Below are 72,089 nucleotides of genomic sequence, written 5' to 3' on the forward strand. Positions count from 1 at the left end.
ACCAACCAACAACAATCACGGTAAAACAAAAGCCACCACCATTACCCAAACACACGTTGCCATAGTAACGGACAAGCAAGCACGGTCTACAAATGAGAAGTAAAACCAACGGTTTTAAGTCAAAAATAAAACAGAGATCCCAGAAACAATGCAAAAAGAACAAAAGGAGAAATAAATCCCAGAAGGCAAGGAACCCGAAGGAAAGCTAACCCCGCTACCTTGGAAACTGCGCCTTGGTTCACACCTTATTGTACAATCAAGTGCAAAAAAAACTTTTACAGAATTTTACGATAATCATACTAATTTTTTCCACCGTGCGAACTGCATTCTAAAATGATTAATTGCCGAAACCGTTTCCTAAGGTTCACAGACGCACACGATATCCAGCACAATTTTCGAAGAGGAAGTCTTAATCCAAATATTATTATTATTATCATCGTTACAGTTATCTTGAAGTACGCCGAAACACATAAATCTTCTTGCTTCCCCAGAATTACTTTAATCCAAAACAGTTACATACCTTTGAGTCCAGAAAAATTGAGAAGTTCAAACCTTGGCCATTGTTATTGAAGACCGGCAACCACGAGGCCGTGAACTAAGGTTGTTCACCAAGGATCCTGGAGGTTTATCGTAGCAAAAACATAATCCAATGAAACAGTAGGAGGCCAGCAACTAATAGAATATGGGATAATCCCTCTTAAGTTGGTTTCATGGGGGTTTCAGCACTACCACCCGCCGCATAGCGGAACACTCACATACACGTCTATCCATGGCGGCTACAGCACGCCGACTCCCTCGGAAGTCGTTGCTAGGGGTCAAGACTAGACTCGCCTCACCACTCGCTCACGCGCAGTAGGCGCAGACCAAAACTCCGTTCAACAGCGCGCGGCATATCATAACAAAGGAGATATTGGCGGAAGCCGATTGACATAGAATTTCCAAATGGCAACACACATGCCAGTTCGAAAAGGTTATGGGGGGGGGGTCACAAACTACATAATACTGTCTCAGCCATACTGGGCCGTTCTACATAAAGACTGGTTCCAAGCGATCACAGTCAAGGCAGAAATGTTATATTGCCTTATTTGTATGCCTGGCCACTAAGGCAACTCACCTCGAGGTTGTAACCGATATGTCTACTCAAGCCTTCCTAGCGGCATTGAAGAGATTTGTCTCACGTCGTGGCCGATGTCAGTCCATCCACAGCGACAACGGGACAAACTTCGTTGGAGCGGACCGAGAACTTCGTGCAGTGATTAGGTCCTGTCAACAGCAAACGGAAGTCAGAAACTTCGCAGAACAAGAAGGAATAACATGGATATTCATCCCTCCTGGAGCACCACACTTTGGCGGATTATGGGAGGCTGGCGTGAAGTCCTTCAAGTACCACCTTCGCCGCGTCATGGGAACTATGTGTCTCACTTATGAAGAGCTGACCACCCTCACTTGCCAAATAGAAGCCTGCCTGAACTCCAGGCCCCTTATTCCCTTGTCCTGCAACCCTGATGACCCTGAAGCCCTAACTCCAGGTCACTACCTGATTGGCACAGCTCTCACTACCATTCCCCAGCCAGATCTAGGTAATACTAAGCTTAACCTACTGACTAGATGGGAAATACTACAGCAGCAAATGCAGAGGTTCTGGCACCGCTGGTCAAACGACTACCTGCATCACCTTCAGCAGCGATCAAAATGGACACACTCCAGTCCAAATGTGCAACCTGGAGAACTGGTGGTGTTAAAGGAGGATAATCTTCCACCATTAATGTGGAAACTGGCAGTGATCACGGACGTTCACCCAGGATCAGATGGACTAGTGCGTGTGGCTACTGTCCGCACCTCTCGTGGTATATTGAAGAGGACTATCAATAAACTGTGCCCTCTTCCAAACGACGAAGAGTGATTTGTGTGTGTTGTAGATATTGAGTGTTGTATTGTGAACTCGTCTAGTGTGATTTTATCTGAATTTGTGATTTCAACTTTATTATGTGTACCTTTGCAGTTATATATTTTAAGAAATTGACATTTCTTGGCGGCCGGAATGTTGGAACACTACTGGCCAGCCGGACGGAACCACACCCCGGCTATCGGCAGGGGAGCGAGAGTGTGAAAAGGCACAGCACAATGCGACCCTCCAGTTTTAGTTTGTTTTCTTTCTAAGCTGAGGCACTGCCTTTCTTGCTGTCTCTGCTTTAAATGGATACTGTTGGACTTGTCTCGGAACCAAGGGTCGAGGGTAGACGGGACTTGAGCTGTTATGTTTCAGTCAGTTAGCAATGGTCGCGGCGCACTGTTGTATGTCTGAAGTGTTTGATGTAAATATGTTTAATAAATCATTATTAATTGTCCTCCGTATATGTGTTTCAAAATGAGCTACCAGAGAGATGTTGTTTCACCAGCAAACAGACAACCTTTATGGCAGAAACTGTGTTAAGTAACAGCAAGAATTTACAAGGGCTGAAAATAGGGGTGAAAGGAGACATGGGAAGAGAAGGAAGTGAAAATATGAAGATCTTGAATAGGCACCTATGGAGAGCGAGGAACCAGGGGCTAAAGGCCCGAATAAGAGGTCTGAGGTTGGAGGTGACAAACGGGCGATGGGTTAGAGTACATTCAGTGACGAAGCTAAAGGAAATGGACGAAAACGAGAGGGTTGAGGGTGGTGAGAGAACAAGGCAAGATGGGAAGAAGAAAGAAGAAAAGAAGAGGAGGAGGGACGTGGCAGGAGAGCAGAGCATCTCGGAAGAGAATGGGCAGTGCAGCCGGGAGACAGAAGATCAAGATAGTGAAGTGGACGGTGAGAGTGAGCAGCAAGAAACTGGGAGAGTAGAGTGTAGAGGTGCAGTGAGCAAGAAAGGACAAAGGAAGGTGGATTCAGAAGTCCAAAATAGTGAGGGGGTGAGTGGGGGTGAGCAGCAAGAAGGGGTGAGAGCAGGGGGCAGTGGTGTAGTGAATAAGAAAGGTCAAGAGGAGACAGATCGACAAGAAGGTAAAAAAATTATGAGTAAAGTCAGAAGTAAGAGCTTAAAAGACATATGGGGAAAAGTACGTAAAGGGATGGAGGATACAGAGGAAGAGAGGTCGATAAATACTAGAAGCAAGAATAGAGGGGGAGACCTAGAAGGGAGGGAGGGAAAGTTATAACTATATTGGAAGATAGGATGTGTGAATATTGAGGGACTAAGGAACAAATTAGGAAACAAGAAAGTTCGGGAAGTAATTGAAAGTTTTGATGTTGTGGCACTCTTGGAGACGTGGTTGGAAACAGGGAGGGAGATTTCATGGAAGGGGTTTGAGATAAAATATAAATATAGAAGAAAAGAGAGGAATAAGGGACGAGCACCAGGAGGGATGATAGTTCTAATTAGGGAAGAAATTAGTGAAAGAGTAGAGGATATAGAGACCGATATGATGGAAACCATATGGCTGAGATTGAATTTGGGAGGGAGTGAGGGAAGGAGGAAGAAAATAAATCTAGCTTTTGTTTACTGCCACCCTAGTAATTCAGCATATGCAAATAAATATTTTTTTGAAGAGTTATTGGTGAATATTGGTAGGATAAGGGGAATGTATCCAGGTGAGGAGGATATGTTGTTATTTGGGGATTGGAACGCGAGAATAGGAGAACAGAGCCCAGTTTATAGTAGGGAGGATGGAATGTGTTTGTTGGAAAGTAGAAGGAGTGAGGACAAAATTACAAATAGTTATGGAGAGAAGCTCCTAGAGATGTGTGCTGTGGGAAATTTGTATATTCTGAATGGGTGGATAGAGGGTGACAGGACGGGGAAATTGACATATGTTACGGTGAAGGGGGGTAGTGTGATAGATATGGTTTTAAGTTCGGAAGGGATGATTGAGGAAGTTGTAAGTATGGAAATAGGAGATTGGATTGAATCACACCATTTCCCGGTGAGGGTTATGCTGAAAAGGGAGGAAGAGAAGTGTACAATGAAGGAAGATGAGACAAATGATAAACGAGGGAGTGGTTATAATAAGTATAAATGGACAGAGAAGGTGGGCCGGGATTGGAATAGGGTAGTAAAGGAGGAGCTACATCTTCTGAAATATGGGTGGGAAGGGGCGTTAGAAGAGAATAATACTGATAAAGCCTTGGAATTGTTGCTACATCCAATAAAGATGATAGCGCAGAAGGTGAAAGCTAGAAAAGGAAATAAGAAAGAGGGAGAAGAATGGTTTAATAGGGAGTGTGAAGGATTGCGGAGGAAGGTGATGGACGCGTTAGGAGAATATAGAAGGAAAGGTGGGAGCCAAGAAAGGGAGTTTTTCTGTAGATTGAGGAAGGAGTATAAAAAGAAAATTTCTGAGACAAAAAAGACGTGGTTAGAGGAACAAATGGAAGCCATAAATAATGACTGCAAGACAAACAATTTTGAGAGAGTTTGGGATAAGATTAATAGAATTATTAAGGGTGGAAGGAATATAGAGAGAACGAGTATTGAGGAAGTGCAATGGGTCAGGCACTTTGATGAATTACTAGGAAAAAAGGGGGGTGATAGATGGAGAGGTTCGGGAGAAGAAGTAATTTGGAGGAATAGGGGAGTGGCAATTTATGACCTGGATAAAGAAATCACAAGAGAGGAAATCCGGAGAGTGATAAGCAGAGCCAGAGCGAAGTCGGCCGAGGGGTGTAATGGTATAAATAACAAGTTTTGGAAGGAAATTAGTAAAAATGAGATAATGATAGAGGGCATGGTTAAACTATTCAATAGGATATTTGAGGGAGGAAATTACCCTAAGGAATGGGAAACAGGAATTATATGCCCTATATACAAGGGGAAGGGTAGTAGGAACAATGTGAACAGTTATAGAGGTATATCTCTGTTGGATTCTTTGAGTAAAATATATACTGGGGTGCTAGCGAACAGAATAAGCGGGTGGGCGGAAGAAAATGAAATTTTGACAGATTACCAAGGGGGATTTAGGAAAAAGAAAAGAACAGTGGATAATATAATGATAGTAAAGACTATTTTAGAAAAGTATAAGAATATGGCTAGAAGTACGGTTTATGTAGCAGCAATAGATTTTGAGAAAGCTTTTGACAAGGTGAATAGAGAGGCCCTACTAGAGAAATTAGGTAGGTTAGGGATTTCGGAGAAGATGTTGAGGGCAGTGGAAGGAATATATAGGGACGTCAGGTTTTGTGTAAAATTGGGAGAAGGGAGAATGAGTGGACCATTAGAGTCCAAGGTGGGTTTAAAACAAGGATGCAAGTTATCGCCAATACTGTTTATTTTATTTATCAACGATATTTTAGAGGGGTTTGGGGCAGAAAATTGGGCTGTACCAGTAATTAATGGTTTGGAAGTACCAGGACTGATATTTGCGGATGATGTGTTATTGATGACGCTAACTTCAGGGGCGATGAATAGGGCCTTAGAGTCAGTGATGCTATTTGCGAGGAAATGGGGATTGAAAATTAATGGAAATAAGTCTAAAATATTGGTAGTACAGGTGGACAAAAGAAGAAAGATAGAAGGGAATTGGGTAATTCAGGGAGAAAGATTGGAACAGGTAAGGAAGTTGGAATATCTAGGAGTTATTTTTAATGATAAAGGAACTTGGAGTGACCAGATCAAAAGAGTGAAATATAGAGGATTGGCAGCCTTAGCCTCAGTCAGAAATTTGCTACTCAAGTACCCGGGGATCAGTTATAAAACACTGAGACTCGTGTTCAGGTCGGTAATCGTTGGGAGGGTATTATACGGAGCAGAAGTTTGGGGGCTGGATGAGAAAAGAGAGGAACTAAGAAGGATTGTTAGTAGTTTTGCTAAGTTAGTGATGGGCTTACCGAGGTGTACAGCAAATGTAGGGGCGGAATTAATGTGTGGGGAGGATTTGGAATCAGAGGGTGTGAAAAGAATAGTTAGATACTGGATGAATTTAAAAAGGCAGGAAGGTGGGAGAGTATTACAGGCAGCATATGTACAGCAATTTAAGAGCATGTATAAGGGTGGATGGTTAGAAAAAATAAAGGGATATTTGGAGAGGATAGGATTAGGACACCTGTGGGGGGAGGTTTGGTCAAAGACAGAAGTGAGAGGGATGAATATACTGGAAAGGAGAATTAGAGATATCCATAGGCAGAAATTATTGGGGGAAAGCAGACTAAGAAATTCGCTGACTGTTTTGACGAAAATAGAGGAGATAGCAGGGTTGAATATTAGATACGTCGATAGGTCAAAACGATATGGGATGATGTGGTGGCTTTTAGGTTTGCCAAGGAATACAGGCTGGTTACAGGGGAGGGATAAGACAAGGTGTGTACTTTGTGGAGATGTGAATGATGAGTTTCACTTGCTAAGAGACTGTGAGGTAACGAGGGAGTTAAGACATGGATTATTGAGTGCCGAGCATCGGGAAATATTGGGGAGAGGGGATGAGAACGCAATACTGAGATGGATTATTAAACAATGGGAAAAAGGGGGTGAATTGAACAGGTATTTTTGTGCGACAAAAAAGGCCTGCGAGAGTAAAATGAAGGAGAGTGAGTTAGAGGGTGGGCAGGGGAATAGGGGGGTGGAATAGTTATCTGTATAAGGGAAGGGGATAGTATGTTAAAATTCTAATGGATTAGGGAATATAGGGACTGAGTACTTAGTTAGGTGGAGTTGGGTAAGAGGACAGGATTGCATGGTCTGTTTGTTTTAAAGTTAGCTGGAATGCAAGTGCTGAAATGCTGAGTGTTGTTGTTTGATTATTGAGCAGGTGTAGGTCAGTAACAAGAATGTGACGCAAGTACAGAGCATAATAAGGACACTGGATGAACACTGAGTGAGTGAACTGCTTCAGCTAATAACTGCTAATTATTCTTATTATTATTATCCTTATTATTATTATTATTATTATTATCCATTTTATTATTATTATTATTTATTATTCATTTTATCGTTATTATTATTATTATTACTATTATTATTATTATTATTATTATTATTATTATTATTATTATTAATATTATTATTATTATTGCATGTGAACATGTATAGGGGCGAAGTCGCCTGTTATGTTCAATAAATGTATGTATGTACTACATCTATATAACACTAATCAGAGAAAAATGGAATGGATGCGACACTTCGAAAAATGAAGATATCGGGCAAAGGAAGACAAGGGCCACGAGAGGCGTGAAAATGAAAGAATCCCTAGCCGTCGCAAACTTAATAGCTTCGGGGTAGGAAAAGAACAAGAGTAGACCAAGAGAGGTCGGATGGGATAGATGAAAGTGAGGAGCCCGGCACAAGTAAGTGGAAGTAAGGGCCCCGTGGTCTCCAACACACTTTTCAAAGTTCAGAGCCTCTGGGGGGTCTTTAGTCGCCTCTCGCGACAAACAGGGGATACCGTGGGTGTTATTCTACCGTCCCCACCCACAGGGGGTCACGCTTCTAGTGCTATTAAAACAATGTGCGTGTTCTGACAGCTCACAGCGTGGTAGTAGGAGGTGGCAGTTACTATGGCAACCGGTACACGCCTCCCGTTTCAGCCAATCCCAGCTCGGCATGCACTCTCCCTTTTCCTACCCCCGCTGTCTGAAAGCTTCGTGAGGCGGTCGGTCCGAGTTCCACGTTGCCAATATAGTATACCGTAACACACGTGGCTGGGCTAACAATGTCTACTTTGAGGGATATCATTGTCTGTATAGTGTGTTTTTTAAATCAACTAAATATTATAGTGCTATTGTGTTCGTGTTAATAAGTGTATCGTTATCGAGGCTGACATTCTAGTGTAGTGTAAATTATAGTATTGTGTAGTATAGTGTAATTTTAACACCGTCTCATTTACTGAATTCAAAATGTTGCAACCCGTTCAGAGCGCCGCTAAACACTGAGGGCGACCTAGAATTCATTCACCTAGAAAAAAGGCAAGCGTAATGGGGAGGTATGGCTTCGCTATTCGTGGTCAAGTTCGCGATATGGTATGTGCCTTACGGGAATATTTTGAGGCTGAAGGGAAAAATGGAGGCCCACTGATAGACGTTAACAAAGTTGTAGAAAGAACAGCAGCAGCTTTAAAATTTCTCAAGCTACAGTAATTAGAATAGGGAAAGAAAAAGAAAAGAAAGAAAAGGAGCCTTGGGAAGAAGTTGAAGGGGAAAGAGAGGGAGTGGATGTAATTGGACCATCACATGACAGGTTATCAACACCGGGCAAAACCCGACTCATTAAAGCCTATGAGGAAGGCGAATGAGGAGTTTGTCTTACGATATTTGAGCTGATAAAATTACTGCTGAGCCATCTTGGAATAATAGCAACGATATTTAACGTTTTTCTAACTCTTTCATGATCGCCGTTAATGGATATTATTTTCCGCAGAGCCTAGCCCAGAACGAGAGCTGTTGACTGTGATGTAGTAACTCATGCCGGATCATGTGGCAACACAGCGCTCCCACTCCTTTGTTCGGCGCCACGTGCTGCGAACTGTCAGAACACGCACATTGTTTTAATAGCACTAGATAACTGAAACATGTTGATTCGAAATATACAAAACATTTGTCTCTATTATCCACCGTTGTTGAGATACATGTGATAAACCATTTACATATGTTTAACATTGTATCACGGAAAACAACTCACAGACAGACGTGAGAGAGCAAAACCTTTTTTCAGATTTGAAATCAGCTTGAAAAACTGCACAAGAAACAATAAACACATGTCAGATATTTACCCCTCTTAAATAAGTGTGATTTTATCACGTTCCAGTTACTACATTGATTGATACATGGAGTGCTAATGAACACGGCTTTAGCTAAGATTAGTTTCAAATGCACAGGTGAACAATGCGGAAAGTTTGGAATTGATCCAGGCTTTTGGCACGTAATCTAGTGATCACAAATTGTACTCCACCACCTTTTCTACCCTGCCGGTCAGCATTCTGATAGTGCCTTTTCTTCCACCAGCCGGACTCGCCACGGTGTCTGACCATTTCAAAACTTTCCTCCTTAAGAATCATGACTACCATATGGGCTACCAATTATTGAAATATAAAATAATTGACATATAATGAGCGCCTTCATGTTTGCGTACCCCAAAATCCAATTCTTTTTATCTTCGTACCGCCGAAGTACAAGTATATTGCGATTATACCAGAAATAACAAGTGACTGTTGATGTTATTACCGTCGATTAACACCCCTTTCCTCCTACACTGAATTAAAGCTCTTATGACAGGCAGGGACACCATAGATGTAGGGGATCTGTCATTCAAATCCAAGGCAGGTCGCTAGTTTTTAACGTGACATGATGATCTAATAAAGATAGCGATAGTGGCACAGGAAGTAAGGGCTTAAATAACCGACTAAATTTTCATCAGTTTGTTCTCTTTTGCCTGTGAACTGAGAAGAACTAACCTAACCCCATGACACTACTGCCCTGAAGGACCTTGGCCTACCAAGCGACCGCTGCTTAGCCCAAAGGCCTGCAGATTACGAGGTCGCGTGTGGTCAGCACGACGAATCCTCTCGGCCGTTATTCTTGGCTTTCTAGACCGGGGCCGCTATCTCACCGTCAGATAACTCCACAATTCTAATCACGTAGGCTGAGTGGATCGAACCAGCCCTCAGATCTAGGTAAAAATCCCTGACCTGGCCGGGAATGGGACGCGGGACCTCCGGGTAAGAGGCAGGCATGTACCCCTACACCATGGTGTCGGCTGTGAACTTTTTAGAAAAAGTTTAACCTCAGTAATCTACTCCCACATACTCTTTAATAATTGTTTTATCCTCCACAAGCTGTAGGAGTATCCTGAAGACCAGGCTATTATTCAATTCGTGCTAATCCCGACTTGACCTAGACAAGTACAGAGACGACTCATCCTTCCTGACCACCTGAGTCACTGGGAATAAGACGAGTCAAGCTCTAATTTGACTTCATTTCATACGGAATTCCACAGTTTACACGTGAACGTGACACTTTTGAATATTTCTCGTCTATATTCAATGGCAGAGGTCCAAGAGCGCCGCCACTGCTCCGTAAACAGGAGACGCGTGGTTTGGAGTTAAAGCGGCCTATACACATACGAACATGGTTCGGCGAAGTTGGTCTCTTTCAAAGTTAACGAACCAAGATCGTTTGTTTGTGTTGTCTCACGAACCATGTTCATGGCGAACATGGATTTCTGTCTAGTTCGAGAACTTGGTTCGTGGAGTTGCGGCGACGAACCATGTTCGCGCATGTGTAGTGGAGGGGGCGAACATGGTTTTTCTGTCAACCGTACAAACCGGTTTTGACCGGCTGATTTGATAATATGAGACAAGGCATTCACAGCGAGTGGTTTAGTAATGGGAAGAAGCAGTTCACCTGTGGGAACTAGTTCATTCACTCTCGCTCCCAAGAAAGAACTACTTCACGAACTACTTCGTGAACTACTTCAAAATGTTTAACTTTCCCGCTAGAGCACTCTGCAACCGCTGAAGTAGTTCGTCCGCGAACAAGTTCCTTCTCATTCCCTTCATACAAGGCTTCATCGCTTCGCGAGCTTTCCAGAACGAGGAAGTACACAAAGTGGACAACAGGTAGCACGCAGGTGCACTTCTCTGTAACATTCGTAGATGCTACAGAAATGAACGTTCCTATTACCGGTAATGTCAGTTCACACTCTCTTCCCCCGCCCCCAAACCCTCAGGAATGTATAGAAACAATCTATTTCTTTTCAAAGATAATAAAAATGTCTGTGAAATTTTGTCGACTTGAAAATGAGATGTTTTAAACGCTGATCTGTTATCGCAAGAGCACCCTTTTCTTGGTGGTGATTTCATCTCCTGACAAACAAATTTAGAACATCTGAGCGTTGGTCAACTTTTTCTCGCCGGTGGCGCTAAACGTCAGACTCCAACACTCTCGCTCCCAAGAAAGAACTACTTCGCGAACTACTTTAAAATGTGTAATTTTCCCGCCAGAGCACTCTGCAACCGCTGAAGTAGTTCGTCCGCCAACAAGTTCCTTCCCATTCCCTTCACACTCGTGAAGTTCTACAGTTCGCGCAGTAGTTCTCGAGAGACGAGTAAACACTTCACAGTTCGTGGGAGTGAAGTAGTTCCCGAGAACTAGTTCGTTCGCGAACTACCCATCACTACAGTGGTTGATAAGTACAGCAGTCGGGATGGCAGACACTGTGACCTTCATGCATCCCAGCTTCTTGACACATTTTATAGTCTTTCAGAGGCTTTCCTTGTCTTTGGAATGTGAAGTCAAGTGGATATACAGACAAATAATATAACCGGGAAAAGGCATTACAAGAGCTACTGAGAATGACGTGAGAGAAGATACCCGAGGCAGATTTAGCGCTTTTAACTTCGAGAGTTACTTTGTTGAAACAAAGTTTCCGTAGGGCAGTTAGGGAAGTTAAAGAGTCGAAAAGTAAAACGGGTTCGTTGCAAGAAAGTGTCCATGTATCAACATTGCGGTACTTCGGTATTCTTTCATTTCTCATCGACCAAGAGGAAATACGAAACTCGAAATTCCCTATTGATGTTCCAGTCACTGAGGTAGGAGAGTCGGATGATGACAGCCAGTGCGAGGAAAGTCAACTATTAGAATCGCAGATAATAATAATTTGCTGTATTTAAATATTAGTATTTATTAAATTGAGTCTAACAAGGATTTAAACAGTCAATACATTATGTTTCATATTGTTCATTTTATATTGAGGATATCATTCGGTACTGCCAGGCAACTTTTCCCCGGGCACTAAAATAACTCACATAATGCTCGGCTTTTCAACTAATTTCTATATTCCACATCTGACAGTCGCAGAAAGTTATGAAAGTATTTTTCACCTGTGTCTTTGAGTATGTTTAAAAGATTCATATACGACCACTTGTCACTTTCTCGTAACCAGTCCTTACATCACGTGCTCCTTTACGTACCCAACTCGTCAAGCACAATAACAGCAGCCGCAACTTTGAAAACGCTCATTTCCACGACAAGTGTGGGACCGAGTTCTTCGTGCTGGATAAACCTGTGTGTAGCGAAACCAAGTTCGCCGAACCATGTTCGTATGTACAGTATATAGGGTGCTTTTGAGAATCATGCTAACCGAGCTCGATAGCTGCAGTCGTTTAAATGCGGCCAGTATCCAGTATTCGGGAGATAGTAGGTTCGCCATAAGACCTATCCTTGTCGCTGCGACGTAAAATATCTAGCAGAAAAAAAAGAAAAGAAAAAAAAAAGAATCACGCTATACCATGTGGCAGTCAGGTGGAAAGGCTTTGGGTGTGTTGAATGCCAGCCTGTACACTGATCAGAGTGAAATGAAGTGGAGGTGGGCATTGTTTACAATTACATAAGAATACATGGATAAACATTTAAGATCCAAGGGATCTAAGTGTCAAACCTCCGGAATTGTTTCATTTGCACCCAAAATATTTAAATGCCATCGCCAATGCCAAACTACATGATCTATATCGATTTCATTGCGTCTTGCAGTTGGCAGTGCCAGGCAAAGTGATTTATATGGCAAAAGTTGGTAGGCCATAACCTGCCTCTTTTGTTTGCGAGGCTGTGGTGGTTCGTGTATTGTGTTTGCATGTACGAAGACTGGAAACACCAGGTTTTAATGCCAGTGAGAAAAAAAAAGGAAGAGCAAAAACGAAAGGGAAGGTTATGCCCACATGCGTGCAGAACAGTACAGGACTATAATAATAATAATAATAATAATAATAATAATAATAATAATAATAATAATAATAATAATAATAATAATAATAATAATTTTGTGTGTCTATTTCTAGCCGAGTGCAGCCCTTGTAAGGCAGACCCTCCGATGAGGGTGGGCGGCATCTGCCATGCGTAGGTAACTGCGTGTTATTGTGGTGTGTGAATTGCAGGGATGTTGGAGACGGCACAAACACCCAGCCCCCGGGCCATTGGAATTAACCAATGAAGGTTAAAATCCCCGACCCGGCCGGGAATCGAATCCGGGACCCTCTGAACCGAAGGCCAGTACGCTGACCATTCAGCCAACGAGTCGGACAGTATAGGACTGATAAGACGAAAACGACGAAACTTGCAAGACATCGCGAAACATTGAAGAAACGAAATATCCATTTCCGGAGGCGCACATTGCACTGAGGTTCACTCAGCCTACATCAAAAATGAGCAGCCTACCAGGTTAATTCTTGGGGCAAAGGTGGTCGGGCGGAGAGCTAACTACTCTGGTTAGGTATAACGGACAGTAGTGGAGAGGTAGCAATAATGAGGATGTTATTTGCTTTACGTGCCACTAACTACATTTTTACGGTTTTCGGAGACACCGAGGTGCCGGAATTTAGTTCCTCAGGAGTTCTTTATCGTGTCGGTAAATGTACCTTCAAGTACCACCAGACTGAGCCAGGATCGAACCTGCCAAGTTGGGGTCAGAAGGCCAGCGCATCAACCGTCTCAGCCACTCAGCCCGGCGGAAAAGTGGCAAGGAAACCCATGTTGTAATACTTAGTTACCTTTTATTTGAGAACGTGATAATATATAAAAATCAAATAACTTAATAACATAACATGTTCAAAAATAGTGGCTTCTGAAGCTGTTTGTTCAGACAAGTAGCGAAGCAAAAGCATTCGTCCACTTGTACTTTACACGCACTTGACTCACAGAACAAACAACTCTTGAGTATCCAGTTGAATTACCTTTGGTAGCAATGACAGCCTGAAGTTTCTTTGGCATGCCTGGACTAGATTTTGCCGTGATTTTTGGGTCAATTTCTGCCACTCATCAAAAAATGTTGGCTTCCATCTTTCCTTACCTTTTCCCGTTTTGCTTTATTCTCCACCCACTTAATTCAATCAATTAAAGTATTTTATCGTCCGCCTCTGCGGTGTAGTGGTTACTGTGATTAGCTGCCACCCCCGGAGGCCAGGGTTCTATTCCCGGCTCTGCCACGAAATTTGAAAAGTGGTACGTGTGCTCTAACGGGGTCCACTCAGCCTCGGGGGGTCAATTGAGTAGAAGTGGGTTCGATTTCCACTTCAGTCATCCTCGAAGAGATTTTCCCTGGTTTCTCACTTCTCCTCCAGGCAAATGCCGGGATGGTACCTAACTTAACGCCACGGCCGCGTCCTTCCCTCTTCCTTATCTATCCCTTCCAATCTTCCCATCCCCACCACAAGGTCCCTGTTCAGCATAGCAGGTGAGGCCGCCTGGGCGAGGTACTGGTCATCCTCCCCAGTTATATCCCCCGATCCAATGTCTCACGCTCCAGGACACTGGCCTTGACGCGGTAGAGGTGGGATTTCACGCTGAGTCAGAGCAAAAAAACCAACCCTGGAGGGTAAACAGATTATGAAGAAGAAGGAGAAGAAGATATTCAGATGCTGCTTTAAAATGTCCAAATACACCATCTTATCCATTGCTGCAGGTATTATGTGGAAGTTGCTAACACCAGCTCTCAACATACATCCCCATACCATAATGTATCTTCCTCCATGTTCAACTGCAGGCTGAAGCTTTTTTTTTTTTTTTTTACTCGTCCTTTCTTTCACACACGCCGGTCTGAGTGGCTCAGACGGTTGAGGCGCTGGCCTTCTGACCCCAACTTGACAGGTTCGATCCTGGCTCAGTCCGGTGGTATTTGAAGGTGCTCAAATACGTTAGCCTCGTGTAGGTAGATTTACTGGCACGTGAAAGAACTTCTGCGGGACTAAATTCCGGCACCTCGGCGTCTCGGAAGACCGAAGAAGTAGTTAGTGGGACGTAAAACAAATAGCATTATTATTATTATTATTATTATTATTATTATTATTATTATTATTATTATTATTATTATCTTTCACACACGGCACTTTGTGGACTTATTGTGGACGTATCCGTAAGGTACACTCGTTTCCAGAATGTAAGTGGCTTGCTAACATATTGTTTTGCAAACTCCAACCACTTCCGTCTGTTTATCTTACTTATCCAGGGTTCCATTTTGCTTATGCGGTCTTTCATATGAGCTCTGTGTAACATTCGGTGTTGATGTTTGTCACACAGATGAGTCTCATGGCGACGATGGGACAAATAAGGGCCAGAAGTGTGAAAGAAGCGGCGTGGACTTAATTAAGGTACAGCTTGTGTGAAAATGGGAAACCACGGAAAATCATCTTCAGGGCTGCCGACAATGCGGTTCGAACCCACTATCTCTCGAATGCAGCCTTTGTAAGACAGACCCTCCGATGAACGTGGGTGTTATCTGGAAACTGCATATTATTGTGATGGAGGATCATGTTGTAGGTAAGTCATGTATGAGTTGCAGGGTTATTGGTCACAGCACAAACACCCAGTCCCCGAGTTAAGTGAATTAGGCATTTAAGATCAAAATACCCGACCCGGCAGGAATGGAACCCTGGACCCTCTGAACCTTAGAATACTATACTGACCATTCGGCCAAGGAGCCGGCATAAACTTTTGGCGGGAACTATACACTGATTTTAACGAGGACACTGAAAGTGGGAGGAAAGGATATGAAGTGACCCTGGATCCAGCACGTTGTCAACCTTCGTAAGGCGACCCTGTCTAAAACACAATGAACTGTGCACTGCAGCCTTCTTCACTCCTTGGTATGAATTTAAATTGAATTGTCAGTCGGTGAGTACGTACGAGAACTATCCATGCTACCATATCGTGAATCATCGCCAGCTATAACTCAACTCGTGTAAATAAATTTGGAATATCGCGCCAGTCGTCAAACGGTAGGCTTACTGCAAGGCGATGACATACACGCCATCCTTTTAGACGCTAATTTTGACTGGACGAGTAAATACAGGCTTCGCACTTTCGAACCTAGTACACCGACAGAAGTTGCTACGGCTTAACAGCTCTGCATTCGGGAGTGGAGGGGTTGGTTGCCACCGTCAGCTATCATGAGAATAATTTTCCGTGGTTTCCCATTATCCTCACTAAAGAAAATGCCGGGTTAGTTCCTCTTACAGGCAAGGGCAGTTCTCCCCTCCAACCAACCTCCGCCGATCTCAGCACCCCAAAGGCTGGTATTACACTATCACCGGGCGAGTTGGCCGTGCGGTTAGGGGCACGCAGGTGTGAGCTTGCATCCGGCAAATAGTGGATTCGAACCCCCACTGTCGGCATCCATGAAGATGGATTTCCGTGGTTTCCCATTTTCACACCAGGAGAATGCTGGGGCTGTACTTTAATTGAGGCCACGGTCAGTTCCTTCCCACTCCCAGATCTTTCCTGCCCCATCCTCGCCATAAGACCTTCTGTAACGATGCGACGTAAAGCAAATTGTACCAAACAAAAAGTATTACACTATCAAAGAAACGTGTCAAAGTTCATGTGTAAAATATCTTTTATAAAATCTATGACAGTTAATGGCGGGATATATAATGAAATATCCTTTTATAGAATTTCTCTGATAAAAGCTATGAGTTACGTGCTATCTTTTGTAAAACTTAAACTCGTTACATCCAAACTAGCGGATCGTAAGTTCAGCTGGAATGTTGCTACAACAAAACTGCTTATTTCCGAATATGAAATGTTGTGCAACACAAGATACCAGGAATTTAAAAAATAGAGATTTAAGACAGCAAGTGTATTTAATAATGTTAATTGCTTTACGTCCCCCTAAGTACTTTACGGTTTTCGGAGACCCCGAGGTGCTGAAATTTAATCCCACTGGAGTTCTTTTACGTGCCAGTAAATATACCGAAACGAGGCTGACGTATTCGAGCACCTTCAGGTACCATCGGACGGAGCGACGATCGAACCTGCCAATTTGTTGTCAGAAGGCCAGCGCCTCAGCCGTCTGAGCCACTCAGCCCGGCGCAAGCGTATTTAAACTTAGCGGAGGCGATACGTACCATGCAGGAAGGATGCACAATTTTGGACCTCCAGTATTTGGCTGCAAAACTGAAATTTAATATAACGTTTACATTATAAATTATATTTATTCCTTCTTTCTTCATCTTTTCATAATCTGTTTACCTCCAGGGTTGGTTTTTCCCTCGGACTCAGCGAGGAATCCACCTCTACCGCCTCATGGCCAGTGGTACGTGAGCTGGAACGGGGTCCATTCAGCCTCGGGAGGTCAACTGAGTAGAGGGGTGTTCGATTCCCTCCTCAACCATCCTCGAAGTGGTTTTCCGTGGTTTCCCACTTCTCCTCCAGGCAAATGCCGGGATGGTACCTAACGTAAGGCCACGGCCGCTTCCTTCCCTCTTCCTTGCTTATCCCTACCAATCTACCCCCCCCCATAAGGCCCCTGTTCAGCATAACAAGTGAGGCTGCCTGGGCGAGGTACTGGTCCTCCTCCCCAGTTTTACCCTCCGACCTAAAGTCTCACGCTCCAGGACACTGGCCTGGAGAGGTAGAGGTGGTATCCCTCACTGAGTCCGAAGGAAAAATCAACCCTGGAGGGTAAATCGATTAAGAAAGAAAGAAAGAAGGACACAAGCAACAATTTAATGCAATCTATATCCCTTTAGTATAACGAAAGTACTTTAAGATTGCAAAACTAATTAATGGATATGCTTTCAAAATTAAATATTTTGTAGGGATTGAAGAACAACATAAGTAGGCATATCCTTCTATTTTTGGTTATTATATTTTTTTAAACTTCACTGTACTCACATCAGAGTCTGATGAAACTAGACCATGCGACGCCCTCTGGGATGCAAAGGTGTTCATGATTTCACTGACATGATACTCGATGTTGAGATGGCTGAGTTGACTGAGTCTGCATTGGGTTATACCATTTCTTACAGTTCTTTATTCATTCTATTTCCGAAAATGATTGTTCCGTGGAAGAAACGGTAACGGGAAGAGAGAAAGACAGCTAAAATACCATGCATAAGTCTTGAAATTATGATTGAGTTATCTACTATTAACAGCTTTGCAATCATTTATAGAGATTGAAGGCGACTTGTTTTACAGCGTTTTATGAGGGAGTGTGCTGCCCGTGTTTTGAGAGATGTCTGTGCTAGACTCAATACGATCAATCACCTGACAATATTCCTCTATCAACAATCACCACTGATCTGCATTTAGGGCAGTCGCCCAGGTGACAGTTTCCCTATCTGTTTTCCACCTAATTTTTCTTAAATAACTGCAAAAAAAATTATTGAATTGATTTATTAATGTATTGATTTTTATTGATTTATTTTTTGCTAAATTATTCCAATCTCTAACTCCTCTTCCTGTAAATGAATATTTACCCCAATTTTTAGTCTTGAATTCCATATTGCCTTCATATTGTGATATTTCCTATTTTTAAAAACACCACTCAAACGTATTCGTCATTCCATTACATCTCTTCACTGATAGCTCGGAACATACCACTTAGTCGAGCAGGTCGTCTCCTTTCTCCCAAGTCTTCCCAGCCCAAACTTTGCAACATTTTCGCAATACTACTCTTTTGTCGGAAATCACTCACCCGTCAGAGCAAATCAAGCTTTCTTTGCATTTGTTCCAGCTCTCGAATCAGGCTATCTTGGTGAGGGTCCCGTACACGGGAACCATCCTCTAGTTGGGGTCTCACCGTAGACTTATATGCCATTTCCTTTACATCCTTACTACAACCCCTAAATACACTCCTAACCATGTGCAGAGATCTGTACCATTTATATGTAATACTGGATATATGATTACGAACTGATTACGAACTTCCGAACTGTAATTTTTTTCAACTCACTCAACAAAATACAAGTCCACGAGTAGCCGGAGAATGGTCCCTCGAGCACCGATCATGAGGGCATTGATGTTTATGGACTTACGCTTGTATATATTAGGTATCTTCCTACAACACTTGAAGACTGCCATAAAGACAAGAGTACCTTAACCAATAGATATTATTTCACAACAGATGTTTAATACTAAAATGAAAACAGGGTAGCTTCAAGGTAGTTCTTATGGTCTATAGGTGTGTTTTCTGAAGATGGCTAACGACCCATTTAATGCGGCTGTCACAACTGAGTAGTCCAAATTTTTCAAGAAGTCCACGAGTAGCCGGAGAATGGTCCCTCGAGCACCGATCATGAGGGCATTGATGTTTATGGACTTACGCTTGTATATGTCTTTGTGGTACGGTATTGTGGTTTCATAGATTCGTATTTTTTCAAGGTCAACTTCTGCAAGTTTGACTTTATTTGTCTCAAACCGGGTAGTCGAGTCGATTATGTACCTAATAAAAACCCTGAGATTTGCCGATGAAATTGTTATTTTAGCTGAGACTGCAGATGATCTGGAGAAATTGCTGGTATGGACGGAGTCTTGGGTAAGGAGTACAAGATGAAAATACATAAGTCCAAAACAAAACTAACGGAGTGCAGTCGAACGAAGTCAGGTGACGCAGGTAATATTAGATTAGGGAATGAAGTCTTAACGGAAGTAGGTGAATATTTTTTACTTGGATAGTAAAATTAATAACGACTGCAGAAGTAAGGAGGACATAAAATGCAGACTAGCACAAGCAAGGGAGAGCTGCGTATCTTGAGAAAATACATTTGCTCACTTCGAACATTGATATAGGAATTAGAAATATGTTCTTGAAGACTTCCGTCTAGTGTGTGACGTTGTATGGAAGTGAAACATGTGTGACAACCAGCTCAGAAATAAAGAAAATAGAAGCTTTTGAAATGTGGTGTTACAGAAGAATGCTGGAGATGGATAGATCGAATCACGAATGAAGACTTACTGAATCGAATTGGTGAGAGGAGATCGATTTGGCTACATTTGACGAGAAGAGATAGAATGATAGGACACATCATACGACACCCAGGACTTGTGCAGTTGGTTTTTGAGGGAAGTGTTGGCGGTAAGAATGGTAGGGGTAGACCCAGGTATGAATATGACAAGCAAAGGAAAGCAGATATAGCGTGTAGTAGTTAAATAGAAATGAAAAGATTAGCACAGGATAGGCTGGAGTAGAAAGTTGTATCAAACCAGTCTATGGACTGATGACTGAAATGAAAATGAAAATGAAATGGCGTATGGTTTTTAGTGCCGAGAGTGTCCGAGGACATGTTCGGCTCGCCAGATGCAGGCCTTTAGATTTGACTCCCGTAGGCGACCTGCGCGTCATGATGAGGATGAAATGATGATGAAGACGACACATACACCCAGTCCCCTGGCCAGAGAAATTAACCAATGATGGTTAAAATTCCCGACCCTGCCGGAAATCGAACCCGGGACCCCTGTGACCAAAGGCCAGCACGATAACCATTTAGTCATGGAGCCGGACATTACTGAAATAATAACAACCAACGTGTGGGGATCGATGGTGATGATGTCTCTTCGGCTGTTGCTCCCGTCAGTTGAGAGACCATGCTCCTCCTCAGAGGGTGCGTAGCTTTTTAGTCTTATACCGTAGCAATGAGGAATCTGATGGTGTGATGGCGAGAATTGCTCAGCAGCTCGCCATGTGAACAGGATCTCAGGACATGCTCGTGTTTCGCACCTTAGGCTCTTGTCCTGATATCTGCCCGGTTAGGAGCGTACGGCTGACATATTTGCGGTCATCTTGATCGCCTCTCTCCATTCACTACATGTCAAGCCCTTGTGGACTCTAATCCATTTATTAGCTGGAGTATGTTGCTTAAAAGGGATTACTCCCTTCCTTTATGAAGCTTATTACTCCAGTTCTCGAACGCCTTGAGTCGTAGCTCTTTTCTTGCTTTCCTTGTGTCAACCCAACCGTGCCACTTTCCTGTGCAGAATGACATTCGGCTAAAACTATTAATTTATGCATTTATTTATTTTAAGTGTAATTGACGGGTGTTAAAAAGGGAAGGGGAGAGTGTGGGGTAGGAATGTTCATCAGGAATACTATTGCACGCAATAGAGTTTATGTTAGGCACGTGGGCGAATGGGCGAATGGGCGAATGAGCGAATGGGCGAATGGCGTGGGTAGATTTGGCAGTTGGAAGAATTAGGACGAGAATTGTCTCAGTGTATTCACCATGTGAGTGCGCAGATGACAGATGAGGATGAAGTTGGCAAGTTTTATGAAGCATTGGGTGACATCGTAGTAACGGTCAACAGCAAGGATAGGATAGTGCTAATGGGCGATTTCAATGCGAGAGTTGGAAATCGAACTGAAGGATTCGAAAGGGTGATTGGTAAATGGAAGCTAATATGAATTTGAAGAGTTAGCTGGACTTTCGTGCTATTACGGGACTAGCACTGAACAAATACATTCTTCAAGCAAAAGGCTATTCACCGCTACACATGGGAGGGTAGGGACACCCAGTCTATAATAGACTAAATCTTAACCGACTTTGAATACAGAAAATATGCTAGGAATGTGCGGGTTTTCCGGGGATTTTTCGATGAAACAGACCACTCTATGATCTGTAGTGAACTATCTCTAGGCTTAAGATTGAGAATGCGAAATCTGCCTGCAGACGAATAAGTGTAGAAAATCTCCAGGACGAGGAAATTAGACAGAAGTGCGTGGATATGATCAGTGAAAAGTTCCAAACAATGGACAGTAAACAGGTTCAAGATATAGAAAGAGAATGGGTGGCATACAGGGATGCTGTATTAGAAACAAAAAGGGAATGCCTGGGAACAACTGTGTGTAAAGATGAGAAAAGGCTAACATCTTGGTGGAATGATGAAGTGAGAGCTGCTTGTAAACGTAAAAGGTAGGCGTAGCAGAAATGGCTCCAAACAAGGACTGAAGCAGACAGGGGATTGAACGTAGATGAAAGAAACAGAGCGAAACAAATAGTTGATCCAATAAGAAATCATGGGAAGATTTTGGTAATAACCTGGGAAGGCTAGGTCAAGCAACAGGGAAACCTTTCTGGACAGTAACAATGAATCTTAGGAAGGGAGGGGAAAGAAAATGAATAGTGTGTGGGGTAATTCAGGTGCACTCGTAATAGATCCCAGGGAATCACTGGAGAGGTGGAGGGAATATTTTGATAATCTTTTCAACGTAAAAGTAAATCTTCCTGGTGACGTTGCGAACAACCGAGCACATGGGGAGGAAAACAATGATGTTGATAAAATTTCACTTGATGAGGTAGAAAGGATGGTAAATAAATTGAATTTTCATAAAGCAGCAGGAATACATGAAATTAGACCTAAAATGGCGAAATATAGTGGGAAGGTAGGGATGAAATGGCTTCATAGAGTAATAAGTTTAGCATGGTCTGTTAGCTTCTGATTGGACAAAAATAGTAATTGATCCTATCTATAAGCATGGGAATAGGAAGGATTGCAACAGCTATCGAGGTTTCCCATTGATCAGTATACCAGACGAAGTATTCACTGGCATCTTGGTAGGGAGGGTGCGATAAGTGGTTGAGAGGAAGTTGGATGAAAACCAGTATGGTTTCATACCACAGAGGGGCTGTCAGGATCATATTTCAGTATGCGGCAGGTAATTGAAAAAGGGGCATCCGTTTGGGATGTCAGAAAAGTAAAACGCTATACACAGGAAACTATGCACATTTATTGCTTATTAACGGTACATACATGTTAAGGAGAGTCTGGAGTTTGTGTCACAGCACATTAGCACTCAACATGTCCACCATCGCGCGTGCGGCACAAACGATACCTCGAATCCATGTTGCGCCACGTGGCACGCAGCATTTCTGGAGTGATTTGCTGAAAGGCCGCTGTAATCTCCCTCCGTAGGTCAGCCAGATTCTGTGGTCTTCGTGCTTACACTGTCGACTTGACGTAGCCCCATACAAAAAAATCTGGAGGGGTTAGGTCAGGGCTATTAGGAGGCCATGGGATAGGTCCACCACGGCGTGTTGACTCGGCCACTCACATGGAATGTGGCTTCGTCCGTGAACATCCATCGTTTTAACCATTGATCGTCACCTTCCTGCAGCTCACACATCATCGCAACAAAATCGAGTCGTGCTCCGTAATTCAGCTGTGTCAATGCTTGCATGCGCTGCATACGGTATGGATGCATGTGAAGATAACGCCTAACAATCCTGTGACATGTTGTGTATGGTGCATTATGCTCTGCTGATAAGCGGCTGAGCGACTTTCGTGGACTCTGCGTTATGGCTTGTCGAATATTTTCCTCCTTGTTGCTATCACGCCGCCTTCCACCTGTGTGAGGCATCTGCAATCCATTTTCCAAAAACATGTTGTACCAATTAACAATGTCCCGATGCTATGGGACATGCCTAACGTTGAACTGACGTCTGAAAGCTCGCTGGGTCTCCACTACATTCGAAAATTTAACATACCATACAACACACTGGGCGCGTTGTTGTGGTGTAACGACCATCTTCACTCAACTCTGTATCAACACTGAGCACTTGAGCGCGCATGCTTACTTGTACCGCCTCTGTACCTGACATCTGATGATTGCACTATGAACTACACTGCTGCGTTGTCTCGCTGAAGTCATTGTTGCAAAGAGAGTCATTGTTAACTCCCATCATTGTCACGTACATTACAGAAAATTGCATAGATATGTATGCATTAACATAATAGCTATAACGTTATACTTTTCTGACATCCCAAACGGATGACCCTGTATTACGTAAGGAATAGAGAGCTATGGTTTTGTTTCGTGGATCTAGAGGCAGCATATGACAGTGTACTGAGGGAAAATATATTCGCCATCCTGGGGGGTTTTTGGGTTGAGGGCAGATTGTTAAAATCCATCAAAGGCATTTATGCTGACAATTGGACAGCAGTGAGAATTGATGGTAGAATGAGTTCTTCGTTCAATGTACTTACAGGCGTTAGACAAGACTGCAATCTTTCTCCTTTATTGCTCATAGTTTACGTGGATTATCTACTTAAAGGTATAAAGTAGCAGGGAGGAATTCAGGTAGGTGGAAACGTAATAAGCCTATGCTTATGATTTGGTGTTAATTGGAAGATTGTGTCGGAAGCCTGCCGTCTAATATCTTGGAACTTGAAAATTGGTGCAAGGGGTACGGTATGAAAATTAGCCTTTCGAAGACTAAATTGATGTCAGTAGGTAAGGAATTCAATAAAACTGAATGTCAGATTGGCGATACAAAGCTGGAACAGGTAGATATTTCACGTATTTAGGATGTGTGTTCTCCCAGAATGGTACTATACTGTAGTAAGTGAGATTCAATCAAGGTGCAGCAAAGCCTATGCAGTGAACTTGCAGTTACGATCAATAGTATTCCGTAAGAAGGAAGTCAGCTTCCGGATGAAACTATCTTTACAACGATCTGTTTTCAACCCAGTTTTGCTTTACGGGAGTGAAAGCTGGGTGGACTCAGGACATCTTATTCATATGTAAGAAATTTCAGACCTGAATGTACCGTACCTAGCGAGAATGATTGCTGGTACAAACAGGTGGGAACAATGGCAGAAGGGTACTCGAAATGAGAAGGTAAATGATAAGTTAGGAATGAACTCGATGGATGAAGCTGTACATATAAACCGGCTTCGGTGGTAGGGCCATGTGAGATGAATGGAGGAGAATAGGATACCTAGGAGAATAATGGACACTGTTATGGAGGGTAAGAGAAGTAGAGATAGACCGAGATTATAATTATTTAGTTACCTCTGTACCATGATGAAGGTAATACATTTTTCTGTAGAAAATGTAGTAATTTCTGTACCACTGTCGCAAGTAGTGCATTTCACTACAACAATATGGTCTCTACTGTACTACTGTGGCATGTAGTGTATTTCATTTTTTGGTCACATCTGTACCATTTATGTGTGCTGGACAAAGGCGACAGATGAAATTTAATGATCTCATTAATGTAATGTTCGTACGAACATTTAGATCATCGGTCCTTTGACCGATTAAAACGCGATTTATTTTCCCATACTGTTATTCCATTATGAGTAAAATCTAATCGCTGTACAATTACGAAACATTTTGTAAAATAATGTTCATAGTTCGGGTGATACGAATTGCCCTCACGTCTGACGTTAGTCGTTAAGAGGTGAAATAAGCATTATACTTAATAATAATAATAATAATAATAATAATAATAACAACAACTCCGCCTGCAGTACCATTGGATGGAAAGAGTAGCCTAATGGTGCTGTTGCCAGTCCCAAGCCCGGGTAAAGGAAGAGGGTTGGCATAAGAAAGAATATTCCGCTGGATTCTGGGGAGCCTGCAACCGCATGCTCATAGGAGAAGTCGGAGTCTCTTGAAATATTTGACACACACAAATTCAGTTCCAAGCACCCAGATTTCTTCGCAACCTTCAACGCCAATTCACTCCTCAAAGTTGGCAAACTCAAACATCTAATGGATGCACTCACGAAACATCAAATATCAAAATCTGCTATTCAAGAAACACGTTACTCGGACGACGTACCGTTTGAAACCCAAGGTTTCAGAGTATTCCAAAACAAAACAGTTTTTAAAAATTCCTCAAAGGAACTCAACATTTCGGCACTGTTTTTAACGTAAATTGTATGGTCCTTGGGTCAATCATGAGCTTTATCCCTCTCACCAATAAGTTTTCCACTCTTTCAGTTAAATGTGGTAATAAAACATATACCTTGGTAAATGCTCACGCTCCAATCAATGCTGACTAAAAGTACAATCCAAAAATTGTTGACATTTTCTGGGACAAATTAGATGACGTCTTCTCCAAAATTTCAAAGGCTCACTCTACAATTCTCTTGGGTGATTTCAACGCCCGAATTGGCAAAGAAGAGGAGATACTTGGTTACTCGTGGCGTACGTCACAATTCGCTGTCATCATCAATGCTAATCGCACTAACCACTACACCACAGAGCGGACGTTAATGAAAGTACTTAATATAATAGCACAAAATATAAAACTATGACGTTTATGTGAAAATAGCAACAGCTTTTTGCTGCTGAAAGTCCTGATTACTTGAAAGATAAATTTCGTATGCCGTGCTTCATACTCATAGAATAACGTAATAACAAAACATATCATTTCACATGTCCGTCTGAGTGCTGTAGTGGTTAGTGCGATAATTTGCCATCACCGGAGGCCCAGGTTCGATTCCCGGCTCTGCAACGAAATTTGAAAAGTAGTACGAGGACTGGAACGGGGTTCACTCAGCCTCGGAATGTTAACTGAGTAGACGGGGTTTCGATTCTCGCCTCAGCCATCCTCAAAGTGGTTTCCGTGGTTTCCCACTTCTTCTCCAGGAAAATGCCGGGATGGTATTTATCTTAAGGCCACGGCCGCTTCCATCCCTCTTCCTTGCATATTACTTCCAATCGTCCCATCTCCCACAAGGCCCCTTTTCACCATAGCCGGTGAGGCCGCCTGGACGGTTTACTGGTCCTCCACCCCAGTTGTATCCCTGACCAAATGTCTCCAGGACACTGCCCTTGAGGTGGTACAGATGGGATCCTTCGCTGAGTTCGGGGGGAAAAAACCAACCCTGAAGGGTAAACGGATTAATTAAAATAAATAATTTCACATGATTCAATGATAAATTTTATACTCGTCACCCTGATATTATTTTAAAATTGAAGACATGCCCGGTAAAATGGACAAATCCTAACAATTAAAAGTTCCAAGAAAAGTGCTACAATGTCTTGTCTGTAATGAGAACAATATTTTTTAATTGGGGTACGTCCATTCCCTTATATTAGGCTATAAACAGCAAGTAGAAATATTTGTCTTTCTCGGAATGCATTTTCTATAAGGTGAAGGGTAACTAACCAACTAACCGCACCTGCTCTCCAGTGGAAAATAATGCAACCACTGGAAAAGCAGGGTAGTCGAACTAGAGTGAAACATGAATCACTCTAGGTGAAAAATACGTTTATATGTAGGCCCTATAACTATTGAAGTTTGACAATGGTGATATTTATAGGTCAGACTCCTAGGCTGAACGATCAGCGTTGTGGCCTTCAGTTCAGAGCGTCCCGGGCTCGATTATTGTCCGGGTCTGGGATTTTAATCTCGTCTGAATAATTCTTCTGGCTCGGGGACTGAGTGTTTCGTGTTTGTTCCATCACTCTCCTGTTCATTTAGATAACACATCACCACAGAGACACGCAATATTGATTACATCCCTCCACAGAGGGTTGGCGTCAGGAAGGGCACCCGGCTGTAAAAGCGGGCCAAATCCTCATGCGCGATACAGTTTGCACCAATGCCCTCAGAGCATTCTAAGTCTCCTATATCTTTCCTATTGTTGAATACGCCTCTCCAGTCTGGTCCATTTCTGCTTCTTCAAATCTCAGCCACCTTGACCGTGTACAATCTTTTTTCTGTGCTATCGTCAGAGCCAGGGTCCCTGCATGTCGCAATCTAAGCACTATCCAAGTGCTTGGGAAACTGAACCTCAAGACTCTTTCTGCTCGGAGGAAAGTAGCCGACCTAAAGCTGCTATACAAAGCAGTTAATGGTCTGTTTAGGTCTCCAGATTTACCCTCCTTATTCCCCCTCCACGTCCCATCCCGTAATACCAGAATGAAGACCCTATTCCATACTCCTTACTCCCGGCTTTCTCTCACCCAAAGGTCCCTTTCGGTACGTATTCCAGCAATGTTTAATACATTATCTATCAACAACAACCTAGATCTCTTCGTAACGTTTCCTTCCTTCTGTCATGATATTTATCATATAACTTAATTTTCATTCTTGTTCTTTCCCGTTCTGCTCCTGTATTTACTGTAAATGTATTTTTCTTTGTTAATAACGTTGTTTATGTAAATATGTATTATATAGAATTGTACAGTTTTCATTGTATATATTTGTGTCCTTTTTAAATATTTATATATCTTTAATTTTAGATTCATATCTATTGTACTTAGCTCAGATCGTTGTAATTCGGCGTTATGCTGTTGCTGATCCTGAATAAATAAATAAATAAATAAATTTACAGCATTTACAGAATGAAATTTTAATCTACTAATTTTAAGATAATAAGTAATAATGACACTAACCGGGGTGTTTGAACTGTGTTTATGTTGCTGCGGTTAACTTAGGAAAAAAAGTCCAGACATAAAAGAATTAGTCTATTGATGAAACTGTGAAAATGATAAAGTATTGAATTCAATGTTCAATATCATTACTTTATGATTTTTGGGCTTCTTTCTTTCTTTCTTTCTTTCTTTCTTTCTTTCTTTCTTTCTTTCTTTCTTAATTTGTTTACCCTCCAAGGTTAGTTTTTCCCTCGGACTGAGCGAGGGATCCCACCTCTAGCACCTCAAGGGCAGTGACCTGGAGCGTGAGACTTTGGGTCGGGGGACAAAACTGTGAAGGAGGACCAGTACCTCGCCCAGGCGGCCTCACCTGCTATGCGGAACAGGGGCCTTGTGGAGGGATGGGAAGATGGGAAGGGATAGACAAGAAGAGGGAGGGAAGCGGCCGTGGCCTTAAGTTAGGCACCATCTCGTCGTTTGCCTGGAGGAGAAGTGAGAAACCACGGAAAATCACTTCGAGGATGGCTGAGTTGGTAATTGAACCCACCTCTACTCAGTTCACCTCCAGAGGCTGAGTGGACCCCGTTCCAGCCCTTGTGCCACTTTTCACATTTCGTGGCAGAGCCAGGAATCGAACACGGGCCTCCGGCGGTGGCAGCTAATCACGCTAACCACTACACCACAGAGGTGGACCTTGAGCTTCATACACAAAATTTAATTTTTCTCCATTAAAGAAAGTGTAAGATAACACGTTTTTATGGGCCTACCTTCCATAGCACACAGGTCTTTAATGAGTTAAGATCCATAATTTTTTTTTTTTTTTTCTGCTGCAGACTTCCAGGTCACCTTGAACTATGAGGCGCCAGGACTTTCCGCCAGTCAATGTCGTCCACTCAGCAAAGGGCTATTCTTTCAAGCCATTAAACTACTCTATAAGTTTCTCATCTTGGAGCCTTTGTCGCTGCTTCTCACTACCTTTATTAATATCTAGAACTGGAACATAAAGGCAAAAATTTCAGTAAATGTGGTCAAGGATGGAAGCAGGAGAGTGGAAAAAATGTTATCTGGTGTTGTCTTCTGTTGAATGCCTTGCTCTGAGCAAAATCACAAGGCCACTGCAAATATATTGCATAGCCATAACATGAAAGGCATAACTTCCTGCTTATTCACTCAAGGGAACCGTCTGGAATGACAATTAAAGTTGCCGAATAAAACTGAAGGCATCTGATAAAGAATCTAAAATAATGGTTATACACAAATCTTCACGTGATGCCGACTATCTAACACAGCATTCTTGCGAAAATTACACTATACAGCCTTCCCAATTTTAAGGAACCTTATGAAAAAACATATTCACTATTTTTTTTTTTTTTTTAGGTTTTGGTGTAGAATATGTGTATCTTTTTTCTTTTAGTACAGGATCTCTTGGTAAATATCCGTGTGTCCCAAAAATGTATACCAGACCTTCTTCAGTATTTTCAAAACTATAAAGTAGCCTATAGCAAAATCATATTTACTGGCATGAAAAGAGAAAGGATTAAAGAGTCTATCCAAATAGTTTTTAAGTTCAGGTAGCACATTAGTAAGTGACATGCGCATCAGTTATTTTGTGATGATATCGGAGCTCGAAACATGGGGGGTAAAATTAATATAGCTCGGGACCGCGACATGATAGCAAGTAGCGACAGGTGTCATTTATTTTAGCTGCATGATATCTATCGATATCTATAATAATATTTGTGAAAATGCTCGACTAGGAGCGTGAAAAGTTGTGAAATAGTTGAGAATTTTGTGGAAATTTCCCATATGTTTCAGTATCCTAATATAAAGAAAGTTCAAGGCAACCTCAAACAAAAACAGATAGAAAGAATGAGTCAAGGAGAATCGAACAAGCCATACTGTCCAAGGCTGAGCGTAAAAATGCTGAGGTGGCCGAACGCTACGGGCCAATTTGTCTTCTACTCCTGTCTAGCGATTGGAGAAAGATGTGCCTGAAAATACTCAAGAAGATGTGTCAAGTCAATGGATATAAGAAAGATGATGCTTGCTTGTTGTTTACAAGGGCCTAACATCGGCCCGGATATAAGAAAGATTGTGGTTCTTCAAGTCCGCCTCTGTGGTGTAGTGGTTAGCGTGATTAGCTGCCACCCCCGGAGGCCCGAGTTCGATTCCCGGCTCTGCCACAAAATTTGAAAAGTAGTACGAGGGCTGGAACGGGGTCCACTCAGCCTTGGGAGGTCAACTGATTAGAGGTGGGTTCGGTTCTCACCTCAGCCATCCTCGAAATGGTTTTTCATGGTTTCCCATTTCTTCTCCAGGCAAATGCCGGGAAGATATCTAACTTAAGGCCACTCTTTCTTGCATCTACTTCCATTCTTCCCATTCCTCCGCAAGGCCTCTGTTCAGCATAGCAGGGGAGGCCGCCTGGGAGAGGTACTGGTCCTCCTTCCCAGTTGTATCCCCGACCCAAAGTCTCACGCTCCAGGACACTGCCCTTGAGGCGGTAGAGGTGGGATCACTTGCTGAGTTCGAGGGAAACACTGTTTTATTTTGTTTTTGTTTTATTTTTGTGGTTTAAAAAAATATTCGTCCTCCATCGAACTCGAACCTCAGACTAACGTGAACCTGCTTATTCCTCCAGCTTTTAGCACGCTCAGATTTGAGAAGAAATACCTCGAAACGAAGCTGTCATATCAGTACCCGAAAGTAATGCACTGTGAGAAAACCTTACCCAAATTTCACTCTATTCAACGTTTGTAACTCAATTTTACCCATAAATAGGTGAGACAGGAGAAACTTGCCTGAACTTACAAAAATTAGAGTGTCTGCACCGACATTAAAATTTCCTCAATATTCCGATATTTTTCGGGGGTAAAAAATGAAATATTTAAATATCTTGGAAGCTTTCCGTCGATTACAGGCTAAAACTATCTCAAGACCAAATTTCAATTTTCTAGCTCGTCTGGTATATTGTGCCTCAATCTTTACTTTCTGGGGAGGGAGGGGTTAAAAATGAGGACTTTCAGGAAACTAAAGCAAACAAATATGCAGATGGTCATTATTACACTTGAAACGGATAACTGTACGAAAATTTCGCCGATATAGTAAATGTACAGACTCACGGGTTGTACCATAAGACGCCTCATTTAGCGGTCAAAATGGATGGTCTTGAGATAGTTGGCAGAAGTCGAGGGAGCATGCAATTTTGTTCAAAACTCCCTTAACCGATTGTGTTTGGGGCTAGGCATGTGTGCCTGCCATTATAAACAAATTTACCCATCTAAAATGTGACTGGCATTAGGCATAGTGGCCTTGCTATTATAATGCAAACTCACCAACTCGGTGTGACTGTTATTAATTAACTTATAATGACAACAGCACAAGTCAATTTTGACTGGCAGTAGGGAAGGTACTTGCTATTATAATAAAAACTCCTGAACTTTAATCTGTCTGGAAGTAGGAAAGGGGCGCCTGCCATTGTAAAGAAAACTCCCCAAAATCGATTGTGACCGCGCATTAGGTAATGGGGCCTCCCGTTATAATGAAAATGTACCTACTCGATTGTGAATGGTAGTTAGGCAAATGAGCCTGCCGTTATCATCACAACACCGCAACTCGCACTTTACGTTGTTTCCAACGTTTGGGAACCTCCCCCTGCTGTTTCTGGATAACGTTAAGACACGTGCAATTTAAAAAATCTTATTCACTGCATGTACAGTAATTTACTTGATATCCGTATACAAAGTAGAATACCGTAGCGAAGTACGGGTACATTTGCTATTACAGTATATACAGTATATTCTGAAATGTACTTTAGCTAGAGAATAGAACCCCTTAAGAATAACAAATAGTTTTGAACGTATAATTATCGTCTTTCATTTCGCCGTCCGCCTCCGTAGCATGACGGTTAGTGTCATTAGCTGGCGTTCTCGGGGATCCGGGTTCGATTCCCGGTACTGCCAGAAATTTAAGAATGGCAGGAGGGCTGGTATGCGGTTGAAATGGAACACTCAGCTCACCCCCATTCGGGATGTACCTGACAAGAGCGCACCACCTCGGGATGAGGACACTAATTTATTTTGTCAGAGGGTTCCGGGTTCGATTCCAGGCCGGTCCGGGGATTTTAGCTTTCATTGGTTGAATTGGTTAATTGCTGTGGCCAGGGGGCTGGGTATTTGTGCTGTCCCCAACATCCTTGCAACTAACACACCACACATGACACTACCTCCACCACAATAACACGCAGTTACCTACACATGGCAGATGCCGCCCACCCTCATCAGAGTGTCTGCCTTACAAGGGCTGCACTCGGCTAGAAATAGCCACAAGACATTAATTAATTTCGCCCAACTTTCAGGAGCAAACAGGACTGAGACAAGGAGATTCTCCCCCCACCCCCACCCCCCACCCCCCAGTTTAAATTTAAGAGGAGCTGGAGTCATTATTAAACTTGCCAAATTTACAATATATCCCTATACCTCTTAAATTCCAAAAATTACAGTGTCATTTCTTTAAATATCATGTAAGTCACTGTACCAGTATTAACTAATGCTCTGAATATGATCTATTAATTTCCTTTTTTACTTAAAGCCATTTTTGAAAGGAAAGAATTCTATGTCTTCCTCCAGTCGTTTCACTCATGTCTGAGTGTCTTGAACCAAGGGCTTTGTTGATAAGATAGTGGCATTGCTTCCTACCTTCTGCTTTTCTGGATTAGGTCCAATGAAGGCTGAATATCAAAACCGCATCACTGCCTTCGAGATATGATTCTGGTGTCGGATGTTGCGAATACTGCGGATACTCAGGAGAATTTATGATTCTTTAATCCAGGAAGTGAAGGTGGAAAACCGTCTCTATAACCTTGTGGAACAGAAAAGACTACAATTCCTTGGTCACATTGTGAGAAGGAAAGATGACAATCACGACAGTATTGTACGCGTACAAAGAAAAGTAGACGTCCGCCTCTGTGGTGTAGTGGTTAATGAGATTAGCTGCCCGGCTCTGCCACGAAATTTGAAAAGTGGTACGAGGGCTGGAGCGGCATCCACTCAGCCTTGGAATGTCAACTGAGTAGAGGGGGTTCGATTCCCTCTCCAGCCATCCCCGAAGTGGTTTTCCGTGATTTTCCACTTTTCATCCAGGCAAATGCAGGGATGGTACCTAACTTAAAGCTACGGCCGCTTCCTTCCCTGTTCCTTCTCTATCCCTTCCAATTCCCCCCCCCACATGGCCCCTATTCAGCATAGCAGGCGAGGCCGGCTTGGCGAGGTACTGGTCCTCCTCCCCAGTTGTATCCCCGACCAAATGTCTCACGCTCCAGGATACTGCCCTTGAGGCGGTAGAGGTGGGATCCCTCGCCGAGTACCTGAAAAAAACCCTGGAGGGTAAATGGATTAAATAAAAAAATGTAGATGATAAAATGTTATGAGGATGAACCACAGAAGGACGGATGTTACGGGAAAGTAGGTAGTCTCGACAAGCCCTAAATGGCTGCCTCTCATACATTTGAAATCCTGAGCACAGGTTTCTAATTTGTTCTTCTTCGAACATAATGTCACACTGAGCATTACTTAGCTAATTTTCACGATGCAGAACTTTTACATACTGTACTTAAAAATTTCTTCATCACTTCGAGTGTTCAGTTTTTTTTTTTTTTTCAATATACGTCTGCAGGCTTGCATAAAACTATCCTGGATTTGTAAGTCCACTGTGTTTCACTCTTGAACTTGAAAGTTCAGCGATCGACAAATACAGAGGAAATGTTGAAAACCTTACTCTGTGTAAAAGAAAATTTGCATCAGGAGCTACGGGTGGTTACAAAACTGAAAAACTCGGAATCTATTATTGTCTTAAGCTAAAACTTCAGTCGAGTTTCTCATGTCCCTTGTTGCACGGAGTCTAAAAAATTCCTCCGCCTACTGCTGTGCTCACTTGACACAATTATGTTCGTTTACTTTTGTCTGACTCCTTGGCTTCGGCTCAGATGGTCCTGGGTTCGATTGCCGACTGGGTCGGGGATTTTAATCTTTATTTCTTTCTTTCTTAATCGGTTTACCCTCTAGGGTTGGTTTTTCCCTCAGAGACTCATCGACGGATCCCACGTCTGCCGCCTCTAGGGCAGTGTCCTGGAGCGTGAGAATTTGGGTCGGGAGGATACAACTGGCAAGGAGGATCAGTGCCTCGCCCAGGCGGTCTCACCTGCTATGCTGAACAGGGGCCTGTTGGATGTATGGGAATATCGGAAGGGATAGACAAGGAAGTCACCGTGGCCTTAAGTCAGTTACCATCCCGGCATTTGCCTGGAGGAGAAGTGGGAAACCACGGAAAACCACTTTGAAGATGGCTGAGGTGGGAATCAAACCCCCTCCCCCCACCGTACTCAGTTGACATCCTGAGGCTGAGTGAATCCCGTCCCAGCCCTCGTACCACTTTTCAAATTTTGTGGCAGAGCCAGGAACCGAATCCCGATCTCCAGGGATGGCAGCTAATGACATGAAGCACTACACCACAATGGGGATTTTAATCGCGTCTGATTAATTCTGCTCTTCATATTCACACAACAAATCCCCACTACCAAGCACCACGCAAACAGGCAATAGTGATTACATTCCTCCATATAGGATTGGCGTCAGAAGGGCATCCGAACGTAAAACAATGCAAAATCCACATGTGCTACACAGTCCATACCCGCGACCTCACAGGTATGGGGAAAGCGTGAATGTTCGTTTAATTTTCTCCTATCCGAGTTTAAACATACAAATTAACTATAGTCTCTTGACAATAGAATGAGACATTGGAGGAAAATGCACGCTTCACGAATACACACAGGCTGACCTTGCCAGATTCTTCCATTAAGTAGAATTCTAGTTAGAATACAGAATTTGTTCTGTTATGATTTACATGTTTGTCGTAGACCAATACCGACAATTTAATGAGCATTGCATTTTCCTCTCTTGCTTCGAAGAACAACGGTTAACTCAAAAGGAATCTTTACCGTGTATAACCAGTTTGTGAACATTAAGGGGAAGTCAGATCTCCAGCAAACAAGATGTCCTGAAGGACACATTGAATGCGTCTGAAGGTAGTTCAGCTTTCAGTTCATAGAAATGGATATCTCTTTATTCAATGTTAATACATTACAGCAAACAAGGAAAAATTAAGGAAGGCGAGAATGCAATTAATAGTTGTAATTTCCGTTGAGGATTTTTTTGAGACATCTTCATTGTTTTAAATCTGAATACTTAACCTTTTCAGACCTTAATTTTTTCCACGGAAAAGTAAAATCAATTATTTTAATAGCATTTGTCCCTCTATTCAGTTAGGTGGGAATAAAAATGCAGTAAGCAGTTTGACTGACACTGAAACGGAGTGAGTTGGCCGTGCGGTTAGGGGCGCGCAGCTGTGAGCTTGCATTCGGGACACAGTGGGTTCGAACCCCACTATCGGCAGGCTTAAGGTGTTTTCCTGTGGTATCCAATTTTCACACCAGGCAAATGCTGGGGCTGTGCCCTAATTAAGGCCACGGTCGCTTCCTTCCCACTTCTAGCCCTCTCCTAGATGGTGGTGATTACTGTTTTAAGAGGAAGTACAACTACGCAACCGTGCCCTATACAACACTAATCAGACAGAAAAAATGGAAGGGATCCGACAGGTCGAAAAATGGAGGTATCGGCCAAAGAAAGAAAACGGCCAGGAAGGTCGTAAAAGTAAGACTTCCTAGGCATCGAATGCTCTAATACCGTCGGGGTCTGAAAAGAACAAGAGTTGACAAAGGGAAGTCAGTAGGATAGATGAAAGTGGGAAGTCTGGCATAAATACGTGGAAGCAATGCCAGGACTCAGCTGAGGGCCTCGTGGTTGCCAACCGACGCTCCCAAGTCAAGAGCCCCGGGTGACCCTTTTAGTCACCCTTTACGACAGACAGAAGGTAACCGTGGGTGTTATTCTACTGCCCCCACCCACAGGGGAAAGCCCTTTCCTATTCCATCGTCACTATAAGACATATCTCTGTCGGTGCGATGTAAAGTAGATTGTTCCATTGGAATTTCCTTGGTCTTGCTATACATTTCTAAAACTATTTACGACTCTTCTCTTAAAATGTGGAAGAAATTACAAAGCCTGCCAACCCTCTCACCACCACCGGGAAAATCCAAACTAAAAGTGGAAGGCCAATTATTTGTGAGCAGTACCTTTAAATAACTGATGATATTTCATACTCTTCCATCTTTTCATCTGACTGGAACTGGTACTTCAAACTTGTGTATGATTATGCATGTGTTAAAATCAGTGAGCGACTAATAATGTATAGAATATAAAATGTGATGCGAATCACGAGTACCAAGTGTCGGTCGAATAATTGTGTGTATTGAACAAATTATTAAGCATATTTCCAATGTATACAGCCCCTTAAAGTGAGCTATACTCGTTGGGTCCTTTCATGAATAAATAAATAAATAAATAAATAAATAAATAAATAAATAAATAAATAAATCGAAGTGTGTTGCCAGTCATTGTTCTCCGTCGTTGATACGATTACTACAAATGGCAGTAGGTCGTACTGCCTGCTTTCACATGTATTTATATCGGCTTTAGATTTGTGTTTATATACTGATGTATTAGGGGAATGCTTTCCAGTCCAGATTATTTTCAAGGGTTATATATATGATTGTTACCAGCGTTTGACCGTGGATTGTGGTCATGGTAGAATTATTCCAAGTCATTGTGGAGATATTATTTGAGGTACACAACCTTGGTGCAGTCCCCACCCGTCCAGTTATTTTCAGAGGGTTAGGTAAGGTCCACAGCGGATGTACCAGTGCAGAACTCGGATATCCTTGAAATTAAATACCGAATTTCAAGAAATTATTTCGAGAACTCGCAGTGTTGTCTTCACAAACAGACAAGTAAAGACCGAAGATTTGGACTGACCCTATTTTCGACATTTCTATTCCTAATCCGAGATGAAACCTAAGTGCGAGAACAATATTTGAATTGTACAAAGATTATACTTTTATTTATATAGAAGATGTTTGTGTCTAGTTCTTTGGCTGAATAGTCAGGGTAGTGGCCTTCGGATCAGAGGGCCACAGGGTCGATTTCCGGCCAGGGATTTTTAATTCCTCTAGCTCGGAGACTGGGTGTTTGTGATCGCCTTAATACATGTCTTCATTTAGATACAAGACATCACACTATGAACCACCACAGAAACATGCATTAGTGAATACATCCCTGCAGATAGGGTTGGTGTCAGGAAGGGTATTCCACCGAAAACTAGGCTTAATCCAATATTACTACCTATCACATAAAAACTGAAAAAAAAGAAGACCAGGAAATAAAGGAAAGAAGATGATTTTTATCCTGAACTTCACTGAACGAGCTTGTGGAAATATTTAATAAGGACTCTCCAATTCAAACGCTGCCGTCCGCAGATACCTCAGAGTGAGCTCCCGGACAATCCATTGACCGCTTGCTGCTAAGTGCTGACTACACTGTAGTGCTGACTAATGACACTTCCGAAACAGTCTGTACCCCGAGGTCACTCGCTATCTCGACCGGGAGTAGCTCGCTTCCTAAGAAGCTTCTGCAGCCGGTAGCGTTCTAATTTGAATTGTATTTTTTAATTATTTGAATTTATTAATGAGAGTTTGCCACTAGGCTCTTGAGCCCTTCTATGTACATGAACATTGGAAACGATATGCAGTACTGTTTATTTTTTTTTACTTTTATCAGAGGAGAGAAACGAAGGAGAAACTTAAACTAAAATCTTAAATATATACTAACTTAATACAAGAACACATTATATTTAATTAAATTAGAAATATGAAAAAGAAACTCAAATATTATAACGTAAAGAACTACATAAAAATAATATACAGTGGTTAATCTCAACTATTATAATAAGCAGCTATGCTGATAATTAACAAGGAACAGTTAAATGATGCCAAATTCGACTCCAGATAAGATCAAATCCTAGCAAAATAAACTCACGTGAATGCTCCGCACAGCGAACTACTCGACAAGAAAACAACACAATTCCGCACTAGTACGCGGCGAGCGTGATATTATACACTGGTGATGAAGTTATAGTATCTTCGGGTGTAGCCAGAATAGGAACGTTTTAGTTTCACCTTCCAGAACATCCACAGAGACAGCAAACGGAAAGCACAATAGACGCAAAGGCCGACATATGCCCTCAGGCCGGCCGGGAGCTCTCCTGCGTGACTCACTCATCCTTTCTAGGAAATACCGGAAGGGGCTTCCAGAGGACTGGCATTTGAATGAGCACGTAACATTATTACGCATTATGTTTTGTTTATGCACTGCATTAGGTTTTTCGTTTGTATTTTTAATTCATTATGATGTACTATTTCCTCTTTTCTTTTACTTTTGTGCGTCGGATTTCTTTTATTTTGTTGGTTGAGCCTTACTTTCTTTCTTCGTTATGTATATGTTCTGTCCTCAGCCCGAAGACCGGTTGGATCCTCAATAGCTCCACCATTAGTTCTCATAGATGTCATAGGCATCACTGAAGAGGCGTACTAGGGTAATGTAGAGTAATGTAGTTTCCCGTTGCTTTCCTCACTGAGCCAGAAGTTGCTATTACATATCAGTCTGGCAATCCCACTGAAATGCATGCACCAACCGACCCTGTGAGTGATATTTTCACACCATTCATAACAGGGACTGGCTGCATAAGGAATGGTATTACTAGTATGGCTCATACCTCGGTCACTTTCATACTGTCAAAGCCAAGGATGAGACTGAGACAGGTCAATGAAAGTAACAAATGTATTCTAGCCCATACCAGAAGACATAGTTTACTTGTTAATTTTGTCACATTTCATGATATCCACTTGTACAGTACATGCATTTGGTACTGAATACTTAGCTCAATCCATTGCTGCACGGTCAGTCAAAACCTATACACAATATTATTATTATTTAAAAAAAAATGCTGTTTGTTCGGGGCGTCGACCCATGTGGATCTTTTGGCCCCACTGGCACCATATTGTATGGTGTTGTGTGTGAGTAGAGGAAGATTAAGGACGTCACAAACACCCAGTCTCCAGGCCAGGGATATTAATCATTACAATTAAAAACCTCTGACCCGGCTGGGAATCGAACCCGGGGCCGCTGGGTGACAGGGGGATGCGTTGCCTCCTACACCGCGGGGCCGGACTAATATTATACTACAGAAACCTAAAAACAAATCACTCGAGTGGGATTTGAGCTCAGGTTTCTTCAATTTATAGTCCCGCCTCTTAAGCAATCGACCATCGCGCAAGACTTTTTTTTCCACTTTCTTTTTTTTAAATTTTGGCTTTCGGTTTTCATAATTTAAAACCATACCAAACCCCGCGACCGCTGCTCAACCCGAAGGCCTGTAGATTTCCAAGTGTCGTGTGATCTGCACAAGTTGCTTTATGTCGCACCGACACAGATGGGTCTTATGGCGACGATGGGATAGAAAAGGGCTAGGAGAGGTAAGGAAGCGGCCGTTGCCTTAATTAAGGTACAGCCCCAGAATTTTCCTGGTGTAAAAATGGGAAAGCACGGAAAAACATCTTCAGGGCTGCCAGCAGTTGGGTTCGAACCCACCCTCTCCCGAATACTGGATACTGGCCGCACTTAAGCGACTATGCTGTGTATTTCTAAGGGATGAAAATGAAAATGAAAATCCACAGCCTGTTTCCAGTCATTTGACCAGGTCAGGAATGGAATCAATGAAGCCCCTTCTAGCGGCGAGGTAGGGAATTGTGCCGGCTGCCGAAGCCTGTCGCACTCCTCTGGGACAATGATTAATGAAATGATATTGGAGAGTGTTGCTGGAATGAAAGATGGCAGGGAAAACCGGAGTACCCGGAGAAAAACCTATCCCGCCTCCGCTTTGTCCAGCACAAATCTCACATGGAGTGACCGGGATTTGAGCCACGGAACCCAGCCGTGAGCGGCCGGCGTGCTGCCACCTGAGCCACGGAGGCTCAGCAATTCTAACGGGTATTTGGTCAATTGCATCCCATACACTGGTAAAAATATGGACACTGAAGAACAACATCAAACCAGTTCTTTTGTGGAGAAATTATCAGAACCTCTCCACGGCGGTAGTATAAATATTTCGTGTGACGATGGTTGGAACACTCCGGAAAAACAAAGCTGAAATTCCACCAGAACTGTTACAATCCGAACCAGCAGGGATAATTAAGTTTGCTTTTTTCAGAGAGCTAACAATTTTGTCTTTTGCAGCAACATGCACCAGGGTTTCTCCATGCAAAAGAATTCTGAGCTACTGGAGGTCATACCCTTATGTAATTGAACCAAAGGTGGAGTTGACTTGTTGGACCACATGTCTGCTCAGTATTCGAGTAGCAGGAACACAAGAAGATGACCATTGTGCTTCTTTTATGGCATGCTGAACAGTGCTTGTTCGAATGCATGCATAATGTACAAGGATAATATATTTATGGCCAAGCAAACCCCAGGTCCCAGAGTAGAGTTTATGTTAACCCTTGCTGAAGAACTTATGAGACCTTGGTTGGCTGAACGAACTGAAATACCTACACTTAGACAAAGGAATTCGACTTGCCATAACGGAACAACTCCGGGTTCAGGTGCCAGTCCATCCAGAAGCAGACAATCGGAGGGCCGGAAGGTGCTACATTTGTTCACTAACCAAGGACACAAAAACCACTGTGAAGTGTGCAGAGTGTAATACGTTTGTTTGCAATAGTCATATCCTATTTGTTTGTGTCAATTGTAGCGATGTTATTCAGTGAAAAACTCTAAAATGTGAGGTTGTTGCAAAATGTTGTAAAAAAGTGTGAGTTTATTAATATTATTTCATTTTTAGTATAGAATGTTAAAGTGTAATATAAAATAACTTTTCCTTAAGTCTAAATTCAATAAATATTGGTTTGTAATATGTAAATCACATTTATTTTTCTTGGGGCACTGAGTGCCCCAGTGTAGGATTAGTGTTTGTAATAAACAAGTCTAGGGTTTCAGGGTTAACGTCACGGACGCTTTCTTCTCTCTTCCTTGCCTATCCCTTCCAATCTTCCCATCCCCCTACAAGGCCCGTGTTCAGCATAGCAGTTGAGGCCACCTGGGAGAGGTAGTGCTCCTCCTCCCCAGTTGTATCTCCGACCCAAAGTCTCATACTCCAGGGCACTGCCCTAGGGGCGGTAGAGGTGGAATCCGTCGCTGAGGCCTAGGGAATAACCTGAGGCGCTGGCCTTCTGACCCCAACTTGGCTCAGTACAGTGGTATTTGAAGGTGCTCAAATACGTCCGCCTCGTGTCGGTAGATTTAGTGGCACGTAAAAGAACTCCTGCGTGACTCAATTCCGGCAGCTCTGCGTCTCCGAAAACCGTAAAAGTAGTTTATTTATTTATTTATTTATTTATTTATTTATTTATTTATTTATTTATTTATTTATTTATTTATTTATTTATTTATTTATTTATTTATTTCATGCCTTCATTTGTGGCGAGGTTAAGGCTCACGGCCCTCTCACACTTAACCACATAATATCTAAAACAAAATTCATAAAACAGAATAACGAAATAATAAAATAAAATATAAATCCGCCCGCCTTTGTGGTGTAGTGGTTAGTGTGATTAGCTGCCACCCCCGGAGGCCCAGGTTCGATTCCCGGCTCTGCCACGAAATTTGAAAAGTGGTTCGAGGGCTGGAACGGGATCCACTCAGCCTCGGGAGGTCAAGTGAGTAGAAGTGGGTTCGATTCCCACCTCAACCATCCTGGAAGTGGTTTTCGGTGGTTTCCCACTTCTCCTCCAGGCAAATGCCGGGATGGTACCTAACTTAAGGCCACGGCAACTTCCTTCCATCTTCCCTCTCTATACCCCCCCCCCCAATCTTCCCATATTCCCGCAAGGCCCCTCTTCAGCATAGCAGGTGAGGCCGCCTAGGCGAGGTACTGGTCATCCTCCCCAGTTGTACCCCCGACACAATGTCGCATGCTCAAGGACACTGCCCTTGAGGTGGTAGAGGTGGGATCCCTCGCTGAGTCCGAGGGAAAAACCAACCCTGGAGGGTAAGCAGATTAAGGATACGGAAAATATAAATGCTAACCTCATTCATTCTTCCAGTAATACTGGCATTCATACAAGCTGGTTATACATTTAATAGGTAATCTCGGTAAAACCGCTTGAAAGAAGCTAAAGAAATTAGTGGAACGTAAAGAAAATAACATTATTATTATTGGTAAGAAAAACATACGCACCGGGCGAGTTGGCCGTGCGCGTAGAGGCGCGTGGCTGTGAGCTTGCATCCGGGAGATAGTAGGTTCGAATCCCACTATCGGCATCCCTGAAAATGGTTTTCCGTGGTTTCCCATTTTCACACCTGTACCTTAATTAAGGCCACGGCCGCTTCCTTCCAACTCCTAGGCCTTCCTATCCCATCGTCGCCATAAGACCTATCTGTGTCGATGCGACGTAAAGCCCCTAGCAAAAAAAAAACAACACACACGCATATAACGAGTGAAATTAACCAGTTAACGTTAAAAGCTTCGAACCGGCTCGTAATCAAACTCGAAGACCTTTGAACCAAATGCCAGTGCGCTAACCATTCAGCCATGGAGACGTGTGCGCGTGTGCTGTAGTAACCAATGATGTGACGTACTGGTACCCTCATTCTTTACACATTGTGGGGTATTAACCCCGACTTTAAAAGTGGCACGTCATTTGGTACCATTGTGTATTAAATGATGCTAGTTTTGTCACGTTTCATAATATCTGTTTAGTGACTTCCCCTAATAAGTCGAAGAAACTAGATCGTAACGAGATCGCTACTACTCAGTATGTTGACGGATGATTTGTTTAATGAGTGAATACAACTGTGTGCTGAAGTTAACAGGAACTCGTCAACTACAGCACAAGGAAACAAGGATTCTGCTCAATTGAGGCTTTCCCCTCCTTAACCGAGAATACATATGTTTATTTAACATTGAAGCAAGTCCTGTTACATCCTCTTAGGAAGAGTAGTTATTTGTTCAGGTAATATCCACTTGCAAATAAGGTAGGTTCTAACGCATAAATACAACAGTTTTCTTTTTTCTTCGAAAAACATCTAGAAAAATTAGTTTAAAGTATTACGTTTGCCAATTCTCGTACCATAATTTTCCCGCTTTGCATTTGTAGGCAAGTAAACTCGTATCCTCTTGTCCTCGAGGTGGTGCAGCTCTTTACACGCACATCCCCAATGGAGGTGAGCTGCTTGTACCACATACCAGCCTTTCTGTCATTCTCAAAGCAATGACAGTAACGAGAATCGAACCCGGGAATCTCTGAATCGAACGTCTCAACGCTGACCATTCAGCCGAGGAATTGGACTGTCTGTCCTTTTTTTAAATTTCACCCTGATACTTGGTTTTTTTTTTAGAAAAATAAAAACGAAAGCAGCGATAATTTTAAAAAAGGGATGAAACTGCAAGGGACCAGAGAAAGCCAGGAAGCTAGTACGTCATGACGACCACTTACAAGGAGAGACATGCCAATCCATGTGCATCAGAGTTTTCTTTCTTTCTTTCTTCTTTCTTAATCTACTTACCCTCCAGGTTTGGTTTTTCCCTCGGACTCAACGAGGGATCCCGCCTCTACCGCCTCAAGGGCGTGAGAGCGTGAGACATTGGGTCAGGTGATACAACCGGGGAGGATGACCAGTACTTCGCCCAGGTGGCCTCACCTGCTATGCTGAACAGGAGCCTTGCGTGGCGGGTGGGAAGTTTGGAAGGGATAGACAAGGAAGAGGGAAGGAAGCGGCCGTGGCCTTAAGTTAGGTACCATCCTGGCATTTGCATGAAGGAGAAGTGGGGAAACCACGGAAAAGCACTTCCAGGATGACTGAGGTGGGAATCGAACCCACCTCTACTCAGTTGACCTTCCGAGGCTGAGTGGACCCCGGTCCAGCCCTCGTAACACTTTTCAAATTTCGTGACAGAGCTGGGAATCGAACCCGGGCCTCCGGGGGTGGCAGCTAATCACACTACACCACAGAGCCGGAATCTCTGGAACAATATGAAGAGACGAAAAAATGTAATCATGCGAATTTAAGTGATTATCCCGTCAAAGGCGGGTAGAACTGTTATACGAGGGCTGTGAATTAAGTAGTGACAACGTAGTCCAGACAGTCGCGGGAGATCGGGCATGCGCAAACAGGATATGGCAGTGGTCAGGTGGCGCTGTTGTCGATGTGTAGTGTGCATTTGACAGGCATCCAGTCGGAGGTGCTGTTGCTGTGTGGCGTTGAAGTGAAGAGTGTGGATTTCACCACTCTCAAGCACGTTGTCAAAATGTGATCAAGGTTCGTGAATTAAAATCCAGGTGCCCGTGGGAAAAAATGCAGCAGAATGTTATCGAGGATTACGTGAAGCCTGTGGCGAGAGTGCATTACCGTATAGGATTGTTACACGAAGGGTTAAGGCGTTTCGTGCGGGTCGGAGTGAGACTGAGGATTTGCACCGCATAGGTCGGCCGTCCATTCCTCAAGATCGAATTGACATCGTGAGTGGTCTCGCTTCCGTAGACCACCGATGGACTGTCCAGGAATTATCCGTAGACGTTGGTCTCAGTCATCAGACGGTGTGGCACATACTGACGAAATATCTTAACATAAGGGAAATTGCGTCCCGTTGAGTTCCACATCAACTCACCGACGTACAGAAATGGTTGGCATCCACCTGGACACATACCTACTGCAACGAAGGGGACACATTTCTGCAGCGTACGAGTATTGTCGCCGTTGATGAGACGTGGGCACGAGCCTACGAACCTGAATTAAAGCGTCAATCGAATGAATGGCGTCTCCCAGGTTCCCCACGTCCACAGAAATTTCGACAGGAACCCATGCTGATTGTGGCATAGAACTCCTCCTCTTACGCAGTGCCTACTGGCGCCGATTTCTGGAGCGACGTCTGCGTCTGGCTATCCACGTTTATTGCGGGACGATTGTCCTATCGTGTTGCATATCAACACACGTTGTCATGTCGCAAACAATGCCAAGCTCTTATTGCAACGGTGACATTGGGAGCTCTAGAATCACCCTCCGTACTCACCAGATATGAGTCCTTGTGACTTCGACTTGTTTCCGAAGTTGAAGGAACCCCTCCGAGACTGCCGATTTCCTGATGTGGCATCTCTACTCCCTCCATGGCTAAATGGTTAGCGTGTTGGCCTTGGGTCACAGGGGTCACGGGTTCGATTCCCGCAGGGTCGGGAATTTTAACCATAATTGGTTAATTTCGCTGGCACGGGGGCTGGGTGCATGTGTCGTCTTCATCATCGTTTCATCCTCATCACGACGCGCAGGTTGCCTACGGGAATCCAATCAAAAGACCTGCATCTGGCGAGCCGAACATGTCCTCGGACACTCCCGGCACTAAAAGCCATACGCCATTTCATTTTTCATCTCTACTCCGCGCAGTTATAAGGCGTTCTGTCGCTGTTATTAACAGAGAACGCCTTGCTAATGGTTTCCAACGGCTTCCTGACATTTCCCAAAAAGTAATAGATTTTGAGGGTGACTACAGTGAAGGAATGTAATACAGTTGTATTTGTTTGTTCATTAAATATTGCTTTCTATCAATATTGCCACTGCTTTACTTACAACCCTCGTATATACTAACTTAATACATGCATATATTTTATTTAATTAAATATTATAAATCAAAATATCAAGTTAAATGAATATATTTTCAGCTGAGCAAAGATACAAACTAGGTATAAAATAATTTACAACTGGTTAATACCAAGTATTACACTGATTATAGAGACTGAAATTCGTTAACTTGTTTATAATAAAGAGCTATATTGATGATGGACATGGAGATAGTTTAGTTATCTAAAATGCTTCAAAAAGTATGGAATCCATTTTTGAGGAATAGAAACAACCAATTTTTTTACAAATTTGCTGGAGAGATAAAGTGTTAGCGGAATGCGTAATTCGGTGGCTATCACAAGTGAAGAATGTGTGTACAACAGGTGCTATTTCCTCTTCTTGATATTTTTAGTATTTCGTCCACATGCAATGTAGTAATGAAATACTACCGAATGTCATGAGCAATCCAGACCAGAAAGATGTAATTCCTTAAAAGTAGTAGCCTACCATACCCGATCATGGTTACGTTTCATGTGTCTTTTATATACGTTTCCTTGCGGTTTTTCACAACTTTCTTAGGGTGGAAATAGCTCCTTTTAAATAAACACTCCTCAAGTATTGAAAAGGCGCAATGCTGTGCAGAGGAAAGATGTGTTGAATTTAACAGTACGATGTGTTCGAATATACTTTTGCTATTTTTCTTTACGTCGCACCGACAAAGATAAGTCTTATGGCGACGATGGGATAGGAAAGGCCTAGGAATGGGAAGGAAGCGGCCGTGCCCTTAATTAAGGTACAGCCCCAGCATGTGCGTGGTGTGAAAATGCAAACCACGGAAAACCATCTTCAGGGCTGCCGACAGTGGGATTCGAACCCACTATCTCCCGGATGCAAGTTCACAGCTGCGCGCTCCTAACCGCACTGCCAACTCGCCCGGTGTGTTGGAATATGAGCTGTAGATTTTGCGCGTAAGTTCCTTCTCTCATGTAAGGCAATCATTAATCGGAATAGGTTATAGAGATAACGTGGGAACTTAGTACACAGCACCTTATGTGTGAGTATCCATCTATCTTCAGATGTTTTAAAATTACAAAGAAAATGTCACTCACTGAAACCTTTTCTTCACGATGAGTGGAAAGACGTAATTTCAGTGCTTTGATAAAACCTAGTTGCAGCATTTTGGAACAGCTTCTGTTACTAACAAATGAGGCAACCGCTTTCGATGCCTTCGGGTTGAAATAAAATGTTTCTTTCGAACGCCATCACGCAACCTTAGATAAGCACCTTAAGGTATTTGCTCGTCATTAGCTGGCGTTTCTCCCGATAACACGAAGAGGAAAACAAATAATCAACTGATCTTATCACCTGTGACAAGACTAAACAGCTGGAACCTCGCATTCGAAATGGTTACCATCTCTGGAGAGTCAATTGATGTAAAAACCAAACCTTCGCAGCTTCCACAGTGTGAAAAAGTTGTGTATATGAGACCTTGCAAATTGTACGCTTATGAAGTTCCAACTTTCCACCACTTTAAAATCTTACGATTTTCTTATATTACAATAACATTAATTTATTTTAAATATTAGTTTGTACATGTTTCGTTTTCCATGGAAAATATCTTCAGCCCTGATTTTGAATGACAGTTAAAACATACTCAAAGACACAAGCAACATAGGTTGAACACAATATTAAAAACAACTTGTCCTTGGCTAGATACAAGGCTTACCGAGCTCGATAGCTGCAGTCGCTTAACTGCGGCCAGTATCCAGTATTCGGGAGATAGTAGGTTCGAACCCCACTGTCGGCAGCCCTGAAAATGGTTTTCCGTGGTTTCCAATTTTCACACCAGGCAAATGCTGGGGCTGTACCTTAATTAAGGCCACGGCCGCTTCCTTCCCACTCCTAGCCCTTTCCTGTACCATCGTCGCCGTAAGACCTATCTGTGTCGGTGCGACGTAAAACAACTAGCAAAAAAAAAAAAAAGATTCAAGGTTTAACTGTCTAAAGAGTCTTTGATTTTTTCTTCATTGTCACTGCTTGACATCTCTTGTTGTAAAAGATGTGATGATGATGAAGATAACACATACACCCAGCCCCCGTACCAGTGAAATTAATCAATTATGGTTAAAATTCCTGATCTTGCCGGGAATCAAACCTGGGATCCCTATGACCAAAGGCCAGCAAGCTAACCATTTAACCATGGAGCCAGACTTCTCTAGAGAAGAGAAAAAGAACGGAACGAAATCTTCAAACATCTCCTTGCAAAAGAAGAGGATGATGTTGATTTATTTTTAAGATATCGCCAAGTCAGTTAAGAAGTTGCGTCCAGATCTCCAAACTCAGGCCAAATTGCAAACTTTACACCTTCTTGCCAACTTTGAGAACAGAACGCAGACCTCACACTGGGTTACAACTACAACTTTATCCTCGTCATCCACACCAGTCAGTACATATTCTGCAAAAAATGTTTCCCCTCCGTATACGGCAATTCCACTAGCTGAATCAAATATTAGAAGTACTGGTTGAATTGTACTACAGGTACATACACACGGCACTGAAGGAGAAGCATATTTTGATAATTTAGTTGTACTACATGAGACAGTGACAACTGATTTGTAGACGGTTCTCTTTTTAAATATATGTTAATCGTTTGATATGCACGGAATTTTTACTGAATATTTTTTACATTTAGTTAAAATTCACTACGACTTTCCACAAACGCTTAGAGAAAATTTATGAACGTAATTTTTATCCACTTCCGCCTCTGTGGTGTAGTGGTTAGCGTGATTAGCTGCCACCCCCGGAGGTCCGGGTTCGATTCCCGGCTCTGCCACGAAATTTGAAAAGTGGTACAAAGACTGGAACGGGGTCCACTCAGCCTCGGGAGGTCAACTGAGTAGAGGTGGGTTCGATTCCCACCTCAGCCATCCTGGAAGTGGTTTTCCGTGGTTTCCCACTTCTCCTCCAGGCAAATGCCGGGATGGTACCTAAGTTAAGGCCACGGCCGCTTCCTTCCCCCCTTCCTTGCCTGTCCCATCCAATCTTCCCATCCCTCCACAAGGCCCCTGTTCAGCATAGCAGGTGAGGCCACCTGGGAGAGGTACTGGTTATTCTTCCAAGTTGTATCCCCGACCCAAAGTCTGAAGCTCCAGGACACTGCCCTTGAGGCGGTAGAGGTGGGATCCCTCGCTGAGTCCGAGGGAAAAACCGATTCTGGAGGGTAAACAGATTAAGAAGAAGGAGAAGAATTTTCATCCACTTAAAGTGACAGCAAGTTTTTCTTCAGTATTGATCGGGTAGAGATTTCTATTGTATGCTGTCTTCTTGACATCTCCTTCAATTAAATTCAAAATAAAATCAGACTGCGAAGGGGTCAATCTACAATAATCTCTAAACTTTTCAACATCTTCCTTCAAACGATATTTTATGAATTGCAAAAAACAACCCTCATTTTTTGCTTCGAACAGTTGATGCACTCCATTGCTGGAGGAACGCATCACATGTTCGGCAGACGCATCATCTTCCTCTATTCGTAAATACGCAAGAAGTCGTGTTTGCTTCAAGATCATCAAAAATTTCACGGACAATAGATTGTATCAACTAATTATCTACTGACAGACTGCTGCAATAGCCAATGCAGGAAAACACCTCAAGCGTTTTTTGCCAGCGATGATCACTGAACGATGATCGCCGAGCGACTATCGCTGGAGTCGCTCTATGAAAACGTACGTTTAAACTAGTGAACATTATTCAAGTAAAGTGTTTACATTATTTTGTTCAAGTGATTTTATACAACTGACATAAAAATTAACGTAAGTGAAATACTGTGAAAAACGCTACTAAAATTATATGTAATGAATTGGAGAACGGCCGGCCCCGCGGTGTAAAGGTAGCGTGCCTGCCCCTTGCCCAGAGGCTCCGGGTTCGATTCCCGGCAAAGTCAGGGAATTCTACCTGGGCCTGAGGGCTGGTTCGAGGTCCACTCAACCTACGTGATAGATAACAACAATTGAGGAGCTATCTGACAGTGAGATAGCGGCCGCGATCTAGAAAGCCAAGAATAACGGCCGAGAGGATTTGCCGCGCTGACCAAGCGTCACCTCAGGATTTCAGCCCGAGCAGTGTTCGCTTGGTAGGTCAAGGCCCATCAGGGCTGTAGAGCCATGCTTTACTTCTTATTATTAGAACATGATTGAAGAGGAGTTACGAAGAAAACATAACGTCTTTGGATTGAAGGATTGTTCCAACGAAGGAGCTTCGGCTTTAGTTCTTTATGAGCACAAATCCAAAGGAATACAAGGCTTATTTGAGTTTAACACCTGCAAACTTTGACGGTATATCGGGGAAGAATGCGTCGCATATTCAGCGATCAGAAACTTTCTCTATAACAGTAAGAGTAAATTTAGGAGCGACATTATGCTTTTTGGGTACAGGGAATAGCTACAGATGTTCCTTCCTGGCATCAAAGGCTACAGTTTCAAATTCTGTGCCTGAGGACGCGTTTGCGTGAGTCGAGTGTGTGTGTGCATTCAAGTAAGGACTGCCGTAGTGGGGAACCTACCTAAGTTCAGTGCCGTTGAATTCACTGGTTGGCCTGGCTACAGGTTCAAGTGCTTGAGGAAATGCTTCATTAGCTGTTTATGCTATTCAAGGTCCTAGCTTCCAGTTACTTACTGAAGTAACTTGAATGACTCCTCGTTCCATGTAAATCTGCCTTGACTATGGACTTTTTAAATTGCAGTAGCTTTTCTAATATTTTAGATAGATCAAATAAATTTTGCACACACATTCACAATAATTTAATTACTGCTGTTGATGCTGTCTGATATCTTTATTAACACTGTGGATTTCCAGTCAATTTTCACTCCTTTTACTTATCATGCCAATCAGGTACATTTTTTTTCAAAAGCCATAATCTGGAATAGTTTTTTTTCTATTTTAATTAGATGAACTTTAAAACATCGTTCATTTTTGTCGAGTTACCAAAATAATGGAAATATCAAAGATTCTAGTGAAAGTTACATTAGTTAATGCAGAAAGCAGGTGTCGTTTTTATTCAAAATGAAAATGAAAACCTAGAGCCTGTTTTCCAATCATTGACCGGGTCAGGGATGTAATGAATGAAACACTCCCAAGGTGATTTATTAATGACTGATAAATGCTATGAAATGATAATGGAGAGTGTTGCTGGAATGAAAGATGACAGGGAAAACAGGAGGATCCGGAGAAAAACCTGTATCGCCTCCGCTTTGTCCAGCACAAATGTCACATGGAGTGAACGCGGTTTGAACCATTGTATCCAGCGGTGAGAGGCCGACGCACTGCCGTCTGAGCCACGGAGGCTCTGTCGTTTTTATTAACATCCTGTAAACAGCTCTCGAGAAATATACCTATGCTATTAATCAAATTGTAAACCTTATAGAAAGCAAGAAAGACGAAGAGAACCAACAGAGAAGTACAGAGGATCGTAAAAAACGTGGAAGAGTGCCGTTATGGAGGATATTCAAAGTTCTCTCTACACAAACGTTCCACAGGCAATTTGACTTAATTGCTTTACTAAAAAATAATAATGTCATGTGGCTATTTCTAGCCGGGTGCTGCCCTTGTAAGGCAGACCCTCCGATGAGGGTGGGCGGCATCTGCCATTTGTAAGTAACGGCGTGTTATTGTGGTGAGGACAATGTTACGTGTGGTGTCTGAGTTGCAGCCCCCAAATTGCTTTACTGTGCAATGACAAATGTATTATTCAGAAACCTGCAGTTATGTTCCTCGTACTTTCTTGAACACTCTACCAAGCCTAGCCATCCTGAACTAGATAACTTAAAATTTAATCTTTAAGTGAAACCGAGCGAGTTCGTTAAGTGGTTTGCGTCGGGGCCTCCCATTTTCACACCTTGATTAAATTATTATTTATTTAGACCGTTTACCCTCCAGGGTTGTTTTTCCCCCGAACTCAGGTAGGGATCCCACCTCTACCGCTTCAAGGGCAGTGTCTAGGAGCATGAGACATGTCGTCTGGGAACAACTGGGAAGGAGGACCAGTGCCTCGCCCAGGCGGCCTCACCTGTTATGTTGATCAGGGACCTTGTATCGGTTGACGAGGAAGTGGCCGTGCCCTTAAGTTAGGTACCATCCTGGCATTTGCCTGGAGAAGAAGTGGGGAAACCTTGGAAAATCACTTCGAGGTTGGCTGAGGCGGGAATCAAAGTCCCTTCTAATCAGTTGACCTCCCGAGTTGACCTCGTACCAATTTTCAAATTTCGTGCAGATCTAGGAATCGAACTCTGGCCTCCAGGAATGGCAACTAATCACACTAACCACTAAACCACAGAGACGGACTTCATACTGAACCCTTTAGTTCATGGTCAAATAATATGGATTTTGGACTAATGTATTAGAATTGTATGAGACCACCATGCTAGCCCTTTGTATGGCATTTTATTATGTGAGAGGATAAGAGATTGAGTATTTCTCGTGGGAACATAACATCAGAAGCGTAGAGAAAATTCCAAAGACTCATAAAAGGAATTTATTGCCCAAGCGAAGCCTCATCATAAGCGGCGTTGGACGCTGGACGCTGCATGAATCTCGCGGGTTGATTGTAGATTGGAGGGAAGAGGAAGTTAATTTAATATCTCCAGCTACATACGAGATGCACTGGATCTGATAGAAGAATTGCAACCTGCATAATTTCCCGTAAATTTTGATATGCGACACGGCTATAATTATAAATGCATACGTTAAGTGAGCTACTTGTCATTCTTTGTGCGGTAGAAATTTCCATTCGCGGGCGTGCGGAAATAAGTAGACCTCCCACAGTGAAGCTTGGTGACGCGCACGCGAGGATGATTATGTATACACGGCCGCCAAGTGCGTCAGTTTCATTCATCTACTGTACTGCTGCCAGAACGAGGTCATCACGCTGCGAGTCGGCATACAGAAGAGCATCTTTATCTTCCAGCTGCATCCGCCAAATTCATACCAGCCTTGGGAAAGTAAGTAATTGACATGTATAATTAAGCTGTACAATTGAAATTACAAGCGCTGATCTGTTGCCTAGAGAAAATATGTTGTAAATTATAATGCTGTTTGGGCTAGTAGCTTCACATTACTTGAGGTTCAAATTGTAACAAGCGAATGATACCTGTTAGTGTAGGCTCAGGTTATCGATTGGGTTAGAAAGTTCAGTCACTGTGAAAAGTATGAAATTAAACTGCTATTATGTCTTAAGTGATGAACAATTTGTGGAACAGGTCTACACTCTGAAAGTAACTTGATTAACTGACCACATTATATACGGTGGTAGAGGAAACGGGCATCAAACTACGGACAGTGTGTAATGGATATTTCTTTACAGTTTTCCCTACATCATCTCGGAACGAGATACTTCTCGTATGTGTTGGGGAGAAGTAACCGGAGCTGAAGCAGACAAGGCATCGTCACGGCATCTGGAGTCGACCCAGGACCATCCAACGCGTCTACTCAACACGACACCGAAGTGGCGACCAGTCAACCACCAGAGAAGCTGCAGGAATTGCAACCGCCAGCCAGGATGTCTCCCGCTACCAACTTGTGTGTACTATCTAAGCACGTCATGATGCAGTAAATCAAGCTATCCACAGAAGAGCCATTCCGTAATGATCACGATTTCAGGTCAGAGCTTTCCAATTGTAATAAGCATGCTGTCATTATGGTCACTTGACAGGAGAAAGGTTGGCCCTCAGCCAATATGTAATTACCGTAGGAAGTTATCGTGTATTGGTGTCTATGCCCAGGACTCGAACTCAGTTAGGTTGATAGTAGGTTTCATGTCATGTATCCGGTATTTAGTGTGAGAATCATGGCACTCGATGTTATGATTATGATCATGTATTTGCTGTATATATTTTCACGTCGAACCAGCACGGTCGCAACTGTTAGATCGACAGTTTTTGTTATTAGGGATGTGTCTTGTTCGTAACTTTTGGTTTAATGTAGTTCATTTGAGTACGCTACTTATCCCTTAACTTACTCAGGCTGACGCGCCAAGAGGTGTGGGTCATAACATTTGAGATGTAGGAGTATTATGTAACCAGCTGATCATGCGTATAGATGTAAAGGAGGGCCTAATCGCCTATTCATGATGTATCATATGAGATGTAAATGCCCTATGTTGGCCAAGGATTAATTGCACTGGAGATTGCGCCAGAGAATAGTTATTGACAAGCCCATTGTAGGCTGTAGCGATGTATTGTTGAATTAGAAATGATATAAATACGTAGGCATGTAGTCCATGCGTACTAATGAGGGCAAAGGAAGCCCAGATTCATGGAACTGCGTGGAGAGTGAAAGATTTCTGCACTTTGTTTTTTTTTTTGTTAGGGGCTTTACGTCGCACCGACACAGATAGGTCTTATGGCGACGATGGGATAGGAAAGGCCTAGGAGTTGGAAGGAAGCGGCCGTGGCCTTAATTAAGGTACAGCCCCAGCATTTTCCTGGTGTGAAAATGGGAAACCACGGAAAACCATTTTCAGGGATGCCGATAGTGGGATTCGAACCTACTATCTCCCGGATGCAAGCTCACAGCCGCGCGCCTCTACATGCACGGACAACTCACCCGGTTTGTTTCTGTGCGCCAGCTGGAAGCTATTTTTAGACGGAAGAAGAATGGCTGACTCTTGTCGCGAGTCTGTAGTAAGGGTAGAAGGGAGTAGTGTGACGTCACAACACAGAATCCCAGACAGAGGGGAAATGCTAAAGAATGTCTGTTAAATGTGCGGAGTGACCAATGACCTTCTGTCACGGTACAAGTTGCGATTGTTTTCCCCTTTGTAAATCGTATCTCTATGCAAGCAGCCCCAAATTATATGATTGCGGTATATTTGAATTTCTGATATTTTCCCTCATACGTTGGTGTCTTGCTCTCGGGAGGACTTGTGTTCGATGCCTCTTTGGAGCTATGTAATTTGTCTGTATTTTGTCAGCCAGTTAGGATGTTCTGAGTGCTGTGGCATAGAGCTGTTTAGAGAGGAATAGGAGGAATCTTCTAGACTTGCATTTTATGTTGATACACGTTTTCCGTTACTTATACTATTGTTAATATGCTTGTTACAGCAAGGAAGTCATATGATGGTGTTTTCGCGACCCCATGTAGGATGGTTATCGACGGCTCCATGTTAAAAGCTCCATGTGTTATATGTCAGATTTTGCTTATATATTTTGTACATTCTCATTATCAATCTGATTATAATAAACATTATTGTAAAAATTTGAATGCAGCTAAACATTTTGTTATTTGGTTAGGATTTGCGCTTATCTTGCACTTTCGGTATCCTCTTTATTTAGGTAAATTTATGCCCTGTTCTTTACCCCGTTTACCCTGATTCATGCTTCTCCACAGCTGCTGAGAGTGGATGCACATCGCAAGGTAAGCTATGTGCCACGGACATCAACTTGGGGTGGAGGTATTGGTCGCTATGATGTACTTGGTTCGATTTCGGCGTTCGCCTGATAGGAACCTAGACATTATAGGGCACAATACCTTACCTAAGGCCATAAAATATACAAGATCGGAAATTGTATTTTACACTTGTTTTAAAGGTTTTACTTTGTGGATAATGTTAATTTTATCGGAGAAATTTGACATTTCCTGCCTTGGTCCACTAAATCTTACTACGCCACTGTATGCAAAGCAAATAATATACAGCCTTGAACACTCTCTGGATATCCCTGAATTTAAATACCGAGTTTCAAGAATTTTTTCCTAGTGGTTTATAACGTTGCACTGAACTCGTCGAAGGTTTTCTGCGACGCAAGAATGGGAAAGGGCTGGGATTATGAAAGACGCGCAGTATCCTTATTTAAGGTGCTGCTGCAGAATTTTCCTGGTGTGAAAATGGGAAATCTCGGGAAACCATCTTTAGGGCTGCCGACGGTGGGATTCAAACCCACCATCTCCCGAGTGCAAGCTTAGAACTACGCAACCCTATCCACACGGCCAGCTCAATCGGGTCAAGAGCTTCTGTCAATCGCGATGTTGAGATAAACATCCAGACAGACATACAAACAGGCATGCAGACAAAAGTTGAACATAACCTCTTTTGAACATTCATATAGACTACTTAATCTGAGGTAAATGTGAATTATGAGGCCATCACGACGCGCAAGTTGCCTACGGGAGTCAAATCAAAAGACCTGCATCTGGCGAGCCGAACTTGTCCTCGGACACTCCCGGCACTAAAAGCCATACGCCATTTCATTTTCTCTCGAGAAGCCTAGAAAACTTTATTCCCATTGATGGAATGTTTTCTTCTAGGCGCGGAATTTACTACCTTCTTTACAAGCTTATCTGGGGTTTCAAGACGTGATTAAACAGATGGATGTGGAGGAGTAACATATTAACTGGTAGTAGATGTACTCTCGTTATTATTTGGCTCAACAAAATCTGATTTTGGGGTATATCCGTTTCCGTTTCCTCTTTTCTGATGTCTTCTGATGCTATGTATTTTGAGGAACTCGAGATGGAGATACTCTTTCTTTGATTACCCGCAGACTGAAGGAATGAAAATTTCTCTGCTAACTGAAACTTCTTTCTTTTCTTCTCACGTGCATCCTCAGAGCCAGTTGGTGTTATCTCCCTCCCTTATCGTTCATACGTGTCCTTGATGTTTTCCAATGCTTCTTGCACCCTGCTACTGAGGAAAAGAGAACATGTCATTTGTTATATTATATTATATTATATTATATTATATTATATTATATTATATTATATTATATTATATTATATTATATTATATTATATTATATTATATTATATTATATTATATTATATTATTGTTATTATTTCATTCATATAATTTTTGCCCTTATGGACAGTGTTTGAACTCGAATATCTCATAATGACACAATTTTCACTTCTTTCTTTTCTTCCTCTACTCTTCCCAAAATCTTGTCACCCTTTGGCTGTGCTCGTGTTTCCTTTGTTCTGCCCACAATGTTCCTATCTTCTTCTTCTCATTTACTATAAATTTTGTATTCATAATTTTGTTTCTGAATTCTTTTCTGTCTCCTATCATTTGCCTGTTGAACACCACCTGCCTTAATTCTTCCTCTATTTCATGATACCAGTTTGTTTTCTTGCTTGAACTGTTTACTACATCAAAGATTTTCTTTGTAAGTCTATTGTTGTCCATTCTCTGTATGTGCCCATAGAAAGTTAGTCTGCGTTTCCTGATCATGTCTGTAAGTATGTCAGTGTGCTGGTACAGCTCTTCGGTAGGTCGTTTCATCCATACCTCTGTGTATTGGTCCAAATATTTTTCTGAGAATTTTAGGTTCTTTTTTTCTATCTCTATGATGCCTGATGCTTCAATTGTGGTCGTTTCTGACGGATACAGTGTTTCTGGTAATACGACTGTTTGTAGTGTCTAAGTTTGGCCTGTCTTGATATGGTTTTCTTATTAAAAGTGACCATGTGAGTTTGTATGCTTTCTGGAGTTTTTCCGCACGTTCTATGTTAGACGCCTTGTTTGATCAGCCTATTTATGTGCATCCCCCCAAATATTTAAATTTTTCACGGATCCATATACAGTATGCATGGTGTACACATTGTTGTTCTGTCGTTCCACGTATTGGGTCTTCTCCTAAGATATCTGTAGACTGTTTTGGCAGGTATTTCATGCAAGCGTTCCAGTGCTTCTTTGCCTCCGGTGTATTATTTCTGAGTATGGCTATGTCATCTGCAAACGCCAGACATTTTATGATGGTTTTTGTTTCACGTGTTCTTCCCAGCTGTATTCCTTTAACTTGTTCTTCCCACTGCTTGATAATTTTGTCTAACACCACGTTGAACAAGACTGGTGAGGGGCCGTCTCCTTGTCGGACACCTCTGTGTACCTGGAAGGATTCCAAAATTTCTCCCATGAACTTGATCCTGGAGGTGGTGTCTATAAGCGTCTGTTGTATTGGTTGGCTGGTTTTTCTGTCAATGCCATATTGTTCCAGTACATCTAAGAGCATTTTTTCTTTCTATGGAGTCGTACGCTTTCTTAAAGTCCACAAAAGTAACTACAGTGTTTCTTGTTTGTCTGACTTTCACAAAGTGTTCTCAAGTTTCAGATCTATTCGGTGCATGATCTCCCTTTTCTGAAGCCTGTCTGGTATTCCGCTATTTGTGGATCTGCTTGTGGTTCTAGCCTGTTTAACATCACGTTGGTTAATTTTTTTTACGCAACTGGTACTAGCGAAATACCTCTGTAATTAATTAGATCTGACTTTTCATGTAATGGATGGATTAATGCACATTTCAATTCCTCTGGCACTTTCTCTGTGACCCAAATTTCTGTGATAATCTTATGGACTCTTTTGGTGATGTATTCATCTTGGAGCTTCCAAATCTCGGCTATAATACCATCCTCTCCTGCTGCTCTGTTATTTTGCATTTATTTTACGATTTCCTCTATCTCTTCTATTGTGGGTGGATTATAATTGGGGTTGGATGTAGTTTTTTGAAATGTTAGTTTTTCTGTGGGTTTCTTGCAATTAAGAAGTTTATCAAAGTAATGTCTGAGAATTTTACAGTTTTCTTTCGTGTTTGTTCCCAGGGATCCATATGTTCTTCGGAAACAGAGGCTAGGAGATTGCTAGCCCTTAATATTTTCTTTGAAAGTTCTATTATTATTGTTATTATTATTATTATTATTATTATTATTATTATTATTATTATTATTATTATTATTATTATTATTATTATTATTTCAGTTTTCTACCAATAGGGGGATCCTATAATTCACTGTCCTTTCAATTTCGGACATCTACTGGAGATGTTAGTAAGATTGTTGCTTTGACGTTGAGTGCCCTACGTGAAAAGTTTGTCAATATGTTTACCATCTTTATCTCCAGAGGAACTAAAGCATGAAACAAATCAGTTCCCTGAAAGATATGATTTTCCAAACTGTGTTGGGCATGTACATGGTAAGTACATTCGAATCGTCTGCCCTAATAAGACCGGTTCTCTTTTCTTCAATTACAAAAGATATTTCTCCATTGTTTTATTTGCTGTTGTTAATGCCAACTAAAAATTTATGTTTGTAGATGTAGGCTCTTACGGCAAGGAAGGGGAGAGTGGAATTTTTGACAAATCAGAAGTGGGTAAACAATTTGAGGCTGGAACTTTATTTCCACCTATACATAAGCTAACGAAGTCAGAAATGGTGCGGCCTTGCGTATTTCTCGGCGATGAAGCTTTCAGACTGCATGTTAATATGATGAGACCCTATGCGAGAGGTGATGCAGCAGCTGATGAACGTAAAGTCATTTTCAATTATTGACTCAGCCGTGCTCGTCGAATTCCTGAAAATGCATTTGGATTGCTGGCCAAAGTTTTCAGAAACTCTCATACGCCGATCAATATACTTCCTTTACGAGTCGATGATGTTATAGTTTCTTGTTTCCTACACATCCTACTCAGAGACCACTACCTCAAAACTCGTGAAAAAGCAAATTATGACTGACAGTTCAAGATCTTCTAGTAGAAAAACTCATTGGCCTGGCTGGGACTGGTGGATTTGCAAACAACGATGGGTTTTCAGTGAGAGATTCATTCACAAGCTTCTTTTCTAGAGACGGTAGTGTGGGATGGCAAAATTTTCATGTGAAAAGGACAGAAAATAACTAATTATTAACTGAATTGCTTTAGTGAGTCTGTTAAAAATGACCTATTCGGTATTTGTTATTAAACTTACTTGATTTGTTAACATATTCTGCAATCTCTTTTCAAATATTGTCCTTCACTAGCGTATCACGGTACAGTTCATGTTGCATATCATATAATGCTGGATGTTTTCGCACTGACTCTGTGAATGTTTCATCCTCTACAGTGTAAAAATGAAGCTTTGCATTCTGAGAAGACATCTTTCAATGATTTAAACACGTGCTGAATTCACATAGAAACGCTAACGACTGTGATTATGACTACTCCTAGAGCAGGCTTCTGCAGCCGCTAAGCGATTGACGCTAACGACTCTAAGAAAATGAATGCAAACTCAGAAGAGTCCACTACGATGATTGCTGAGCGATTATCGCTTTAGTCGCTTCTAGGAAAACGTATCTTAACACTTGATTCCCTTTACTTGTTCAAGTAATTCGAACGGCTGTTCGACCCTTGAAAACCAGCTTTATTCAGCCATCGTCTCCCCTTAAGAGAAACCGACTTCATTCCCTGCTTTTAATAAATTTTATTATCAAGCCACAAGCATCCTAACGGTGTATGAGTTAGTCAGTGAGTATTGAACTTGTTATTTAATTCTGTGTATTGTATAAATTATTCATTAGATACTTCCGTTCCTTTAGCTTGGTAAGTAACCAGTTTATTCTATCCTGCGAAACACGTTCCCAGAAGTGGGTAGCGATTTCTATATCCTCAGATACGATCTGACATAATTACTTCCAACGTGACTATTTTTATAACATTTCGTATTTACATTTAACTAGCTGCAGTGTAAGAAACTTCCGGAGTTGTGTCTGGTCCTGAGGTTCACTCGGTCTACACCAAGTAACAGGTTAATTCTTGGGGGCAAAGGAGGCTACGCATAGAGCTAACCACCCTACCCCATTAAGTGCCGGGTTACGGATAGTGAAGCCTTTACCTTCCACCCCTCCCAGAGCCTTCATGGCCTGTACGGAGATGACTTTGCTTTGCTTTGCTTGGCTACTGTGTACCAATCTTTGCGAGTGTTTATTTAAAAACTCCACTTTTTAAATTGCTGTGCTGCATTTTTGTAGGCTTACCGACTGAATGGTTTAAGTGTGAGAACCCTGAGATTTTTGTCTCCCTTACACCACACTCCCTCGCCGGCCCCGAATTTACTTCGCAGCCAGGTCAGGGATTTTTCTTTATAGAATTTGCTTTACGTCGCTCCGACACAGATAGGTCTTATGGCGACGATGGGATAGGAAGGGGCTAGGAGTGGGAAGGAAGCGGCTGTGGCCTTAATTAAGGTACAGCCCCAGCATTTGCCTGGTGTAAAAATGGAAAACCACGGAAATCCATATTTAGGGATGCCGACAGCGGGGTTCGAACCCACTATCTCCCGGATGCAAATTCACAGCTGCGCGACCCTAACCGAACGGTCAACTCGCCCGGTGAGGGATTTTTACCTGGACCTGAGGGTTGTTAAGAGGTCCACCCACCCTACGTGATTACAGTTGAGGAGCTATATGACGGTGAGAGAATTCGTCGTGCCGACCACACTACACCTCGTAATCTGCAGGCTTTCGAGCTGAGCAGCGATCGCTTGGTAGGCCAAGGCCCATTAGGGCTGTAACGCCATCGATTTTGTTTTCAATTTATTTGCTTGTCTGTTAGTTTATTTGTTTCTTTGTTTATTTACCCCTAATACATATGCCGAATAATGCCCCGAATCAACTGTATGCACCATTATATTTATCATTATGAACTAGTCAAGGCATCAATTTCAACTGAAATGTTCTATTATGCACACTTTTACTGTACAGAATATGTCACCAAAGGAAGAACTAGTTCCTGGTGCCGACCTACCTTACCCTGTATGGAAGTCCCTCAACCTCTTAAGAGTGTGCGTCCCTCGATACAAGACCAACCTGAAGAAATGAGGGATCCTTCCAGCAAACGCAGCCACCTCGTGTGAATGTGGTGCTGAACAAGACTCAAGCCACCTACTTATCCGTCACCTCCTGGGCAACCCATGCACTTCACAAGACGTTTTTAGACGAAAATGCAAGGCCATCGCAGCTGCAGTTTTTTTCAAAATGATGACCGGGCACGGAAAGGAAATTAATGATTCAGCACAGAACATTCCGATTTCGATTCTGGTGTGCAAGGGTGGCACAACAAGTGGCATTTCAGACTATAAAACAATGACTGATCGTTAACGTAACAGACTGTATCTAGTCCACAATTAATTGTAATTTGTTCTAATGCCTGTACTGTTTTATCACTCCCTGTACAATTTAGATTAAGTATTAACACTGTTTACAATGCTAGGATCATTTATATTAAACTGTCACTGTTCTGTTTCTGAGAAGCCCTATCGAAGGACATGAAAGTGGATTTGCTCGGTTATTTGAATTGAATTTCGACATACTTTCACACTGTTTTCAGAACCAAACATGAAACGCTTCCACGAAATTTTCACTACTGTACACACACACACAATGAACTCTAAATACTAAATAATCTTGCTGCATACGAATATTTTCTAGCAACAGCGTAATAAAATAACTGATAGCCTCATGCCGTCGGCGCTTTAATTGTGAGAGATCTCATGGCAGGTAGTCACATTAGGGGGAGGGGCTATATTCACTCTTAAATCTGTCTCTGTTTTCAGAAAAATCCCTCTCATGAATGAAGAGCATTAATTACAATAGAGGAAAGAACAGAAACCGTCCAGATACTTTTTGTACCGAGCTCGATAGCTGCAGTCGCTTAAGTGCGGCTAGTTTCCAGTATTCGGGAGATAGCAGGTTCGAACCTCACTATCGGCAGCCCTGAAAATGGTTTTCCGTGGTTTCCCATTTTCACACCAGGCAAATGCTGGGGCTGTACCTTAATTAAGGCCACGGCCGCTTCCTTCCCACTCCTAGCCCTTCCCTGTCCCATCGTCGCCATAAGACCTATCTGTGTCGGTGCGACGTAAATCAAGTAGCTAGTTACCCGTCTTCGTCTACAAGTAATTCATGAGTAGCCGGGAAGTGAATAGGAAATATTGTAAGAGTTATTCTTCGTCTACCACTTTTCTCACACCTGTGGGGTGGCGGGTGCGAACTGTGTCGCACATGTTCATTTGTCCCTGTTTTACGGACGGATACCCTTCCTGTTGTCAACCCTGTATGGAGGGTTGTAATCACTATTCCGTGTTTCTGTGGTGGTTGGTAGTATGACGCATTTTCTGAATATGAAGAGGAGAGTGTTGGTACAGACACAAACATCCAGTTCCCGAGACATAATAACTAATAATTAATAATGTTATTTGCTTTACGTCCCACTGACTACTATTTTGCGGTTTTTGGAGACGCCTAGGTGCCGGAATGTAGTCCCGCAGGAGTTGTTTTACGTACCAGTAAATCTACCGACATGAGGCTGGCGTATTTGAGCACCTTCAAATACCACCGGACTGAGCCAGGATCGAACCTGCCAAGTTGGGGTCAGAAGGCTAGCGCCTCAACTATCTGAGCCACTCAGCCCGGCTATAATTAATAATTAAAATACCCGATCCGTCCAGGAATCGGACCCGTGACTCTCGGAACCGAAAGGCATCAGACAAAGAGTCGAACACTCTGATACTTGTTGAATCCTGAAAAGTATTTCATGAGTAGCCGGGAAGTGAATAGGAAGTATTGTAAGAGTCAGTAACGCGTCCTGTAATGGAATCAAGAATAAAGGTCACAGCGAGGAAAGGCAAAATGATACAAGTAAATTATGTGAGCTCATGGTGGGCTACTTGTTAAAGAGATAGAGTGAATATCCTGAAGACGTGCTCAATTGATAATAGGAAATCTTTCTAGTGACATCTCAGATTTCATAAGTCAGCGGCAGTGAAACAAGGCATGCAACATGTTAATGGTTGACGTTGAGCAAGTGAAAGTAAAATTGAAAACGCATCAAAAAGTTGCGAGAGCAGAAGAAATTGGCTTAGAATGACTGGCCTACGGTGAGGTGCTAGAAGTAGTTTTAACCGCATGTACAAGATGGACTATTTAATAGTGCGAATTAACTCACAAAGATTACGTTGAGAAAGAAAAGGTTTCAATACAAGTTTATTGATAGAAAGGACGTTGTCAAGTTTATTTTAAAGTAATGAATATTTCTATATTTTTAATGTTATTCCTTGTAAACCACGGAGCAACTTGTGAATGAATCTTTCTCCCATGATGCAAGTAGTTTAATAATAACGGAAATTTATTTTGGGGGTGGCCAGGACTTATTCGTCGGTGAGTTTGCATACATTTTGTGTGTTCTAATTATTTATACATATGTACTTTTGAAGGCATAGTAGCGTTCTGTTTTTATGTTTTATTTCCTAGTGTTTGAAAGTCGCACCAATTCATAGGTTTCTGGCGACGCAAGGATGGGAAAGTGCTCACATTGAGGAGGTAGTGGCTATGGCCTTAATTAAGGTACTGCCCCAGTATTTGCCGGGTGTGAAAATGGCAAGCCAAGGAACTGCCGGCGCTAGGTTTCGGACCAATACTAGTGCTATCCTAGATTTACTGGTACATGATATGAGACACAATTAAATGGATATTATTATTATTATTATTATTATTATTATTATTATTATTATTATTATTATTGTACCGGGCGGTACACCTCTACTCTGTTGATTTAAAAGTTGCGCCAGTTGAAACTCCTCTTCTGGAGGAAGGTTGAACTTTATCTATTCTATTAATTCTCGACCTTCTCAGAAGATGTCACCGCGTGGAAAATTTTGAGTTTTTGAACTGTGTCACTTTTGATGTGTTTTTGTTTCGCTTGAAGTAAGAAGTGTGAACTTTCTCTTCTAGAGGACACTACTGAAGAATTACAATAGTGCAACCTAGTGCGAAATCGAAGAACTATTTTGTTGGAGAAATTTTTATTTCAAAAGTTTGTTTCTTGTTAAATTTCTTTCTGTTATTGTTTAAGTTGGCTGTATACCCCTCTTTTTCCCCTTAGTTTGGATCTAGCCAATCCCGAATTTCTTTAATTAATTTTCCACCAATAATGTGTTTCTTTTTCCTCTATGTAGGGGTTTCTTTTCCCGAACCAATAAAGATTTTGTGGGAGGGTGTTTTATTTCCCCTAACGCCTAGAATCTTCCGCGAGAGGATATAAACTGCTGATTTTGGGGTCTCCGGGCCACTTCTGTTCCATCTTTCTGTGTATTAAGTACATTGCAGGAGGCGGGAAGCGCCTCTTTCCTCGGCAGCGATCTACTACCAGGTAATGGCCTATTAATATCTTCTTTTCTTGCTAGGTCGGCAGTTTAACTCTCGCGGCGGGTTCGAAGCGTTTTCCATCATGTAACCTTTTCCTAAAATGTAACTACTCTTTTCTTCTTTTCTTGTAAAGTTACATATTGGGATAGAGAGTGCTACCCCTCTCGAGCTCCCACTCACATTTGTTTTGAGGTGAACTTATTTTCTCAAACTTTTCTTCGTTTATGTAATGTAAAGTGTTCTTCTCTAAGTCACCTCTGTAGTATGGGATTAGCCCTTGCGTTAGTGGCCCAGAGCCAGATTAGGTTTTAAAAGCAAAGTGTATTAGGAGTGCAAGTTCGCCTCCTCTCAAGTTGTATTTTAGAGGTCATGTATTAATCGTTTCTCACCTAATAGACCTCAGTAGGTTGGGTATTTTACCCCTGTGTATATGTCCTTTGAGGACGACTTGAAAGTTGAGTTTGGTGTGGCCTGGGAGAGGCTTAACTTTAAGAGCGAGTGGCTCTTTTCTAAAACTGAGAGTTGTATGCCTCGAGGAGGCTTTGCTGTGTAATTTGGAGCAAGGGCTCCAGGGTTTGAGTGGGGTCTTCTGCCCCTTTTGTTGAAATTGGTATATCGTAAAGTTGAGCTAGTTGCTCAAGAATTGTGTTTTCAGGGCTCGAAGCCCAAATTCTTTAATCCCTGTAATTGTACATTTCAAGTTGTATTTCGGCTACTAAGTACCTGTTCTATTTGTTGTTACCTAATTTTGAAAAGAAAATATAACCTTGTTAAATTTTAAAATTTAATTTCTCTTTAGTAGCTTGAGACCTATTCACCACCCAGCACCTTCTTTCATGCTTAACTACCACAAAAACTCGGTAACAAGTGGTAGCAGAGCGTGGTTGAATGGGTCTCAATTTAGCCCCTTTTGACGGCTAAACATTGCTCTGATTCGAACTCTAACAATTTTCTCAGTTGCTGGAATTTTTTGAGTTTTTCAAAATTGTTCTGTCATCATGCCCGGCCCTCGCGATGTTCTCCTCCTTAACTACTTGCGCAAAGAGGAGTTGATATATGAGTTAACTATCAGAAACGTTCAATCTGGAGGCACGGTTGCAATAGACACTAACAAGCTTAGAGAGTCCCTTGATTTGCCCATTTCCATCCCCAATTTGGGAGAGAAAGAAATTGACGACTCTCTTTCCACGATTGTCGAGAATATTACTGGGCTTGCATCGGTAGTCAGCTTTTTTGATGAAAACGATCCATCTCCTAATCAAATTAAGCGTGTGCAAGGCAGGCTGTATCACTTTGCAAATAGAGTTAATGATCTGTTGTCTCTAAAGGTGAATGACGTTCAGAGGAAGCAAGCTAATACGCTCCTTGAAACTATTTCTGAATTGTCTAATAAGGTCACTCAATTGCTAACCGGCGAAGCTCCTCCCAAAACTGATCAACCCGCCACGGTGAATGTAGGTAACGAGGAAGAGCCTCCTCAGGGAGAAGTCAATAGGATAACCGTTGCTGCTCAAACTATCTCTGCCCCATCGAACAACGAATCTGAACGCCGTGCGTCATTGAGTAACATCCGCTCTGAATTAACTTCTTTGCCATTGAAACCTTTAACGACTATGTCACCTGGGTTCAGCAGCTTGCCTCATCCATTGGCAATGTTGCTTAGAGGTATCTCTAAGTTTTCCGTCAACACCACCAGTGACGTAATTTCATTTTTAAGATTTCTAGTGGAATTTCAGGATCATGCCCTTGTGTTTTCTCTTTCCCCATGTCAAATTTTGCAAATTATCTATCCTTATGCTATTGGTGTTCTATCTGACAAAATAGTTAGAGCCATTGCCGAGCAATCTTCTATTGAGGATTTCCACGCCCATTTGCTAGCTAACTTCATCCCGGCTAGGGCCAGGTCCTCCCTTATTCAGAAATACTATTATCGGGTACAGCGCTTGGATGAAAACCTGGCAGACTTCATCCAAGATATTAAGTTTTATACTAGGGTGTTTGCTCTCCACTTCCCTGAGGATCAGATCGTGCAAGCTATTGTTGAAGGGATTTCACCACCCTACAGGTCATATTTGTGTTTCGCGGCGTGCCCGCAAACCTTCTCGGAACTTGAAGCATTGGCAGTCTCAGCGGAAGGAGTTAGATACGCCGATTCTTTGCGTGTCGCGAAAGAACCCCCGCCTTCCTTTAGTAACACTCGGCCTCCACCTCGCCGACCAGTCAATCCCCGTAAATGTTATGCTTGCGGGTCGCCTGACCATCTGCGGAATAAGTGTCCTCTGATCAAGTCAAGTGGGACAAGGAATGGAGTAGGGTCATCACAAGGCTGTTTTAAGTGTGGGGCCTTCTCACATATCGCCAAGAATTGCCCAAACTCAAATAGCACCCCCTCCTGCTCAACTTCTGGTGCAAATTCCAGCTATTCCAATAATAAAAAGTGACTAGTGGCGTCGGCTGAGCCGACTAATCCATCTTCCCGAGACTTAGCCCCTAGTAAACAGGTTGTAAATGCAGAGAACGACCAGCCTTCAAATTCATCTTTTGAATGCCCTAAAGAGTGTCTTAGGATTGCGGCGGATACCCCCGCACCTGTTCCTTTTCTTAAGATTGAGTTAAATAACGAGCCTATAACAGCTCTCTTAGATTCAGGCAGTGTTTGTTCCATTATTTCGGCTGATTGGTATTCTAAATTGAAATCTGTTTGTAAACTCCCTGACTATGTCTCTTCTCCTGTTCAATATGTTTCGGCTAATTCATCTCCATTAGAAATTCTAGGTTCCATACATGTCAAAATTCGGGTTTTTAAGTTTACTTGGAAGATCAAATTGTTTGTGGCCAAGCGTTTGTCTTGCCCCATCATATTGGGAGCGGACTTCATTTCTCACACTGGTCTTGTGCTCGATCTCCAGTGTAGGTCGTGCATATTCAAATTTGCGTCCAATTGTAGAATTCCCTTGTTAAAGTGTAATTCTGTATCATGTTCATCTATTTCGCCTACCCAGGATGAGATGTTGTTAGACCTTAGACATCTACCTGAGGAGCAGGCTGATAGTATTCGGAAACTGTGTCAGTCGTTTCCCGAGGTGTTCTCTGATACTCTTGGTGTTACTGACCTTATTGAATACAAAATTGAGGTCACGGATTCAATTCCTGTCCGTTTTCCACCGTATAGGCTATCTCCACCTAAAATGAAGGCTCTGAAAGAAATCATCGATCAGATGTTGAAGGATGGTATTATTAGGCCCTCTAAGTCAGCGTATTCTTCGCCTATTTTTCTAGTCCCGAAACCCCAAGGAGGCTTCAGGCCTGTCATTGATTACAGGGCTCTCAATCGGAAGGTGGTGTTGCAATCTGTGCCCCTTCCCGACCTTCATTCTTGCTTTTCATGGTTTCGTAAGGCCAAGTTCTTCACCATCTTGGACTTGAATCAGGCCTATAATCAAATTCCCCTTGCCGAAGAGTCTAAACATCTTACAGCGTTTGCCACGGACTGGAATTTATATGAATACAACCGCGTGCCTTTCGGGCTCCCCACGGGGGCAGCTGTGCTCACTAGGCTACTAGATAGGGTCTTTTCCGACATCAAATTTGAGTACTTATATCACTACTTGGATGATGTCGTCGTATTTTCCGAAACCTTTGAAGAACATCTAGATCATTTGCGAGAAGTTCTCAATCGCCTTCGTAAGGCTGGGTTAACTGTTAAGTTGTCCAAGGTTGCCTTTGCTAAGCCCTCTATGTCATTCCTAGGGCATATTGTGTCACCTGATGGTGTAGCAGTCGATCATTCTAGAACACAGGCCATCCGTGATTTTAAACCTCCTAAGGACATCAAAGGTATCGCTAGATTCATTGGTATGGTGAATTTCTTCAGGAAGTTTATTCCTAACTTCGCTAATAGAGCGGCGCCCTTAAACCTTCTTCGTAGGAAAGGCATCAAATTCGAGTGGGGACCTTCTCAACAAGCCGCTTTCGAAGATCTTAAATTAGCTCTCTGTAATGCCCCTGTACTTGCTATGCCTGATTTCTCGAAGAAATTCATCGTCCAAACGGACGCGTCGTCGTCAGCTGTAGCTGCAGTCCTTCTTCAAGAGACTGAACTAGGGAGGCGTCCCATCGCCTATGCATCTAGGACTCTATCGGTTCAAGAAGCCAAGTATTCCATCTATGAGCTCGAAGGGTTGGCAGTCTTATTCGCCTTAGAAAAGTTCCGTCTCTATCTGGAACATGTCAAATTCGACCTGGAGACAGATAATCAAGCCTTAAGCTGGGTCTTAGGTAGGCCGCGTCGTACTGGTCGTATAGCCCGTTGGGCCATCCGTATTTCTGCCTTCCAATTTGAGGTACGACATATCAGGGGTACCGAAAATGTTGTTGCTGATGGACTCAGCCGTATGTTTCATAACGACGTCGAGACCCACGAACCGGTCGATAGTTCATCACCTTCCGAGTCCATACTATCTGGTGTTAATGCCATCTTAACAGGTGCTCCCATGCTTTTTAGGGATATTGAGAAATACCAACGTGAAGATCCGACGCTGGCTCCTATAATGGAAACCCTTTCTTCTGGGGAACATGTTGTCCCTTATGTTCTGAGGAATGGTGTTCTATGTTGCCCTTCGAGGCATGATAAGTTGATGAAAGTTGTTGTTCCAGCGGTTCTTGTACCTATGATCTTCAAATACTATCATGAGACCCCATTGGGGGGGCATCTTGGAATCTTTAAAACTCGTGAAAAGATTCGTGAAATGTTCATATGGAAAGGTATGGACGGTGAAATTCGAGAACTTGTAAAAGCTTGTAAATCTTGTTTGATCAGTAAACCCACCATGTCCACTAAAGTAGGCCTTTTGTCTTCTCATCAAGCGTCGCGCCCCATGGAACGCCTGTATATCGATTATGTGGGACCCTTCCCCCAGTCAAAGGGTAATGCCAACAAGTTCATCTTTGTGTGTGTAGATGGTTTTACAAGATTTTCCTGGTTATTTCCGACTAAGCTGGCTACCGCTCAGTCCACCATTACTTGCCTAAATTCTATTTTTGCTTCTTTTGGTCCGTGCCAATACATTGTATCTGATAATGCTAAAGCTTTTACATCAAATCTGTTTCGTAAATTCTGTTTTGACTTGTCCATCTCTCATGTAACTACATCTGCTTATTACCCTCAACCATCTCTGGCTGAACGGGTTAACCGCAATCTCAGGTCCGCACTTATTGCCTATCATCATGAAGATCATTCTAGGTGGGACACGTCCCTGCATTGGTTAGCTTTTGCTTTGAATTCGGCGGTTCATGAATCTCACAAATTTACTCCAGCTTCTTTGATGTTTAAGTTCGTTCCCAACACGCCGCTCTCTAACCTCTGGTCTCTGAATGACATTCTGCCCGAGACAATAGATCCGGACAACATTAAAGATCTTTGGAAGAAGGCTAAAGCTAATCTTAAAGTGTCTCATGAAAAGGTTAGGGAAAGGTATGATCGTGGACGGAGACCCACCACTTTGAAGGTAGGTGACCAGGTTATGGTCAAAAATTTTGTTCCCGCGGGCAAGCTTGCCCCCAGATTTCATGGGCCTTGTATCATTCTCGATTTTCTTACGCCGGTTACCTTATTGCTAAGTAATCCAGCCACCGAGAGGATATTTAGAGTTCACCTGTCCCAGGTGAAACCGGTGTAATTTCTGTGTTAACTTGCTCCATATTATTTTGAAAGGATATGAAGGTTATATTTTTTTTTGAGTTTCACTTTTAAGGCATTCTGCCCCTTCTGTAATATTTTGGTTTTAGATGTAAGCCTTATGTAAAACCTGCCCCGACCCGTTAAACTGCCATCCTGTTCTTGCCACGGCCATTACCACGCTCCCGTCTCCTGCTCCACTCTACACAGTGGCTTAATGAATACCATGAATATCTGCACGCCGCTGGCCCCTCACTCTCTCTACAAGCCTGTACCCTCAAAGAAAATAATTGTCCAACACAATTCTGCCGCCTAGCTTTAATGTTTCAGCGCCCCCGCAGCCGCGCAGCGCCGTGCAGCGACTGGGGAGGGGGATGGGCCCCCTCCTCTCCAGCGAGGACGACATGTGCACGGCGAGCCGGAGCTCACCTCCCGGCCAAGGCTGATGTGCGGCGCACGACCTGCTACATGCCCGCAGCCTGTATCTGTTCACCGCGGGCGCGGCGTACTTCAACACCTCTGCTCCCCTCATAGTGCGGGCGAGCGGTATCTCAGGGTACTTGAGGGGTCCGAGCGGCCTCCGTTGGACGCAAGCTGCAACGGCCGGTCTGGCCATCCGACTCAATCTACATCAACTACATGGACAGTCACCATAAGCAATAATTACATTTGGGAATTTAACAACAATATTTGGTGGACATTGCAAAACTTTTTTTCACCTTTTAAGCATTAAAGGTTTATCTTCAGAAATTCAACTTCTACAAACATAAAAACTTTACTGCACCGGCAACAACAAAATTTTGAAATTGCAACCAACCAAATTACTAAAATCTTATAAATGCTTCCGCAATTAATCTTAATATCAACATCAAAACTTGGACCTTATTTTGGAAACAAAGCTTATGTTCTTCTGTGTTACCCCTTGGAGGAACTTTTGGGGGGGGAGGTCTGTACCGGGCGGTACACCTCTACTCTGTTGATTTAAAAGTTGCGCCAGTTGAAACTCCTCTTCTGGAGGAAGGTTGAACTTTATCTATTCTATTAATTCTCTACCTTCTCAGAAGATGTCACCACGTGGAAAATTTTGAGTTTTTGAACTGTGTCACTTTTGATGTGTTTTTGTTTCGCTTGAAGTAAGAAGTGTGAACTTTCTCTTCTAGAGGACACTACTGAAGAATTACAATAGTGCAACCTAGTGCGAAATCAAAGAACTATTTTGTTGGAGAAATTTTTATTTCAAAAGTTTGTTTCTTGTTAAATTTCTTTCTGTTATTGTTTAAGTTGGCTGTATACCCCTCTTTTTCCCCTTAGTTTGGATCTAGCCAATCCCGAATTTCTTTAATTAATTTTCCACCAATAATGTGTTTCTTTTTCCTCTATGTAGGGGTTTCTTTTCCCGAACCAATAAAGATTTTGTGGGAGGGTGTTTTATTTCCCCTAACGCCTAGAATCTTCCGCGAGAGGATATAAACTGCTGATTTTGGGGTCTCCGGGCCACTTCTGTTCCATCTTTCTGTGTATTAAGTACATTGCAGGAGGCGGGAAGCGCCTCTTTCCTCGGCAGCGATCTACTACCAGGTAATGGCCTATTAATATCTTCTTTTCTTGCTAGGTCGGCAGTTTAACTCTCGCGGCGGGTTCGAAGCGTTTTCCATCATGTAACCTTTTCCTAAAATGTAACTACTCTTTTCTTCTTTTCTTGTAAAGTTACATATTGGGATAGAGAGTGCTACCCCTCTCGAGCTCCCACTCACATTTGTTTTGAGGTGAACTTATTTTCTCAAACTTTTCTTCGTTTATGTAATGTAAAGTGTTCTTCTCTAAGTCACCTCTGTAGTATGGGATTAGCCCTTGCGTTAGTGGCCCAGAGCCAGATTAGGTTTTAAAAGCAAAGTGTATTAGGAGTGCAAGTTCGCCTCCTCTCAAGTTGTATTTTAGAGGTCATGTATTAATCGTTTCTCACCTAATAGACCTCAGTAGGTTGGGTATTTTACCCCTGTGTATATGTCCTTTGAGGACGACTTGAAAGTTGAGTTTGGTGTGGCCTGGGAGAGGCTTAACTTTAAGAGCGAGTGGC

Source organism: Anabrus simplex, chromosome 8, assembly GCF_040414725.1.
Source record: "Anabrus simplex isolate iqAnaSimp1 chromosome 8, ASM4041472v1, whole genome shotgun sequence".
Classification (NCBI taxonomy): domain Eukaryota; kingdom Metazoa; phylum Arthropoda; class Insecta; order Orthoptera; family Tettigoniidae; genus Anabrus; species Anabrus simplex.